Below are 72,089 nucleotides of genomic sequence, written 5' to 3'. Positions count from 1 at the left end.
ATGTGGAAGAGATTTGAATATGATACATACCAAACTAAGTCAGGAACTGAATCCAAAAAAAATATGTTGAAAGAGATGAATTGCCCTACATTGAGTTTATAGACAGATTTCATAATATGATATATCCACATAGCCAACATTGTCATGGTGCAAGATGGCAAGCTAAAAAATTTCGTGACTCAAAGAATTTTTTTCCACCAGGTTGTATTCTTTCAATTGTAGATTTCTTCAAGAACTATGCATTTAGTCTTCACACAGAAATTCAAAGTCAATATTATCATTCCAAGCAAGTTGCAATATTTATACAAGTTTTCTATATACATGCACAATTTCAGGTGGATGGTATAGAGAGTACTGAAAATGAATGCATTATCATCAAGGAGGTTCATTTCTATATCAGTGATGATACGTGTCATGATAGTAGCTATGTAGCACATTGTTTTGGAATGTTTTTTAAAGATATTAAAGAATGTGGGATAGATTGTACACAACATTGGATTTGGTCTAATGGATGTGTTGGTAAGTGTTAGATTTGAAATTGATAAATAGATCTTTTTTTCTTATATTTGATTTAATTTTATAATAGGTCAAACTTGTGTGTGTGTGTGTGAAGTGTGTACTTCGCCAACATGAACTTGCAGGTATTCTCTTAATATTTGTGTACAATTTTAATTTAAAAGAATCTAAGAACTATATATATATATATATATATATACATGGGTTGTCCAATTTTTTTAAAAAGAACTTGTGTAAAAGTAATACCATACGTAATTCAAATGAAATTGTTGAATGGTGCAAAAGTCATTTTGCTAGTCGTGTTACAACATACTGTTGGCATTCTACACTCAATGAGAATGGTTGATGTTGTCATTGATGGCAACCAACCAGTAATAGGTTGTACAGGTTCACCGGCAACACAGACATCATCTATCGACACTGGGAGGCACATTCACCGGCATCCAGATTACACTGGCAATGAAGTATACCAGCACTCAAGCCGACATGAGACAAAGTTTTATTTATATGAATTGTATTGTAAATGTAATTAATTATTTGTAAGCCGACATGATGTATTGTAAAGACTCATATATGTATGAGTTCTTTATAAGTCATTTTTGTAATAGTATGGAATAGAAAAATATTATGTAGAAGATAGCAAAAGGATTTTGTATTAAGGCAGATAGGTTATGTAAGTGAATATCACTCACTGGCAAGGTTTCTGATAGAGCTTAAACCGGTACCGAATCAAGCATTGCAGATGCTATTTTGAGTAGTACATTGTATTGGATTTAATTATCCATCTTGTAGTCAGTGAGACTATTCTTTTGAGCTATGAGCTCTAGGTTGTTGGCCTTCCTACATGTGCAAGCCCCTATTGTAAGTAATATTTATTCATATTGGCCAATGAGTAAATATTGTGGGTCACAAATCCCACCGAGGTTTTCCCCAAACTGGGTTTCCTCGCAAAAATAATGTGTGTTATGGAGTGCATTTATGTTGTCTCTGTTATTTCTCTTTGTTGCACTATTGCTTATTTACCGGTACATTAATCTAAGTTACAAAGTTGTAAATAAGTTCAAATATTCCATTAACCAGTTAGACATTGATTCACCCCCCACCCCCCTCTCAGTGTCTTTGGGATTGTCATTGGATCTAACAATTGGTATCAGAGCTTGGTCCTCTATTTGCAAAAGCCTAACAACTTGAGGAAGATTCTCAAACCGGTACTGATGGAGAGTTTGAGAAAACAGTTGGAAGGAGCTCTTGAAGATTTTGATGAAGAAAAATTGAAGAATATCAAACTTGAAGATGATCTGAGGACTGCTAAGGAATTCATTAAAGGACTTCAGGAGAACCTAGTTATAGCACAAAACAAGAGGAAGGAACTTCATGAGCAAATGCAGAAACATGATGATGAAAAGAAAACTCATAGTGATATTGCAAAGAAGTTGAGACAAGAGAACACTAACATGAGTAATGAAATGCAAGATTTAACCATGAGGCTATGTAAGGATATTGAAGATAAAAAGAAGAATGAAGAAGTCTTGACTAGAAGACTTAATGATGGAGCAAATGAAAATCTAAGAGTTTGTCATGAGAATGATATGCTAAAAATAGATCTGATTCACATGCAACATGATAAAGAGGAGATTAGGAGACAAATTAGCATTCTAGAAAATGAGTTGATCACTACAAATGAACACAAAGACAAATTCAAGAAAAGCTCAGAAAGCCTTGATGACATGCTGAAAAGACAAAAACCTGATGGAGATACAGTTGGACTTGGATTTGAACATGGAGAAAGTTCTAGGACTGCAAATAATCAAGATCACAGCAAACTGGTAAGACAACCTAATGCTTATAAATTTAATGGGAAATGTTTTAATTGCAACAAATTTGGTCATAGAGCAAATCAGTGCAGATTTAGAAATAATCAAAATACAAACTTAACCATCATTCAATGTTCCAAATGCAATATTAAGTTGGTCACAATTCATAAAATTGCAGAATGAATGTGAAATGCTACGTTTGTGGTAGATTTAGACATTTATCTAATCAATGCAGAACACAAACCGATCAAGGATATGGAAAAGCTATTCAGAGGAATAATGTAACTTGTTATGCATGTAACAAGATTGGGCATATTGCAAAATTTTGTAGAAGCAAGACTATACTGGCAAACAATAAAGGATCTAATAAGAAAGGAAAAGAAAAGGTAAATGAAATAAAGAAAGAATTTTCAAAACAATGGATTAAGAAGAGAGATCAGAGAGTTGATGAATCTATCTCTACACTGGTTGAACAAAGTAATCCTCCACCGGTAGGAGATTATTCATCTAACTAAGGAATAATCCTTAGGGGGTATGGCAGCAAGTTTAAAATCATGCATTCTACCCTCGGTTGATGGTAAGAAGACACATTTCTTCTTTACCAATGGATGTGTTAATATTTCACTTAACCGCTAAGCATTTAATGTGGTTTTTGAAGAACATTTTGGTTATAAAGCACTAAAAAACCCTCATTTCAAACCACCAAGCATCCAAGCATTCGAAGAGCGCAAAGAGAGAGCAAAGGTATCCTAAGGCGGAGCAGCAAAGTGTTTTTTCAGGCATTCAAGGATTTCAAGTAAGAGGTATTTATCTTTCAAAATGGTATCTTCATCTTTTGTACCTGAGTTTATTGCAAACCCTATTGTGGTAGAGAACATTAAGCACACTAGACCCATATTTAAAATCATCCCTGAAATTGCCAAGCAACATGATTCTATCGGAGCTTTTTCAAAATTTTTGAAAGGAGTCGCTTTTGCCAAAGACCCAAGAATTTATATTCACTACAATATAGAAAATTTAGGGACTGATGACTTAAAGAACATGTACAATGATGTTATTACTAGTGAACAAGGTTTGGTTAAACCAGAGCATAAGATTGCAGGAGACTTAGGATTTGTTGAAATTCTGAACATACCTGAATTTCTGAAGGAGGTAGCTCGTCTTGTACTGAGAAGAGTTCATGGAGAGTTTATGTGGCTAGACTCTATTTTTAAAATCTCAAAGGAAGCAATCAAGGCAGTTATTGGTTTGCCCTAAACCGGTAGTAGGCCTGACAAAACAAAGAAGATACCTAATAAGGGTGTTATGGACCTAACCAGAGCCACATCTGACAATGGATCTCTTAGGGTCAATGACATTACTGATACAAATGTGAGATATGTGAGCATGGTACTTGGCTATAGAGTAACTCATGCAAATAGATTAAACTCTGTTTCTAGCTTATGTATTTATAGTGCATATGAGATGGTGAAGAACAATGCTAGGATTGATATCTGTGAATGGCTTAAGGATGAACTGATAGATAACCTGAAAAAGATTAAGGGTGACAAGAAGGGGACATTCTATTTTGGCAACCTACTTGTGTGTTTGATGCTTTACTTCACCAAAGAGACACCCAACATTGGTCATAAGGACTTTGGATATGACATCCCGGTAGGCAAACAAATCATGGAAGCTATCACCAGTATGGGCTTTAACAGATAAGACTACTTCAAAAACTTCCAAACCAAGATGAAGGCTAGAGAAAGGATACCACAGAGCATTATACACAAGTATGGTAAGAAAATTTTCTTTGTAATCAAACGTGATGAAACATGGATGGAAGCTCTTACGTCCATTAGATTTTTGCTTTCTATTGCTACTGCTTATGATTTAGAGGTTGAGCAAATGGATGTGAAAACTGCTTTCCTTCATGGTGATTTGGAGGAAGATATTTATATGACACAGCCGGAGCACTATGTGGTGAAAGGCAAAAGTAATTTGGTCTGTAAGTTGAAGAAATCTTTGTATGGCCTCAAACAAAGTCCTAGGATGTGGTACCAGAAATTTGATACATATGTGTTGAGTTTGGGATTTGAACGTTCTAAATCAGATCACTATGTTTATTAAAAATCTGATGGTGACCATTTCTTATTCATTGCATTATATGTTGATGATATGTTATTCATTGGTAAAGGGAAAGGTATGATTTCAGAACTGAAGTCTCAGCTCGCTGCTAAATTTGAAATGAAAGATCTTGGTGCAGCAAAGCACATTCTTGGGATGGAAATTAGAAGAGATAGGGTGAACAGAAAGCTATGGCTAGGCCAGAGTAAGTATGTGAATTCAGTGTTACAGAGGTTCAACATGCAGAATTGTAGACCATTGAGTGTTCCTTTTACAGTTGGAACGAAACTATCTGTTTCAGATTGTCCTACATCCCCATTGGAGATGGAAGACATGAGCAGAGTGCCTTACCAGAGTGCGGTTGGAAGCTTGATGTATGCTATGGCCTGTACTAGACCAGACATTGCCCAAGCAGTGGGAGTACTTTCTAGATATATGTCTAATCCTGGTAGAGTTCATTGGGATGCAGTCAAAAGAGTCTTCAGATATTTGAAGGGTACTTCAGAGTATTCTTTGTGTTATCATGGTAATTCAGTTGGAGACATGACTTCCCTTGATATCCATGGTTATGTGGATTCAGATTGGGCAGGTGATATTGATAGCAGAAGATCCACCAGTGCTTATGTGTTTACTTTGTTTGGTGGTGCAATTAGTTGGATGAGTAAGCGACAGGCTGTGGTTGCTTTATCCACTGCTGAAGCAGAGTATACGGCAGCTACTCATGCTTGTAAAGAGGCCATTTGGCTTAAGAGATTATGTTCGGATATTGGAATAAAACAAGGTACAGTGACAGTTTACTGTGACAGTCAGAGTGCAATTAGCCTAGCTAAGAACCCGACATTTCATGCCCGGACCAAACATATTGATGTTCAGTATCATTTTGTTAGAGATATGGTCGAAGATGGTAGGGTGAAGCTGGTTAAGGTGGAAACTTTGATGAATGTTGCAGATGCTTTAACTAAGGCTATGAGCATAGAGAAGTTCAGATGGTGTTCAGAGTCTATGGGTCTTATGGCCCCTAGCAATTGATTCATTGTGTTGACATTCCCTTCCGCTCCTGCAAGGTGTTCGACAAGTGGGAGATTTGTTGGGAAAAATGGTGTCTCAACCTTGCATTTATGCGAGGTTACTATTTATAGTAAGTTTTCATTTGAGCACGAAATGGTGCGAAACTCTCCCTGAAGCTTCTGGTTGGCTAGATAAGCATTCCGGTAAAGTTGCGTCACAAGGTCACAGCTAGTTTTGAAGATATTAAAGTTTTTGTCTTGGAGGGGTGCGATAAAATGTTTTTAACTTAATTTTGGGGGCTTTAGAGGCTCCAAAATGCCCTGAAAAGTGGCCATACCTGGTGCAGCTGATTATGAGGTGATAGAGCACTTCGCGAGCTTTCCGACGCTTCAAACGGTTCGTCAATCGGACACCCGGTTCTCAAGTTATGGCCTCCAGAAGTTTGTACTCCTGAAATAGGAAAAATAATTTGTATCGGATACATAAATGAGCTGTAAAAGGGAGCGACACATGTTGATGTGTGCTTTAACATGTCATAGGGCATCTAGAAGGGAGATAAGGTCGGCTACACCTTATTGGGTAGTTTTAGCCCATGGTTTTGTAATATCGTTTGACGGTTTCCTATATTGTATCTCCATTTTATGAGGTGTGTGAGATAGAGGTTGTGTGTAAGAGAGTCTTATGGCTATTGAGTTGCCTCTGAATCTCTGATTAGTGGTACTCCTGCGAAGAGCTTTCTCTGCAAGTATGTTGTAATCTATTTTTGATTGCTGAATAAAATATTGAGCTGCTTTTGGACTGTGGGGTTTTTCTCCCGAAAGGGTTTTCCCCACGTAAATCACTGTGTTGTGGTATGAATGCTATTATATCTATTTCTATTTTTCTGTAACTGTTGTAACGATCTGAAAAAGTTTTGCATTACCCTCCTCTCAAGGTTAGTGTAGGAAGTTCTTTCCGCTACTTAACTTCCTTACAAGCAAAGCCTCCTATGCCATATCCAACTATCATCAAATTTAGCCATAAGACATGTACTTATATTTGCATTCAGCTGAAATAGGTTACCTTTGGTTTGCATGCCGGTAGCCACCAATTCAACATTCTTTCCTTTGATTCTGCACACTCCATTCTTGAATTCCAGAGTGAGACCACTATCATTTAGCTGGGCAACACTCAGAAGGTTGTGTCTTAGACCATCAACCCAATACACATTGTCAGCACTACTCTTTCCATTTAGAGAGATGGACCCTCTGCCTTTGACTATACATGGTGCATCATTACCAAAGTGAACCACACCACCATCATACTCTTCCAAGGATAGAAACTTGCTCTGGTCACCAGTCATATGGTGAGAACAGCCACTGTCAATAATCCACTCATTGGAATCATGAAGTACCTATCACCCTGCACACTCCTAGTTTTCATAGGACCACACAAATCAGTATGCACAATATCAAGCAAATTGTCAGTAGTGAAAGGTTTACCTTTAAAGGTTGAGGAAGACATTTTCCCCAGTCGACACTCTCTGCACAAGGTATTTTCCGATTTGCTTAGCACCGACAACCCTCTAACTACCTTGATCTTACTGGCCTTCACAATGTTATCAAAGTTTACATGGTAGAGCCTCCTATGCCATATCCAACTATCATCAAATTTAGCCATAAGACGTGTACTTATATTTGCATTCAGCTGAAATAGGTTACCTTTGGTCTGCATGCCGGTAGCCACCAATTCAACATTCTTTCCTTTGATTCTGCACGCTCCATTCTTGAATTCCAGAGTGAGACCACTATCATTTAGTTGGGAAACACTTAGAAGGTTGTGTCTTAGACCATCAACCCAATACACATTGTCAGCACTACTCTTTCCATTTAGAGAGATGGACCCTCTGCCTTTGACCATACATGGTGCATCATTACCAAAGTGAGCCACACCACCATCATACTCTTCCAACGATAGAAACTTGCTCTGATCACTAGTCATATGGTGAGAACAGCCACTGTCAATAATCCACTCATTGGAATTATCAAAGTAGGAGACAAGAGCCTTCTTGTCTAACACATCTTCCTTGACAGCAACAAACACAATATCTTCATTTTCTTCATCTTCTGATTCCTCGTCTATGACACCTTCATCAACTGCCACAAAATAGTTTCTCTGGTTTCCTCCTTTGAATTTCTTGAACCTTTCTGGTTTGTCCTTGTTCTCACCATTAGGATAGTTTACAACAATATGTCCTATCCGGTTACAAGAAAATCATTACAACAATATGTCCTATCTAGTTACAAGAAAATCATTTCTGGAACCTTGTAGTAATGTCATCTGCATGTGCAATATTCAGTCTACTATGCACTACATAATGCAATTTACCAATCATTGATCGGTATTCCTTCTCATCAACCAATGCTGAGTCATCCTCTTTGGATAGTTTATAACTGGTCACCATCGGTGTACCAACCAGTTTGCTATCTTTCATGCCAAAGGTCTTAAACACCTCTTTGACATACTTGGACTGAGTGATAAAGATTCCATCTCTCATCTGCTGGATCTGTAGTACAATGAAGAACTTAATCTCCCCTATGAGTGACATCTCAAACTCTTTCTTCATCTCATCTGCAAACTCATGACTCATCTTGTCATCTCCACCAAAGATAATGTCATCAACAAATACCTCACAAATCAGGATCTGATCTTCTTCAGACTTCATGTAGATATTGCTATCTTCACTTATTCTCTCAAATCTAATCTTCACAAGATGGGAATGCAGGTGTTCATACCATGCTCTAGGTGCTTACTTTAGTCCATATAAGGCTTTATGTATCCTACACACCATGTCATTTTCTTCAGATAGGGCAAACTCATCTAATTGCTCTATATACACCTCCTCTTCAAGTACACCATTTAGGAATGCAGATTTTACATCCATTTGATATACTTTGAAGCCTTTAAAAGCTGCATATGCTAGAAGCATACGAACTCCTTCCAATCTAGCTACAGGAGCAAAGGTTTCACCATAGTCTTCTCCTTCTTCTTGGGCATATCCTTTGCACACCAGTCTGGCTTTGTTTCTAATCACTGTGCCATCCTCATTCAGCTTATTTCTAAAGACCCATTTGGTACCAATGACATTTTTGTGCTCTGGTCTGGGTACCAAGGACCATGTACCATTTTTCTCGATCTAGTCAAGTTCCTCTTCCATTGCCTTGATCCAGTCTTCATTCTTATGTGCCTCTTTGAATGTTTTAGGCTCGAATTCAGAGATCATGCATAAGTTTTCTCTGACTTTTCTTCTTGTAAGGATTCCTGCATCCTTATCTCCTATGATCTGCTTAGGATCATGATTCAACTTGACATACCAAGGAATGGTCTTGATAGATTATCAGTATCAGCATCTACATCTGCCGGTGTAGGAACACTGTTACTAGTACTCGGTTGACTGACAACCAGTTCCCAGAAGGTTGCAACCGGTTCACTTACCGCTTGCTCACTATCGGTTTCCTCAGTTTTCTCAGAGGTTTCATCAACTCTTACATTGATGCTTTCCACAATTCTCTAAGTCCTGTTGTTGAAACACTTGAGAGCTTTTCTCTTGGTGGAATATCCTAGGAATATTCCCTCATCACATTTCGCATCAAATTTTCTCTAGTGTTCACTTCTCTTGATGTAACATTTGCTACCAAAAATTCTAAAGTAGCTAACCATAGGTGTCTTACCGGTCCAACACTCATAAGGAGTTTTATCCTTACCTTTCTTGATGAATACCCAATTCATTGTGTAGACTGCAGTGCTCACTGCTTCTTTCCAAAAGGTGTGAGCTACCTTTCCTTGAATCAACATGGTTCTAGCTGCTTCAACCATAGTCCAGTTATTCCTCTCTGCTAGGCCATTCTACTGTGGAGTCCGAGGGGCAGACAATTGCCTCTTGATGCCATGTTCTTCACAGTACTTGTTGAATTCACCGCAAGTGAATTCCCCTCCTTGATCAGTTCTCAGGCACTTGATCCTTTTACCACTTTCCTTCTCCACTAATGCTCTGAAAGCTTTAAACTTTACCAAGGCTTCAGACTTGTCTTTCAAGAATGTGACCCACATCATTCTTGAGCAGTCATCAGTGAGAATCATGAAGTACCTATCACCCTACACACTTCTAGTTTTCATAAGACCACACCAATCAGTATGCACAAGATCAAGCAAGTTGTCAGCAGTAAAAGATTTACCTTTAAAGGTTGAGGAAGACATTTTCCCCAATTGACACTCTCTGCACAAGGTATTATTTGGTTTTCTTAACACCAGCAACCCTCTAACTGCCTTGATCTTACTGGCCTTTACAATGTTATCAAAGTTTACATGGCAGAGTCTCCTATGCCATATCCAGCTATCATCAAATTTAGCCATAAGACATGTACTTATATTTGCATTTAGATGAAATAGGTTACCTTTGGTCTAAATTTCGGTGGCCACCAATTCACCATCTTTTCCTTTGATTCTACAAATTCCATTCTTGAATTCCAGAGTGAGGCCACTGTCATTCAGCTGGGCAACACTCAGAAGGTTGTGTCTGAGACCATCAACCCAGTAGACATTGTCAGCACTACTCTTTCCATTTAGAGAGATGGACCCTCTTTCTTTGACCATGCATGGTGCATCATTGCCAAAGCGAACCTCTCCACCATCATACTCCTCCAAGGATAGAAACTTGCTTCGGTCACTAGTCATAGTGTGAGAACAACCACTGTCAATGATCCACTCATTGGAATTATCAAACCAGGAGACAAGAGCCTTCTTGTCTAGCACATCTTCTTTGACAACAACAAACACAATATCTTCATTTTCTTCATCCTCTTATTCTTCATTTGTGACACCTTCATTAACTGCCACAAAATAGTTTCTCCGATTTCCTCCTTTGAATTTCTTGAACCTTTCTAGTTTGTCCTTGTTGTCACCATTAGAACAGTTTACAGCAATATGTCCTATTTGGTTACAAGAAAAGCATTTCAAAGGTAGCTTACCTTTGTATTTGTCGATTCCCTTAGGAAGTTTCCTGGCAAGGAGAGCTTCAAATGCCATCAAAATCTCCTCATCATCCATTTCTCTACTCTGTCTTGGTTCACCACTAGTGCTAGCTTCTTTTCCTTTTCTAGATGGTATAGCAGAAGCTTTAAAAGCCGATTCAGTCTTTTGAACACTGCCATCAAAACTATTTAGCTCATAGGCTGTCAACTTTGCTATGATGGAGTCCAAGGATACCTTAGTCTTGTCTATTGATCTCAGCTCCTGAATAGCAGCAACCCTTATTGCATAGACCGGAAATAGGGATCTCATGACTTTGCTTACCATAGTGGAATCTTCTATTTTACCACCTACACTCTTGATATCTCCAACAACGTTTTTGATTCTTATTCCATACCATTGAATGGTCTCACCTTCAACCATCCATATATCTTCAAACTTCCCTCTCAGGCTTTCTTAGCTTGTTTTACATGTTCAATACCACCATAGATATTTTCAAGACCATCCCATACCTCTTTGGGATTTACCTTGTCCTGAACATCAATAAACTCAATGTCAGATAAACTACTAATTCGGGCTTCCATGACTTGCCCATTTTCTTATATCTCTCTCTTTTGGTCATCGGTGAGAGTACTGGTAGGGGCAACATAGACATTCTCAACATAGCTCCAGTGTTGAGCACCCATGCTTCTGATGAATATCTTCATCCTGTCTTTCCATATACTGAAATTTTCCCTATTAACCTTTGGACCTTCCCTCTTCATCATTTGAGTGGGATCTTTACCTCAAGTGGTTAAGCTTATAAAACAAAGGACTTGCAGGACGCTCTGATACCAATTGATAACTCAATGATGAGCAAATAGTACCAAACTGGTACTGAGAGGGGGGGGTGAATCAGTATAGGCAAAAATACAGTCTTAAACCGGTTTGACAGCAAAAACTTTGAAAGACTGGCAGACAGAGATATCGGTTTGAAATAGAGTGCAACCGCTAAAGCTAAGAATGCCTGAGACAAGCATTAACCGGTTACTCACTTAGCCTTTCACTCAACTTAAGACTACTCTACCATTTCACCCTTATGCATAAATAAGTGATCTATAATCAAATCATAATAACAGCTAGTTCAACATGTTTTATTGACAGGCATAAAACACAGAACCATCATATGCTTGACAAACAATAGCAAAGCATCAAAAGATAAAACCATCACAAATGACACACATATTTTTCTCGTGGAAACCCAACTGGGAAAAACTACGATGGGGATGAATACCCATAAGCTATTTTTGAACTCTTTGGAAGTCCGCTCTATTAGGAGCCTTGTCCGGTTAGAGACATTACAATAGGTTTTGCTAGGAACCGATCCTGTTAGAGATCACCTGGTTAAGGGATGGCTACAATACCCGATTAAGGGTTAAACCCTATTAAAGGTTACCTTGTTAGAGGATTTCAAGAACTCAATAGCTAAAGGACTTTGAACTTAGTAGCTTAGAGTTACCCTGTTAAAGGATTTACGGCAAGCCGGTTAAGGCTACCCTGTTAAGGGATTTTCCAACTGTTGAGGTGGTTAGAGATCAATAGGTATTACAATGATCTGGTAACAGTACTCAATGCCAATGCAGATCCACTTAAGCTTCTATTTCCCTTCTGCACTTACACTCTACAGGTATCACTTCTCTCTTTTTGGTCTAGCAAGAATCACATATCCCTTCTCTTGGATACGCACACAAAACTTTTGCCAACAACCCTAGAAAGAGTCACTACATTGACCTTATAGAAAATAGTTAGGTCGATAGCATAAACCCTACACCCTAAACCTACTAGGTTAAGGAATTCAAATGGCTCAATCCTGACCGTTGAGCATATTGCATTAATCTCCATTGTTTGTTTTCCACCATTTTCATGGCGGCTGATAACCCATCACACGTTATCACCATTTTACACTCTTCTCATATTCCCAAGGTAGATAGGCAAGATCTTCTTCATGCACGATCCTTCATGCACAAAAGGCTTACGTGGCAACATGATATTGTCTTTGTTATTATGCTAACTCATCACACAAAGTCACCGGTTGAGCCACACAGGCTTGAAGCATTTCAACCGGAAACCCTAAAGTTGAGACTACCAACCGATAGTCATACACTGCTTCCATGTGCTGGTTCCCATAACCATATGCTGGTTCATCTTGAATAAGCACATCGCTTCACTTTGGTACAAATGCCGGTTCACAGTGTTATATCGGTTCTCACATATGTCGGTTCACAGTGTTATATCAGTTCTCACATATGCCAGTTCACACCTCTGCAACATATTGACATCAATGACAACATACAATGTCATTATGTCCTCATACCGATTCACATAATGCCAACAAGAATGTCACTGGTTGCATCGCACAAGCTAGATTGCCAAACCGGAAAGCCTAGAGCTGAGACTACCAACCGGTAGTCACACTTAGTGAAACCCCGACATCGGTCCACTTCATCCCTTCATACTAGTTCTCCTACTTGAACATCAATAACAACTTCTTCCAATCTTCATACCATTTCACCTGCACTTATTGAAATCAATGACAACATACATTATCATCATATGCCAACAGTCTCCCCCTTTGGCATTGATGGCAATACTCAGTGTAGCATTGCAACTATAAACAACATAGACCAGTGCAACTATAACATATATCTTCTCCCATATCATATATCTTCATCACTTCAGATATCTTCTCCCCCTTTGATAGCAATGCCAAAGTGGAGGCACAAGCTTCCATTCTCCACTATGTTGCTCCCCCTATGGAGTAGCATCCTTCAACACATGAATCTTGAAAGATTTGAGACTGTAGTACCTGACTGATGTGGAGCACACATTTTTAATTTACTTCATGAAGGGGGCAGAACTCCTAATTCACCTCTCAAATAGGAAAATATAGTTTTTGGTAAGGGCTTAGTGAATATGTCTGCTAGATGCTCCTTATTGGAAACATGTTCTAATACAAACTCTTTGTTTTGAACCTTCTCTCTCAAGAAGTGATACTTGAGCTCAATGTGCTTAGTTCTAGCATGCAATACCGGATTCTAGGAAATATTTATTGCACTTTTATTGTCACAAAATATACTCACTGGTTCAGATATAGGTACTTTGAAACCATCCAATACATGTTTGATCTAGATTGCTTGAGTGCAGTTCATAAATGCTACCACATACCCCACTTCAGCTGTAGACTAGGAAATATAGCTCTGCTTCTTACTCATCCATGAGACTAGTCTTCCACCAAGAAAGAACGCTCCACCGGTTATGCTCTTCTAGGTGTCCACATTACTTGCCCAATTTGCATCGGTAAATAATTTGAGATTAAAATCACCATTGTATGGATACCATAATCCATAATCAGCTATCCCTTTCAGGTATCTAAGAATCCTCTTGACTGCTACCAAGTGGGATTCTCTTGTACTTTTCTGAAAACGGGCCACAATGCCCGCTGCATGAGCAATATCTAGTTTGTTGTGTACCACATAGTGCAGCTTACCAATCATTGACTGGTACTCCTCATTCACCAACGTTGAATCATTTTCCTTAGTCAATTTGAAGTCAGTCACCATCGCTGTACCAACTGGTTTGCTCACCTCCATGCCAAAGGTCTTCAATACCTCTTTGACATACTTGGACTGGGTAATAAAGATACCTACTTTCATCTATTGAATCTGTAGACCAATTAAGAACTTTATCTCTCCAATCAAAGACATCTCAAACTCTTTCTTCATTTCATCTACAAATGCATGGCTCATTTCATCATCTCCTCCAAAGATTATGTCATCTACAAACACTTCACAGATCAGAATCTAATCACCTTCATATTTCATGTAGATGTTGCTATCCTCACTTGTACTCTGAAATCCTAAATTCACAAGATGAGAGTGTACCTGTTCATACCATGCCCTTGGTGCTTTTTTCAATCCATATAGGGCCTTATGTAATCTACACACCATGTTACTAACTTCTGATAAGGAAACCCCATCCAGTTGCTCAATATACACTTCCTCTTCTAGGATTCCTTCAAGAATGCAGACTTCACATCCATCTAGTATACCTTAAATCCCTTAAATTTTGCAAATGCAAGTATCATTGGAACACCTTCTAGTCTTGCCACTGGGGAAAAGGTTTCTCCATAGTCTTCTCCCTCTTCCTCAACATATCCCTTGCATACAAGTATTGACTTGTTCCTTGCAACTATGCCTTCTTCATTCAACTTATTCCTGAAGACCCATTTGGTACCTATGACATTCTTGTGTTCCGGTCTACGTACCAAATTCCATGTTGCATTTTTTTATATCTAGTCCAGCTCCTCTTCCATTGCCTTAATCCAGTCTTCATCTGTAAGTGCATCTCTAGTGGTCTTAGGCTCAAATTCAAAAATCATGCAAGAGTTTTCTTTCACCTTTCTTCTTGTGAGTATCCTTGCATCTTTATCTCCTATGATCTGCTTCAAATCATGATGTAGTTTCACATATGTAGGAATGACTCTAGCTGGTTCTGCTTTCTTTTCCTCTTCTTCTTCTTCTCCATCTTCTTCTTCACCTACTACAGCTTCTTCCGCTATAGGAACACTGAAGTCTTTGCTTGTTTCTTTCTTAATCGGTTCCCAGAAGGCTACACCTAGTTCATCTTTCGCTTGCTCGCTGTTGGTTTCCTCAAGTTTCTTAAGGGATTCATCAACCCTGACATTGATACTCTCAACAATTTTTTGAGTCCTATTGTTGTAGCACTTGAGAGCTTTTCTTTTAGTGCAATATTGTAGAAGTATTCCTTCATCACATTTAGCATCAAGCTTGCTCAGATGATCACTTCTCTTGATATAACACTTACTGCCAAATACTTTAAAATAACTCACAGTGGGAGTGTTCCCAATCTAGTACTCATAGAGGGTTTTGTTTTAACCTTTCTTGATGAGTACCCGGTTCATAGTATAGGCTGCAGAGCTCACCACTTCTCTCCAAAAAGTGTGAGCAACCTTTCCTTGGATCAACATTGTTTTGGCCGCTTCAACTATAGTCTTGTTATTCCTTTCTGCTATGCCATTTTGTTGTGGTGTCCTTGGGGTAGATAGCTACCTCTTGATACCATTCTCTTCATAGTACTTGTTGAATTCATCAGAAGTGAATTCACCTCCTTGATCAGTTCTTAGGCATTTTATCCTTTGACCACTTTCCTTCTCTACTAATGCTCTAAAGGCTTTGAACTTTCCAAATACCTCAGAATTGTCTTTCAAGAATGTGACCCACATCATTCTTGAGTAGTCATCAGTAAGAATCATGAAATACCTATCTCCCCGAATACTTCTAGTTTTTATTGGACCACACAGATTGGTGTGCACAAGATCAAGTAAGTTCTCTGCTGAAAAAGACTTACCTTTGAAAGTTGAGGAAGACATCTTCCCGAGTTGGCATTCTCTGCACAAATAATTCTCTGGTTTGTTCAACAAAGGAAATCCTCTTATTGCCTTGATCTTACTAGCTTTTACAATATTGTCAAAGTTTATATGACAAAGTCTCCTATTCCATATCCAACTATCATCAAACTTCACCATCAGACACTGACTAATCTTAGCATTCAACCAAAACAAGTTACCTCTGGTCTGCTTACTGGTGGCAATAAGTTCACCACTCTTTCCAATTATATTGTAAACTCCACCTTTGAACTCCAGAGTGAGTCCTTTGTCATTTAGCTAAGCAACACTCAAAAGGTTATGCTTAAGACCTTCTACCCGGTAGACATCATCCACACTGAGATGGATCCTTTACCTTTCACCAAGAAGGACGCATCGTTGCCAAACTGGACAACACCTCCATCATATTCTTCCAAAGACAGAAACTTTCTCCGGTCACCAGTCATGTGGTGAGAACACCCACTATCAATAATCCACTCATTAGTGAGACAAGGGCTTTCTTGTCAGACACTTCTTCCTTTATAGCTACAAACACTATGTCCTCATTCTCTTCATACTCAGATTCTTCATCAATAACACCTTCATCCACTCCAACAAGACAATTTCTCCTACCTCCTCCTTTATACTTTCTAAACCTCTCTAGTTTATCCTTATTGTCATTGTTAGGACAGTTAACAACTATATGTCCTATCTTATTGTAGGAAAAACATTGTAAAGGAAGCTTACCTTTGCATTTTCTGGTGCCTTTTGGAAATCTCTTGGGAAGAAGAGCTTCAAACTCCATCAGAATCTCTTCATCATCCATATCTCTGCATTTCCTGGATTCATAACTGGTACTTACCTCTTTTCCTTTTCTGGTTGGTGCAGCAGATGCTCTAAAGGTTGACTCAGTCTTCTAAACACTACCATCATAGCTATTCAACTCATATGCATCAACTTTGCAATGATAGAGTCTAAGGATACCTTGGTTTTGTCGATAGACCTTAGCTCCTCAATAACATCAACTCTAATTGCATAGACTGGTAACAATGATCTCAAAACTTTACTGACAATGGTGGCATCATCAATTGCTCCACCAGTGCTCTTGATATCTCCAATGACAATCTTGGTCCTTATGCCATATTGTTGAATGGTCTCTCCTTCAACCATCCTCATGTCTTAAAATTTTCCTCTAAGGCTCTCTTCCTTAGCTTTCTTGACATGCTCATCACCCCCATAAATGGTTTCCAATGTGTCCCAAACATCCTTAGGAGTGTCCTTATCTTGTACATTAATGAACTCAATATCAGACAGGTTGCTAATAAGGGCTTCCATGACTTGCCCATTTTCTTGAATTCCTCTTTTCTAATCATCGGTTAGAGTGCCAGTGGGGATTACATAGGCATTCTCAATATAGCTCCAGTGTTGAGAACCCAAACTCTTGATATAAATATTCATTCTATCCTTCCACATTTTGAAGTTATCTCTATTGAACTTAGGACCTTCCCTCTTCATCATTAAAGAAGGATCTTTTACCTCAAGCGGTTAATCTTATATCACCGAGGACCTGGAGTTGCTTTGATACCCATTGATGAATAATGATGAATAATAAATACCCTAATCGATACTGAGAGGGGGGGGGGGGGAGGTGAATCAGTACATACAAAAATTTCTCAACCACTTATCAAGTTAAAACAATGCTAACCAGTTGTCTTCATCACTGAACTTAACCATGGCAATACCAGTTAAACACAGTAAGACTTCAAATAGCTAAACCAGTAAAATTGAATACTTAAAATAACATTCAACACTTGATAACTTCTTCACCAATATACTCATACATGTGTTGTATCAATAATACCATAACCATTAGCCTTGCATGCATATTCACCTAAACAAAGACTTCTCAACCATCACATGGAAAATGCACAACTCATGACACACAGATTTTTCACGTAAAAAACCCAAATGGGAAAAACCACGGTGGGGATGAATACCCACATACTTGTTTTGAACTCTTTTGAAGCTCGCTCTATTAGGAGCCTAGTCCGGTTAAAGACTTTACAATAAGGTTCTGTTAGGAACCGATCCTGTTAATGATCACCTAGTTAAGGGATGACTATATACCCTATTAAAGGTTGAAACCCTATTAAAGGTTACCTTGCTAGAGGATTTGAAGAACTCAATGATCTTGAGTCGCCTGGTTAGAGGATTTGCAATAAGCCTATTAAAGGTACCCAATAAAGATATTTTCCTATTGTTGAAATGGTTAGAAGACAACAGGTAAAGCTCTGATCTGATAACAACACTACATGCTAAGGCAGATCCTTTTTCAGTTCCTCTACTCTACAATCACACTCTGCAATTTTCCACTCATTGGTCTCACAAGTATCTCATCACTCGGATACAAACACAACATTTTCCAACACAAACAATAACAACCATCATCAACCTTATAGACAAAAATTAGGTCGGTAGCATAAACCCTAAACCCTAAACATTTTAGGTTTACAATTACAAGCAGTCCAATCCTGACTGTTCAAACACTTTGCATAGAATGAAACAATCTCAAACAGATCACAAGTCATTCTGCATCGTCTATTCTTCACCCCATATGGAAATCAGTAACCCATCATGCTCTCTTCACATACCACTAAGAAGAATGTTCATTCCTGAGGTAGACATTTAATGCAATCGATCTTTACATGCAATATCCTCAAGGAAATCCTTCACATGCACAAAACTGACATGGCATCTCAATCACATCCTTATCTCTTATCTAACTCATCACAGAATGTCACCATTTGCATCGCATAAGCTAGATTGTCAAACCGGAAACCCTAGAGTTGAGACTACCAATCGGTAGTCACAATTAGTGAGACCCTAACATCAGTCCACTTCATCCCTTCATACCAGTTCTCCTACTTGAACATCAATGACAACTTCTTCCAGTCTTCATACTGGTTCACCTGCACTTATTGACATCAATGACAACATACATTATCATCATATTCCAACAAGAACATGATGGTGTCGGTGCATGTGTTAAGAGAGCTCTTTGCAAAGAGCAACTCAAATTCAAGGAAAAGGTGAAATTTAAAAATGCAAGTGCAATTGTGGATTGGTGTAGTGCAACTTTATCCACAGGATCAAGTCAAAACTCTACAATTAGACGTTTTTTATGGCTAGTTAAAGAGGAGAATATCCTTCCAAGATATGATTGTGATACAATCAATGGGTCATCTAGATGGCATTCATTTAAGAGTTCTAATTCTAACACTTGGACTATATGTACTAGAGAGCTTGCATGTTTTTGTCAATTTTGTGTTGTAGGTGAATGGGAAGAATGCGAGAATACTGAATGGGTCGAAGAACAACAACACAAAACCTTAACACCTAGTGAGACACAATATCAAGATGTTAGAAGAAATGAAGACCCAGATCATGCATTTGCATCAGAAGATTATGATCGTGTTTCAGACCTCATACAACCTGGTCATTTAATTCAATTTCTTGTTTATAACTTTAAATTATATATTTTTATGTATTGTCATATAATTCATGATTGTATTTGAACTATAAATTCTAACAAGTTTTATTTCTACATGTACTTAAATTTGTTTCCTAGGACATGTGTATGTTGTTGTTGCACCTGAGGATAATGATGAGCAGGTTGAGTATTGGCTAGCTAGATGTGTAGAACCTAAGAAAAATTTGATATGTGATCAAGCAGATGATGATGGTTTTCAATATCCAATTGGGTCTGTTGTGGTAGCTGGCACATGGCTACGCAAATACTTAATAAGAAGGAATGGCTTACCAGCTTATGAAGACTACCAATCACAAAAGAAAATTATACACTATTCTCATTTGGTGGTGGCAACAAACATCAAATTGTGTGAACTCTTTTATATTTAATTATGATAATTATTTTTCTTTGTCCCTTTAATATTGTATTTGTCTACATTTGATACAATTTTGGTTTCATAACCAACATTGTATTAGTTATCTTCTTCTTAATTTTATTTTGTACACATTGAAATTGTGTTACAATCATTCTAATTTTTTATGATATATTTATTTTATCGTAATCTCTTCATAGATTAATTGTAAGTTCTTTATTTTATTATTATTTTAAGAATAGGTTATTGTAAATTGGGATAATTATTTTATTAAATTATAAACTGTTGCACTATAAGATGATCAATCACAGTGTTAAAATATAAAGTCATAAATAGATCATATATAATCACTAGAGGGCACCAAATCACAAAACAACATCACATATATAATCACTAGAGGGTGCCAAATCACATGACAAGACCTGATATCATAATAGAAATGAAATGACATAATCAAAAGTCCTATATATAATCACATAACAATTCCTGATGACATAATAACAAGTCCTGAAAATAAAATAACAAGGAAATGACATTAAAACAAGTCCAAATAACATAATGACAAGTCCCAGGATAACATAACAAGTGTCATCATAAAAAGTCCATAATACAATAACATGACATGATTTAAAATATAAAATCTAATAACTCTCATGCATCTCATCTGCAATCCTCTTCACTCCACGTGAAGGTGGCTGAGATGAATCATCTTGTTGCACGTGGTCCTGAGATGCACCATCTTGTGTGTGTCCAGTATCAGTGTCTCCACCCTCTTGTACATTATTAAAAGATTTTACATGAGAAGAAGATTTAACATGAGAGGAAGTTACTTGCATAATTCACTTATAAAGTAATTAAATACTAAAAATTTAAAATAAATTACCATACGACTGTGCTCTACAAGGCACCTTAGTGGTACGTGGAGGTCCACTATCATGAACAAGAAACGTGGTTGTAGTCAAGTCCTGTAAAAAAAACATTATACATCAATTTTGATAATCCCTATAAAAGCCAGGTACACAATATAAACAACTTAGAAATTATTTTTCTAATCATCACCACAAATGACAATGTCGATGGTTGCGTCTGGCTCAATCCCATAGCCATACCAATATTGGTAGTGGTATCAACTTGAAAAACATATATAAAGCATGAATCAAACTTGTATATATACTTTAATTATAAAGTATATATATAGACTACAATTTTATTGTAGAAAAGAATACATATAATGCAGGCAAAGTAACTGATGGGTGAAGGCATACGTGTGATGTACCATCAAAAAATCCAGAAGCCTACAATTGCAAAAAATAGCAAACATGAATCAGGGTTGTAAATAAATTAGTAAGTATATAAACACTTCAAATTAATGGATGAAAAACATACTAGTGGTATATGAGGCTGAGCCTCAGCGATCGACGGGTCACGTGAAGAACTACTCACCTCGGTGCTACACGAAGCACCCTACAAAATTGAAAAAATATATCATACACATCATTACATTAAGAATTTTATTGTTTATTTTAAATGTACATATCAATACAATGTATCTAGATGAAAGTGCATACCATAAATGGGGCATCAACATCTCTAGGTATCGAGGTAACATGATGTCGGTTCCTCAATGACATGGTATGATCCATCCTCTGTTCAGAAAAAATTGACTAATGTTATGGTTCATATATGTATATATAAGGAATTTAATATTGCACTACAAATTATATAAATAAAAATAAATTTGTACCTCTATAGGTTGATCATCGTCTGCCCACAGGAGATCAACATATGAAGAGATGACATCAGCATGTGCAGCCTCCTCGGCATCATCAGCATAATCAAAATCACCATCTCCTCTAGGGGCAGCCTCACTTTGTGGACCCGTACATACATTCCCACAGCTCGTGCAAACATGTGCTAAGTTGGGGGCAGCCCTCACCTCGTGCAACTGTTGTACCAAATTTCCTGATAGGGCACTCAATGAACTAAGAGCAGAATCCACTGCTCAATGATGGGCAGGTGCTGGAACAACCGGTGCAGGAAGAGGAACCAAGGGATCATTACGCACATGGTTTCTAACTCTATCGCTCAATTTGGTCCCCAACCTATCCTGGGGCATGCCTCTCCTGACCCCTTGAAATGATCTAATATCAAAGTAATTGGGTTTTTTTCCCAATTCAAATTCGGCCCATAATTTTTTTTAAAAATACATGGGGACCTCATGATTGGAGTGTGGCAGAGAGTCAAAGACCATCTAGCACCGCTCCCAAAAGTGTCTAGCTATTCCTGGGTACGTAAACCATCGAATTGAGATCCGTGGCGTCTTCAAATCTATCTCTTCACCCGTCTTAGGGTTCACAAAATATTGTTTCAAATCCATTTTTGTTATTTTTAATTCATTGACTTGTTAGTATGTTAGGCCATCAGCATAAAATGCACGCAATCCCTCCCTCTAGCTACGATAGCTCTCCAACTCGCTATCTAAAGCCTGTACCAGACTGTACAATCCCTTGCATACTATCTCCAAGGCGTAACAGCTACAGAGGTAGATGAGACTCACGTCTAATGGTATGGATATCAATAAATCAAAGAATCAATATTCCTCCCAATGGTTTGCCTCAACTGATTGGGTGGAGGTGGAGGTGGAGGTGGAGGTGGTGCTAGACCTAATAGCTCATCTATCTCAAACTCATCCATTATGTGAAAATAATCTGCATATATATACAAACATGAAAATTTACAATTACTATTTAATTTACATTTCACCTTCCAAAATAACTTATAATTAAATACAATTTACCAACTTAAATATAAAAAATGGAAACTCACATAGATCTATATTATTAATAGGTGGGTCTATTTTAATAATAAGCATCATTTAGGAAATATTATCCACTTAAATCAAAGTATAAGAAATATTCTACAAAATAAAACATCATAATGCCCATGCAACTCAAACAATACTTTTTAACATCTAAAGATGCATTAGTATAAGTTCCATCAAAATCATAAAAATAATCATGAGAGAGAGAGAATAGATAATGAATAAAATGACTCCACTGATTTAGATAATGAATAATCATCTCCTCTAGACTCCACTGAGGGCTCATTCTCAATTAAGATTTTTTTTTAGTTGTCATTTTGGGGCATAATGGTGCATTTGTATGTTTGTTATAGAGAGATGGATGATTACAATACCTACGATAGTTGTACTTTGGGACCCATAATAGTTGACCATCTTTTCAAAGAAGGTAACTTCCATGGAATTATAATTTAGTACCCTTGCAATATTTAACCATTATCTTCAATTAGGCTACCACTTTATATTTTCAACTTGATAGGAATCGATTCAACTACTCTCTTTTGGTTTTAACTAAATCCATTAAATTCATACAAGTTATATTTATGAACTTGTCAATACATGTACTGCTTTGTTGTGTTCTTTGCTAGAATCATGGGATGATTTAGTGATCACAACTAGTAGTACTACACTAATTTGAAGCTTGAATAAATAGTAGGTTCTCTACTCTTGGAGGAGTTAAAACAAAAAAAAACTCTATTTTTTTAAAGGATGCATTGGTTATTAGAGGAAGATAAAAGGATAAAGCAAAGAGAAAAAATAAGAAAAAGGACAAAGCTCCAAATCTAAAGTGAGATCTAAGTCTCTCAATAAATCCTATGTTAAGCTAAGTTATAATTATGTCAAGAAAATCCACATAAAAATGAATGCAAGAAAAATATTACAAGAATGAATTAAATGATGATTTAGATTCAAAAGATTATTAGGATGACAATAGTGATATAAATGTTATATATTTGGAATGCATATATGTGACGATATATGGATGATTAAATATAGAGATTCTTTCCACATGGCATTCTATTTCTCATTGAGGCATAATTTTACATTTAGTGTAATTTTTTTAAGTTCAAAAACATCTTTAGATGCACATTGCAACATTGGTAGAAGGTGGACTTTAGGAGTAGTTGAAATTTAGTATAATAATGTTATTTTAGAAACAATTGGGATACTTCACCAATAATGTCACTTTGATGACAAGTTGAGACTTTGACAACTTTTTATGACACTTGAACAACACTTAATGTTCAATAAGAGCTAACATTCAGTGGAAATGTATCACTTTGGTAGTCATTGGAATTTATGGACATACTACCTCTAGGTTGGAATTTAATATCTAGCATCTCAATGACTCAAATTTAGAAAAAATGTTTTCAACAACCATGTTTTCAAAGCAAAATAGGAATGGCTACAATTTTTTCTTTGCTGAGTAGTATAAATAATTGAAAGCATTGTGTCTTGGCAAGGATAGGGAGATCACTAGAATGATTGGTGATTCGTGGAATAATCTAAAAGAAGAAGAAAAATCCATGTTTTCAACAACCATGTTTTCAAAGCACAAAGTTTGGAAAGAAGAAAGTTTAGTAGTAGGATTGTTCCATATGTTATTAAAAATATAGGGACTTGTAAACTGAAATTGGATATGAGATGTTGACATTAGGAAGTCTAACATTGACTATGTATTTAGTCTATGTGGTGGTGCAATTAGTTGGATGAGTAGGTGACAGGTTGTGGTTTCTCTTTCCACTATTAAGTCAAAGTATTTGACATGTTATCATGTTTGTAAATATATAGTATATCTTTAGAGATTGGGCTAAGTTAGGAAGTAGTGAGGATTAATAGTGATAGTCAAAGTATTATCAATTTTAAGAACCCTATTTTTCACACACAAAAAAAAGCACATTCATATTCATTATCATTTTAAAGTTCAATTTAAACATAAATTAAACATCTAACTTTTACAAAAGAATCCTATAATTAAATACAACATTTAGAAATATAAATTTAAACATTCAAACTTTAACGCATGATTAAAATAGAGAGAGAGGGGGGGGGAGTAAGTAATTTGAGATACAACGAGTTAGAGAGATAATAGATAATGAGAGATAGAGAGTAGTTAATGATAGAGAGAGGGTAATGAAAGAGAAATAGTGTAACATGATAGAGAGAGAGGAGGGGTAATGTGCATGTGTGAGAGAGAGAGAGGGGGGGGGTAATGTGTGTGTGTGTGTGTGTGTGTGTGAGAGAGAGAGAGAGAGAGAGAGTAATGATAGAGAGGGTAACGTGTACATGTGTGTGTGTGTGTGTGTGTGTGTGTGTGAGAGAGAGAGAGAGAGAGAGAGAGAGAGAGAGAGTGTGTATGTAATGATGGAGAGGGTAACTTGTATGTGTGTGTGAGAGAGAGAAGGGGAGTTTATTATTGATTTTCATCTAGGATTTATTGTTTGTTAATTTTTTAGGGTTTGATGTTCGTTTATTTTCTATGGTTTATTGTTCGTTTTTTTCTATCTAGGGTTTATTGTTCATTTTTTTGTCCAAGTTTATTGTCTGTTTTTTGTGTCTAATGTTTATTGTTCGTTTACGTTTTTGTTTTTTGTTTTTTTCCTACGGTTTTAAGTTTTTACTATTTTTTAAGTTTATTATTCGTTTACATTTTCATGTTTTTTGCAATATTTAAAAACTAAAAACTATTTTAAACATGAAATTAAATAAAATAAAAAATGTTTTTCAAATTTTTAAAACACTAAAATTAAAAAATAACAATAAATTAACATTTTTTATGAAAAATAATTACAATAAATTAACTTTTTTTTATGAAAAATAATAAAAATAAATAAAAAAGAATATAAAAAACAAAACTACGTACCTAGAAGGAGGTAAAAAATGGTCTGGGGTCACCTTGGATGGAAAAAATGGGTACCCGTGCTCCTCTGAAACGTTTACCCATTTTTGAAATAGTGAAAATGATGGAAAACGGTTTAAATTAAATAAATAAATACATTCAAGACCCATTTTTGAAATAGTGAAAATGATGGAAAACGGTTTAAATTAAATAAATAAATACATTCAAAAAACTGGCGCACGTTTCTGAAAAACATGCACCCGTTTTTTAATGGCTCGGACGATAAGCGGGTGCCTGATTTGTGTTTCTAACGGGCTCTTTTCCCAACCCGCGGACTTCCGTAAGATTGAGACCCAACTTTGTGCATTTACCCCATACAGTTTGATAATTCCGTAAATCATGTAGTTCAGCTTCAGCTTAAAACTGTTGTCCACTATCATGCATCTCCTCTCATTGCATTCATAGTTTTCTTAGGAATAGTAGTTTTTTAGTCTAGTCTTTTTTTAGTTAACTAGACCTTGTTTCTTCCCAATAAAGCATGTAAACCGGTATAAGTTTTTTGTCCATGTTATTGAACTGTTAGCATGTTGTTGTTTGTTCTTTTTTAGTTAAGATATTCTGGCATTTCAAGCAAAGAATGCATGCCTTATTTTTTACGGTGAATGCTCTGTTTTAAGCGATTAAAATGAACTCTATTTTTAGAGGCCTTCTCTAAGCACGTGAACTTTATAAATGAGAGGCTGATTGTATTCTATGTACGCTGTAATAAAAAATAGGGCATCTCTGTTTTTTCCTAAATTCTGAGTATGACTGGTAAATTCTGTAACTTCATATTTGATCACTTTATGTTATTGCTGTTATTGCATTATTCTTTATCATTATTAGTTTGCTATCAGCTGGGCATTAGAAACAGGCGTTCGTTTGGAATCTGCAATTTCCAACTGCACTAGACAAAAGAGTTTTTATTGTAAGGACGTCCTAAATAATAGGAAAGGATATTACAAAAATCAATACGATAAAATAAAAATACAAAATATTTCAGATCGAAAGCTATAACAATTTATTAATAACGTTTACACGAACACATTGACCGTTACATAAAGAGAATTAATGTAACATTGGCCTGATGTACACTTACTGTTAGATAATGTTTTCTCCGTAGTTGCAGGCCAGCCGTCTGAGCATTATCCGTTAGATAATGTACATTGACCGTTAGATAATGTTTTATCCGTAGTTGCAGACCAGCCGACTGAGCATTGAGAAGGGCCTCAATGGTTGATTGATTCAGTCAACTAGAAGATTAAATTTTTGTTAGACAGTTTAACGATACTTTTAAATATCAAATATTTTAATCTTGAGGAAATCCAAGCTCAAATATCAATTAGCAAATAGTATAGTTTTTTAATAATTTTACATACATATTTATGAGTAGTATTGAATCATTTTTAAAAAAAAATAATTATCTTTTACATCAATAAACTATAAAATTAGTTGATGGAATTGTTATTTTAATATTTATAATTTCTATTTTGACTCGTAGATTGTTCTTTCCAAGATGTGAGTAATTGAAAATGTCTTCAAAACTAAACATTAAAATCATATCTGCTTCATATCTCCAGATGGCAATGCCCAGTCCACACATGAATAACTGAATGCCTAATTAGTATTTAGGCATATTGGTTTGTCACTTAAATAAAACAAAATAGTGGTCAGATTAGGATGATGTTAGGTGAGGTCCCAAAACGTGGGAAACTGTTCTGGAACCCTTAGTTCAAAACTCCTGACAAAGTTAAACATAAGGTCCAATATACAGAAATAAGAATAAATTGCTGGCTCTATCTTCCAGTGTTACACAAAGAGATTCATCAATGGCAGCCTGTCATGTGCTCCTTCCTTTGGCCTTCATTGTCTGTCTGCTCTGGCCAATCAATGTGTTTGGCCAGCAGCAACAGATCAACATTGCCTCAACTCTCAATACTTCCACACACTCAAAATGGGTTTCACCAAATGGGGAATTTGCATTTGGGTTTGATATTACAACTCCCACGCAATATTTGATTGGTGTGTGGTTTGACGACATAAATTTTCCAAAAAGTCTGGTTTGGACAGCCAACAGAGACAAACCGCTGGAAGAGGGTTCTACTCTGCAGCTCAATGTGACCGGCCTCCACGTCTTTGATTCCCAAGGGAGGTTACAGACCATATTTCCTTCCCTCACAGGAGTAGATGCTGCTGAAGTGAGAAAAAATGGTAACTTTGTGGTGCTAGACAAATCTAACAACACCATCTGGCAGAGCTTCGACCATCCTACAGATACTCTCTTGCCCGGCCAAACACTGAAGCGTGGATCTAAAATCTATTCCAGCGCTACCACTGCAACCTATTCAACGGGGAGATTCGTGTTGGCGTATCAGAATAATGGGGATTTGATCCTTTCACTGGCTGAGCGTTTGGGTGACAATTCGAGCGATTACTGGAAGTTAGCGATTGGTAATAATTCTACTGCCTTGAACATTTCTACGAATGGATACTTATGTTTTGTAGACAATTCTTCAAATGCTAGTATTACTCCATGTAATGTTAGCTCTAGAGAGGCGCAGAAACAGGCTGTTCGTAAAGTGAGCTTAGATGCCGATGGAATTTTGAGAGGGTATTTGTGGAGTAAGCCAGATGATGATGGCGATGAAGGTAATAATCCTACTCCTTCCTGGGTACCTGCATGGCAAGCCTTGGATGATCCTTGCCAAGTGAGTGGTCAGTGTGGATTCAACAGCATCTGTAATGTGACCCAGGATAAGTTACCGTCCTGTACATGCCCTCCAGGATTCTCTCTGGTTGATAAAAAAGACCCATTGAAGGGATGCCTTCAAAATTCTTACGATCAGATCTGCAGTGCCAATGCAAGCAGTGCTGTGATGATGGAGCTTGAAAGCGTGGATTGGCCAGGGAATGACTATGCAACAATTTTGTCTTTTAATGAAAGTGAGTGCAAGCAGGCGTGCCTGGATGATTGTATGTGCATAGTGGTCATCTATGAAATTGGAATTTGCCGGAAGAAAGCGAGCCCACTAAGGGATGGCCGCATAACATCTGCCAGCAAAGCTTTTGTCAAGGTATTATCCAAAGTCCTCCCTCCATCAACTGCTCCGTCAGAGTATGGAGATCAGAGGAAGGAGTCCAGTGAGAAGCTAATTAGTTCCATTGCATTTAGCCTGGTGGGTTGTCTTTCGGCTCTTATAGTAGTCATGTTGATAATATGGTTATTTGTCTGTCTTCCCAAGCTGAGAACTGTACAAGAAAAGGGTTCATTCGATGGGGGACTAAAATCATTTACATATCAAGAACTATACTTGGCAACAAAAGGATTTAAAGAAGAGCTGGGAAGAGGTGCCTTCGGAAAGGTGTATAAAGGGGAACTGTTGGACGGAAGAATGATTGCTGTGAAGAAGCTTGAGAAGCCCGTGAAGCGAGACAGCCGCGTTGATGGAGGAGCAGATGAAAAGGAGTTTAGAGCAGAGATGAATAGCATTGGAGCAACCCATCATAAAAATCTCGTTCAGCTGTATGGTTTTTGTGAGGAGGGTTACCACAGGCTTTTGGTGTACCAATACATGAGCAATGGGTCTCTAGACCAGGTTCTTTTCAAAAGTGGCATCTATCTTGACTGGAAGTTGCGTGTTCAAATCGCTCTTGGAATTGCAAGGGGACTCCTCTATTTGCACGAAGAGTGTATGAATCGTATACTCCACTGTGACATCAAGCCTCAGAACATACTTCTGGATGAAAATCTCAATGCAAAAATATCCGACTTTGGCATGGCTAAATTGATCAGGACAGAACAGACCCGCACATTTACTCAAGCGCGGGGGACCTTTGGTTACATAGCTCCTGAATGGTACAAGAATATGGCAATCACTGTGAAAGTTGACATTTATAGCTTTGGAGTGATGCTGCTAGAAATTATTTGTAGGAGGAAAATGGTGGATCTGGATGTCCTGGAGAATGAAATGGTTTTGTCTGATTGGGCTTATGACTGTTTGAAACGAGGAGGGCTGATAGAGTTGGTCCAGGAGCAGCTGTCCAGAGAGGAGTTGAGTGAGTTGGAAAGGATGGTGTTGCTGGGACTATGGTGTATTCAACAGGATCCCTGTTTTCGACCATCGACCAAAGCAGTTGTTCAGATGTTGGAAGGCACAATTGAGATTTGTGTGCCGCCGCTCCCTACTCCGCCATCTTCTCCTTCAACTGCTGCAAGTCACGCCTCTAATTCAACCGACCATATTTCTTTTATCAGATAGCTTTTATGAAGCCAATCCAATTTAAAATTATGCTGTCAATATGATATAGAAGCAATTCATCAAAATCCAACCTTTCAGAGTTGCATTTAGGTCAGTGAAATATTAGATTTTTCTTGATGTGGGTGTTTAGTGAAGACAATTTCAAGTGTATGTTTATTCAAATTGTTGTTGTATGTTGGACTTGCTTAGTGAAGGCAATTTTATGTTTACTCAAATTGTTGTAATATGTCAAATTTGTTTAGTGAAGACAACTTTTGATTTAAAGGTATCCTTACTATAATCAGACTTGTTTCCATCCAAAATGATTTCAACTTTAAAACATTGATTATTGATTAGAGATATGAAAGAATCTAGTTGATTGATTGTGCACATTATTATTTTGTTAAATTTAGTAAAACAATAATTTGCACAGGAGAATAATATATGGTACATTGATTTTAGGTAATTTAATCATATAATTTTTAGATAATTTAATCATATAATTTTTAGTGAGAAAATACTTTTAAGTTAAAAGAGAAGTATATAAACTTAATGGTTTCGGATAATCATTGGTCTCTTAAAATCAAAGGCAAGAGTGGTCCTGTATTCTCAACTAAATAGGGTAAGCTATAGTAGATCAATAAGATACTATTAGTTTCAACACTTAAAAATAGTTGTTATCTATCTATTAAACAAATGTTATAATAAAATTTTCAAGTACATTGTGATGAAAAGAACTACATAAATAGATTCAAATTTAAGAAAGGAATATAGTTGCTAAAAGAGAAAATATGTTTTTGATTAAGAAAAGTTTTGAAAGGACTCGCAACCTTTTACAACACACAAAACAACCAAATCAAAACCAATTTTGAAACAACACAATAGGGCAGCCAACAAAAAGAATAGTAGAGTTGGAACATATTAGAAAATGTCCAACTCAAAACCTAATTTTTGGAGCTATTTATCTAACAAATATTCTTTGTAAGACTCTTATTCCTATGTTGTACAAATTTCCAAGTGTCATCATCAAAATTGGAAACCTTTTAACATGGGGGGAGGAAGATGTTTCAGAATGACAATGATCACCATGAGTTAAAGGTCAAGGAGGGGTTGTCATAGCTAGACTCGTGGTAACAAGAGTAATTTGGGACGCTGTCAAACAAGTATTAGGAACAACCATCTAAGCTTTGGGGAGGATTTTTAAGGACAACAAAATCAACTTCCAAACACTTGGGATCAATAAAGGAAAAGGAGTTTCAACCTATAAGAGTTGAAGGAAATGGAGAAGTCTTTGAAACACTAGAATCATCATTTAAATTAGCAGGATAAATAGTGAATGATCTTAAAGAGCATTCATCCACTAGGTTGAGAAAGATGGTTTATGAGAGCCATGAGGATAATCTAAAACCAATTATCTAGTAGAAAAATAAAACTCATACAATGAAAAGGGATTCCCTTATAGTCAATCAATTTCATCCAAGGAAAAACATTTACCTTTAAAAAAATCTCACCAAGTAAAGATTTAGAGAGATCAATATCCACTAAAATTTGAGTCTAGGAAGTATAAAATATATTAGAAGTTGCCAAGTCCACCTTTAGGAAATGGCCTATAACATTGCCTATTACCACATAGGAAGATTTGCACCAAAATTGTAAGGGGGGATAAGAAAATCTCACCAAAATCTAGGAGAAACATTAGCAGTCTCCTTTAGAGAGTTGAAATAGGAGGTCCAAGGAAGAATCAAAAGAGAATGTGAATCTCATCCCAATATGAAAGAGCAAAAATAGCCTCACAATCATTAAATGAATCAAAACAAACAATAAAGAACCCTCTAGTACTAGGGTAGATCTCCCACTTACCCTCCAGAAAGGGCATCTAGTTATTTGAAATTCATTGATGTAGGTCAAGAAGTAACAACCTTAGGTAGATAAGTCTACATTTGAGTCTTTGAAAAGAAACACACATTATCAATAGTTTCATATATCCCAAAGCTAGCTCTTCGGTAGGAGAGGCATAATGGAGTGACACACATTTCTTATTGTACGTAGAAAAATAGGGAAAAGCATCAAAAGCATAAGTATTAGGTAACCACGAACCTAATTGCTAATGAAATCCAATCCCAGAACATTCAATAGAGGAAGAAAGACAAGATTTCAAAACCAAAATGCAAACCATATGCAGAAATCTCCTTCTTTGAACTCCATTGTTATTATTTCACCTCCAATTTATGTGGATGTCACCTACAAATGCAAAAGATGAGAAAGCAAGATGATTGCAAATGGCAGATTTGAAAGCAACAACGTGAGGGTACTCAAATTGTGGTATTTAATCAATAAGAAAAGAGCTCAATTTATAGAAAAATTGAGATTGATTGGATGGTTACGATTGATTTGAGATTGAAAGTAATCAATGGATGAGATTAAATGAGAGGACATGTTAAGTGATGATAAAAAAAGGAAATTGCATTTCCAATGAAAAAGAGAAATGAAAATAAATATTGCTAACATTTATTTTCAACAAAATATGCCAAAATGAAATAGAGATGAGTGAAAATGATTATTGGAAATATTCATTTTCAACAAAATATGTCATTTGAGAGTGGAGGAAAGGAGTATTGATGAATAAGTTGAATGGAAAGCTAAAGGGAGAGAGAAATTACTAAGTGGTAGAGTTATGTGGGGTCATAAATTTATAAATGAAATTCATTTATTTCACCTACACATGATAATTAAATAAATTAGAAATTTATTTAATTAGAATAATTGGAGAGAGTGATTAAATAATTAAAATAATTATTTAATCATGGAAGAACAACTAGCTTAGAACAAAGGGATTAAATAATTGAGTGAATTATTTAATCAAAGAGGAATAGTTAGGATAAAGGGGTAAATAATTAAAGAATTATTAAACCCTAGATAAGAAAAGGGATAAAAGGTTGAAATAATTAAAGAATTATTAAACCCAAAGTAAAATGAAGAATGAATTAGGTCAAACTAGGCCATGAGAGGATTGACATGGTTAATAACAATGATAATAAACATGATCAACAAAATGATTGATAAGGATAAAAAATTAACCAAATTGATAATGATAGGGATCGATGACAAATCAATCAACATTGACAAGAATTGATGGAAATTGACAAATATTAATAATCATAAATGGTGATTGATAATTGATAGGGATAGATGATGAAATGATCAAGACTGATAGAAATTGATAATGATTAAAAATGATAAATGATGTCTAATTAACATTAAAGGTTGATCATGATCATGAAATGACAATTGAGAATGACATCGATAAGACCTAATTCAAATTCAAGAAAATGGGTTTGAATAAAAAAGAATGCCGAAGAATGACATAGTTAACAGATGATAAAGATCAAATCTGCAACATAGAGGAAGTGGTAGTAAAATGTGAAAAACTAAAAGAAGGTAACACAGACATGATAAAGTATGACACTATATGTGTTGACCATTTTTAGATGTCTACATTTTTCTCCTCTTTGAGACAATGCAATTTTGAGCATTGTTTCAAAGAATAGTAAAGAAAAATCTCATAAAATATTGCCCCAACAACGATGAGCTACAAGGCTGCCCCTCAAAAAATTGGGTGAAAATTTTAGAAAAGAGGCCAATTTGTCGAAAATAATGCCAGGACTAGACCAGGATCACTTCAAGGACTGGCGGAAGAAATAATAGTAAGAGGAAATTAGACAAAGAAGAATTACTGATGAAGAAAAACTTCCTTTCACAAATGCACAAAAAGTAGTTGAGAGCCTAAGTTATTTAATATGTCAAAATGGATGTAGCACACCATGGAAATGAAGGTCAGGGTGATAATGCAATCCCTTTGCATAAAATAGACACATTGTAGATAAGAAATGAGTCAAAAATTGTCTGAGACATTATGTGTGTCAAGGGTCAAGGTATGTGCGGCATTCACAAAGCGAACATACTTATCATAGATACCCAAGACATACTTGCCCCAGAATTTTATGAAACACTCTACAAATAGAAAACAAAAACAAAAAAGGACCATGAGCCATCCCGACCATTCTAAATCACTTGGTGACATCATCGAGAAACATAGAAACATGATCAAAGATAAATCAATGAAAGATGAGACTCGCAAATTCAAACAAGTCAAACAAACATTCTAATGTTGATTGCCAAAGTGATAGTGTTTTGGATAGAAAGATGATCATGCTATCTAGTTTCAGGGAATGCAGTACCCCATCTAAGACAAAAAACGATCTAGTTTCGAGTATACCACACCCTATATAAGACCCATGATAATGGTTGACAAAGGACTGATAATGTTGATGTCATTTTCAATTGATAAGACAATTGAGTTAGTTTGAATGCTTGCTCGATTGAATAGTTTGTCGATTAAAGCATGATTTGTTTAAGCACAGTGGTTAATGTGTTTCTGTTTGATGTCTGCTCAAATGTTTGTCTATGTGCAACAAGGACTTCTTATTGATGAAATGAAAATCATTGTTTTTTGGATTTTTTAATGGTTTCCAATTTTTAGGGTTTTTTGAAGTTTTAAAGTTTTTGGTTTTTTTTTTCAGGACACTTTACGATGTTTTTGGACTTATTTTAGGACATTTTTCAAATTTTTAGTGATTATTTCAAGACTTTATATGATTTTTTTTGAATTTTTTTAGGACATTTTGAATTTGTTTTATTTTTATTTTTATTTTTCTAGATATTATTTGATATTTTTTTAAGGACATTATTTGATTTTTAGTGATTTTGTCAGAATTTTGCCCCAGTGTCTAGAAAGGCAAGGAATATGACGAATGGATGAATAAGCTTGTTGAAATGTCAGATGGATAGAAGGAAGACAAAGGCAATTTTTGATGGGGATAAAATAGATTCAATTCCCAAGAGCTATCATGCGATGGGATAAAGGACTGGATATGACAATGTAAAGCAATGGGTTGGCCTGAGGGACATGTCAAGAGGTTTTTGAAATCATGTTTTGCATTTTGCATCCTTATGTTAGATAAAGATCAAGGGAAAAGAAAGAGTGTATGCATGGTGATAGGATATTGAGAGAACAAGCAAGATCAAGAATGGATTACCAAAATGGACTAAAGTTTGTGATAGGGCAAAGGATAGTGACAAAAGGTTGCAATAAGCCAAGGAATATGGACGAAAGGTTGTAATAAGAAAATGAATATAGACTAAAAGTTATGATTGATTGAAAGCTACAAATAGGAAGTATGATTCTCATGAAGATCATCAACCTTGTGAAGATCAAAGGTGGAAAGCAAGTATGGACATGAGCAACAATAGGATAACAAAAGGTATGACAAGGGTACAATAGGATATGATAGGATAATGGAGGATGATAAGATAGTGAAGAGTGAAACCTGCCCCCAAGTATGCTATGCAAGAATTTCATATCTTGCACATGGCACCTGTTTGCTAGGTTTTCATCATGATACTTGCCCAAGGCGCCTGTTTGTTAGGTTTTCACCAGAGGATGAATTATTTTTCTTTACTTTTTTTTTTTTTTAAAATATTTTTTTCAACTTTTTTGCTATTTTCCTTTTAAATTTACTTGACCTTTTGACCTTTTAAAATAAAATGGACACATGATAGAAGATGGAAGATGGACTCAAGCATCTCATTGTTTGGATGGTAACTTTGAAAAAAGTGAACCATGACCATTAAAAGTATGCTTAATGACATTGGTAGGATAATGATATGGAAAGGAGATGAAACTAAGGCTAAGGCTTTATGCAAAGGTTTGGATAAGAGGGATGGAAGAATGGAAATTATGCATTGGATAATGGATAGGATATTTGAATAATTGGTCTTGGGTGGATGTAAGTGTTGGGAAGATCAACATTGGCATACACCTTGAGGGGTGGTGGATTGATGGAGGAAAAATGGATTTTGGATATTGAGATTTGGATGGAGGAAAGGCTAGGGACTTTGGGACATAAGGACCCAAAATAGATGAAGGAGATGATGGATTGATATATTTGAAAGGTTTGGATGGATAAATAGCAATTTTGGATGCCAATTTGGATGTTTCTTTAGGCTATTGTGCTTCAAGGAGCCACTTAGAAATCCACATGGTTTTTTATTTCTCATGCTTTTGTAGTTCCTTAGAATGCATTGCTTGCACAAGGGATTTAGGAGCCCATATAGATTTTGACTTTTTATTTTTCTCAATGGATTTTTGTGGCCTTTTGGATATTGCTTTTTTATTTTTGGATCATATTTTGCTTTTTTTGGACATGTCGATTAGATGGGACATGTTGATCCTTGACTGCATGTGGATTATTCGACTTATGACCTTTATGCTTGGCATCCAAATTTCTTGGAGAGGGAAAGGAATGTATGGATGAATAAGAATGAAATGGAGCTCTTTTGGATGGATGGGAGGTGCTTGAAGATGTGTGCCTTTGTTGACCTTGCATAGAAGATGAAGGGATATAAGGACCTAAGATGGATGGAAGGGATGAAGGGGAAGGCATATGTTTGGATTTTGATGGAGGGATACCAACGCCTTGAGAGTGAGTTGTGTAGCTATGAACATTTATATTTTCTTTGATATGGAGGGTTTCTTTCTCGTAAAGGTCTACCCCTTTGCCTTTATGATCAGTATGATACTATTTTCTCTGGGAAGAAGACACGAGTCTATTATGAAGTGGATGCGATATGGAAGGGATTATGAAATCATGAAGTGGATCGGGGAGGACCAAAGTGGAGGAACCCATTATGCATGCAGGGGGTTCATGAACATCTCGCACAAATATGTTAGAATCCTGAGGGGGATCAGGATCATGAAGGGGATTAGGATCAATGATAAGCTCTTCATGTAGTGGAATGGGAGGAATAAAGGGATCATCTGGGGAGATGGAATCTTGTAGTGTATATGGAGGATTAGGACATGATGATGGAGGAACAAAGGAATCTTGTAGAGGATCTAAAGGGATGATGGGGTCTTGTGGTGGACATGAAGCTGAAAGGATACTTTTATCTTGACAAGGAGGAAGATCTATGAATTGATCTTTAAAAGTGTTTTGCTCTTGGCTTTCAACAGGATCATTAGGAATAATAGAAAGGATTTCTTGACCTTGCTCAGGGAGTGGATTGTCAATGGGACTTAAAAGGACATTTTGGTCATGCAATGGAAGAGGATCATTTGTGATAGGATGGATTTGGATATCTTGATCTTGCTCTATTTTAGCACTCATTTCTTTGTTCTCTAAATTATCCTCTTAACATGGTGTTGGACTTTGAATAGGCATGGGGGATTTTGGCAAGGAAACAATTCTTTGATGTGAGGGAGATGGACATTGAATGGGATCTTCTACAATGGGTTGTGATAATGAGGCACATGGTGGCATTGGGTCTAGCATTTCTAAAACATGGGAGGGACTTGCATCATGAATTGGATTAGCTTGGAAATAAAATATGAATACCATTTGGGGGATTTCATCCTTGGGTGTATCATTTGATGAGGATGATATGGAAGGCTCTTGCAAATTTTCAGAAGGTGTAGGAATAGATGTCACTAGAGATTCAATTTTCTTATGAAGGGATGAGTTGTTGCTATACATAGGTGCATGATTTTGATCTTTCTCAGGAGGATCGCTTAAGAGATTTTTTAAGAGTTGTATAAAAGAGCTATTTTTCTTTAGAGACACATTTGAATCCTTATGAGGTTTTGTCATTATTGGGTTTTGATTTTGGATTTGTTTGAAAGGGATTTGGTTTCGATTTGGTGTGATGTTTTAATTTTGGACTTGGTTAAGTTGGTTTGACATATTTGAAATTTGGTTTTGGTTGAATTGGATTTGATTTGTGACTTGGTCAAATTGTTTCGTCATGTTTGAAATTTGTCCTGGTGTGAGTTGCAACTTTTGTTTTTGAATTTCTGGTTGTAATTATTGATATTGATTTGTTGACTAAGTTGGATGTTGATACTTGACAGTTGGTTGAACCAATTGTTGACATTGTGTGTTTGGTTGGACATATTGTTGAAATTGCATCATTGGTTGTGTTGGTTGGATTTGTTGGATCATGTGTAAGTTGGACTGGTAGGAAGGATAGATTACTTTTGAAGGTTGAGTCTCATAAGACTATGAAGGTTGGTATGACTCAAATTCCAATTCTAATTTTGATTCTAGGTCTAAGTCAAATTCTCTTATGATTGGTGGTATATGATTTTCTCTAACCAAATTGCATGTGGGCTAGGATCAGTCTTGTTTGAACTAAGATTTTGATGTTTCGGATGCAAACTTAAGGTTTGGTTTTGAATGATTCTTTGATTTGAGGGGGTAAGAGTACAAACCTATGTCACACTTTTACAAAGGAAAAGGTTAACACAACAATAAGTGTTCAATTTTGTCGCCATAAAAGTGGCATTTTTATTTTGAATTTGAAGATGATGAAAACTAATGAAATGTGTAAAATTTGATGAAATTTAAGTCTACTATTTTTTGAAAAAAAATTATGAATTATTGATATGTTTTTTTTAGCTTTAAAGTCAATTTTTTTATTGCGGAAAAGCGCTGAAAAATAGGGGGTTTATTTCCTACCAAAAAAATGTAAATCAACTTTTTTTTTTTCTGATTTTAATATCCCTTATAGATGACATACATATACAATGTATCAAAAAAAAATTAATTTTTGATTTATATTTTCTTTGTTATAGCATTTGGAAGTTGAATATACTAGAATTTGATAGTTTTTTTCTCCCACCACAATTTGTCTATTCAATTTATGATGATCAAAAAAAAAAAAAAAAAACCCTTTTGGAGAAGACTCTCTCTTCTAGTGAACCATAGTTTTTTCCAAAAATTTTGAGGTCATTCAATATATATATATTTTTTCAAACCAACCTCTTACTAAACATTAGAATACCTACTTGTAGTACTTTTTATTTTATATATATTAAATATAATCAAAACATTATAAAAATTATATGAGTAGTTTCTTGGCTTCGATCTCTACAAAAAGGTATTTTTTGTTTATTTAATAAATTGAATTTACCTATTGAATTTTATTGTAGAAGTCAGAAGTTTCAGAAAATGACCAAATTTGGTGATGTGGTTGCCACTTAGGACGCCACTTAGACGACTTCGGTCGGAAGCGTTCTGATGGGAACCTTTTCCGGTTAGAACCCTAAAGGCCGACGTGCCTAGTCGTTTGCACAATGAGTCACTTGAAGTTCATATAAATAAAACATAATTTTTCATTTAAAAAAATCAATTTCAACTCAGTGTGAATTAATAAAATCATTTTTTCTCAAATAAAGTGGTATTTTGCATATAAAGTGGCGAGATTATAAAGCGGCGAATATTTATAATTTTATAAAGGGGCGAAGATTTCAAACTTTTTTGTTGAAGGCTTCTACCTTTTCCAAGTATGTTATTTTAAGTTTTTTTCTCAATTATGTTTAATATACAACATTAGATGGTTTTTTTGAAATTAAATATTTTTTAAGATTTTATTAAACTTTATTTTATTAATTGTTAATTGTGGATTCAATCATTTATTTTCAAGTATGTTATTTTAAATTATTTTTATTTTCAAATATACAATATTATAAGGTTTTTTCAAAACTATTTATATTTTTTAGATTTTATTAAACTTTATTTTATTAATCGTTAATTGTGGATTCAATCATTCATTTTCAAGTATGTTATATTACACTTTATTTTTTCAATTATTTTGTATTAAACCTTAATTGTGGATCCAATCATGTATCTTATCTTGAACCTTTTATTTACGTGTACATGGATTCATGTATATGCTTTTGTGGACTTTTTATTTAGACATGTATGTTCCATATGGTTTTATTAAGCCGATAGGATTTCAGTGGAAGCATTTATGCCCAGAAAATTGTCAGCCATCTCGGAAAAGGGATTTTCGGTCACGTTTTGAAATTTGAGCTGCCAGAAACTTTAGTGAATTTGTTAGGAGGTAAATAGTATTTGAGCACCCTCATAATAGCAAGTACAACTATGATGGATTCACATGTTATCTATCACTCAAGTTGATAAGACTTAATATACCAGATGGTCCAGAGAGTATGACAGGGTAATTAGTTTTAGGTTTTTGTTTTCTCTGTTCGCTTATTTTTCATTGTTTCTCCATTTTCTCACTTGCTCATCATTGTGTCTATGTTTTCTGTTTGCTTTCAAAAGTGAAAAAAAAATAGAAGATTGGGATTTTGTCATTTGTCAATCCTCCACAAAGCTATAGGTGAAGGTAAATCTCATGTTTCCCCACTCTTTGTTTGTTATTGTGCATTTTTAGGGTTAATTATGTAACTTTTTCATTTCACAGTGTGTTTGTGATATTTAGGGTGAATTATTTGTCTTCCCCTTCATCATGCTCCATAGACTCATAGGTAAAAGGCTTTTTCTTTATCATCTATGTCTTCTTACTGAGGTCATTTTATGCTTCCTCTAATTTTTTGGGGATGAATTTGTACCAAGGTGATGCCCTAGTTAATAGATTATAACATCTATGTATATGAATTTGTGATGGCCACACACATGTGGAGGTCTCCAACAAGTTGCTTAAGATAGGGTTTTGTTATCTAGTGTAATTTTTGAAGATTAGCTGTGGTATTTTATGACAAATTTTTTATTTGTTCTTTGATTGTTGTGGAATGGTTTCATATTCTGTGCTAGAAGTTCCACAAATGAAATATTGAAGTCTTTTTCTTTGTGTCATTAATACCCCAATTAAGAAGTGCCTATGTTTAGCAAAGCATACAATTTAAATGGCTTTGAGTCTAGACATGTTGGTGCTAAAGCTCTGCGCGAATTTTATGTGTTGTGAAGTAGGAATCTCAAGCACGAGGAAAGTAGAAATTTTTCCCTCGACACTGAGTGATTAATTTTGTTTCGTATTGAATACTAGGCAATTGATATATGAATTATATTACAACATACCCAACAAAATATGTGTTTAGCTTTTGGGTTGTTTTTCTAGTGACCATAAACTTAAATGCTAGCAGTAAATAGGTTGTATTATCTGAATGAGTTTTTATGATGTACAATCATGCCTGTTAGGATTTGAAATGGAATGATACTAATAACAATATTGAAGGGAGATACATATTCCAATTTCTGGTTTGTGTCCCCAGTACAAGAGATGTGTATGGAGATATCTTGATGACCTAAGTTGTCATGTTCGTTTATCAGTGCATCTGCTAATAAAAAACCTAAAAGTGAATTTAAAAATGTTAAAATACTTTAAAAACCTTATAAATTTTTAAATATGCATTTATAGTTGCTATTTTTTTCACAGGAGTCTTCCTTCAGCTTGTAAACTTGAACACTGCAAATCTGCAGATGTTGAAGTGATAGAGCGGAGCAGTGAAGGAATGTTTGCTTTGTGTGAAGTTCACAAGTGATGCAAGGCATATTCCTGTTGAATGATTTTTTTCCCTTTCTTTCTCTGTGTTGACTTCCATTTATTTTTTTTTCATTTTGTGGTGAACATGAAAGTGAACATTGAAAAATGAAATTTCATAGTTGGTAAATATTATATTTATTATTGATTTAAAAAATTTAACTTTGATTATAGTTTAATAATTTTATTTTCTTTATTTTATATTTCATTTATTCAAATTTTTTGAGGGTTTAATGTTGTATTATTTACTAATTTAGAGTTTGTATTACACTTAGATGTTAGAGCTTTTTCTTATTTTCAAAATATTTAAATAAAAATTTAATACGTATAATATATATTTTTACTTTTAAATTTAAAAAAGAACATTTATATTAATAAAACAAAATATTTAAATCTATATATTTTACATTTATTAATTTTGTATATATGTAAAGGTATCTCCAAGAATCTGTCTTACTATTTTTAGAAAAATGGTGGTACTTGTCTCCTAGTAATAGTACCAATTTGTTGGCAATACTGAATATATATGAATGGCTGAATTAAGGTGAAGCAAGCACTGCTCCTTCTTTGCCTCAATAATTTATGTATATCAAGTCTGGAGAAATTATTTGATATAACATAAACATAAACTACTAGAGGGAAATTAACCCCCATGATGCAAGTTTATAGATAACTGGGAAGGAATTATCCCAACATCAGAAACAATAAAGAAGGGCCTGTAGGTTGAGACGTTTACCTAGCGACAAGGTTTGTCCTACATAATTCGGTATTTGTTTTTACTATTTAACAACACCACACTTATATATTTTCCTACACTTGACTCTCATTCCTTTAGACTATCACATACAATTCTAAGTATAGAAATTTATTTTCCTAGCTCGTTGTGTTGTTTTCAGTTAGACATTTCTTTTCTGTATTGCTTTGTTCACATTAACCTTGACAGGATGTTTACGCTGCTACCTAATAAGTGTTTGAAAAATTATTATGTTCAATGATAGTATGGGCATTTGGAATCTTTCTTCTGTCGGAAAGATCTGAAAAATAAGATAAATTTATTTAAAAAAACAGTTAGTTTTTCCTTGAGCTTAGATCTATATTCCACTAGTAATTCTTTTTTTGGCAAGCCTTTTCTGGTGTAATTTGATATATGTAGATTGAAAATTTTGCTTCTTTTAGGGTTATCGTTTTCATCGTGATTGGTTTTTGTAGCAGTCGAGGTTAAATACGAGTAGATCTGTTACAATTGGTGTCAAAATTGTTATGTACATGGCTATGTTCTTATTTCTCCTCCTTCTAGAGGATTTTTGGGGAAATAGTGTGAGATCCAAAGTTTTGTAGGTGAACCTAGGGTTCGGGCCTAAAATTTAGATTTATTTTCTTCAAGCAAGGTGCTCTCCATCTGATTTTGTCTCAATCTCTTCTGATTGCAATAGTACCATTTCAAATTGTGAGTTCAAGGACAATAGAGGATTTTTTGTCGCTAGATCTGACCACTTCTGTTTTGATTCGGTGCACTTTTTTTTTTGAGAAATTCTGACGTGAAATTGGGGTTTGGTGCTGCATACGGGTATAAATTAATGGTAAGGTCCAAGATTTAGGAATGGTTTGGCTTTCACTGTTCTGTTTTTCAGAGAAGATTCGATGGCTTTTAAACTCAAATTTGGTTATCGAGGGGTTTTCAGTAATTGAATATTATGTAATTGTTAAGACCAAATCTTAACAACGGTCTGGGTTTCGGTTTTGTATTTTTCTGAGACAATTGAATGTAAAAAATTCAGAATCATGGAGGCTGTGGACACTGTTGTACAACCCTTGAGGAGTTTCCTAAAGATAGCATCAGACTCGTTAAGAGATGTCACAAGCTAGATCGGAAAGGTAAGAAGACATGATCCTATTGTAAAATTTACTTCTACCTGTATACATATATATTTTTAAAATGGATAAATATTTATTGGGCTTATTGGGCTTGGAATGTGCTAACTTTCCAAAGTTCAGTAAAGTGGCATTCAAGACAACTATCAGCTTCTTTGTGATGGGCTTTGTTGGGATCTTTGTGAAATTGATTTTTATTCCAATTAACAACATCATTATTGGATCTAGATAGGTAAGGATGTTATTTTCTAAAAATACTTTTGATTGTGATATCATTGATCTTGTATGTTGGTTCTTTTTGGATGGTCAAAACACATAAAATCTTTCCAAATTTTATCCTCAGTTTTAATTTTTGACAGAGTAGTTCTCTTGATTTCCTGATTTTAGCCAGGAAATCATTTGGGTGCTTGGTAATTGGAGGACATCATAACCAATCGACCAGGTGTGAATCTGCATTAAAATGATGTAAATTCCATAAACAAACTACTGCATATCCAAATGCAAGTAAAAATTAGTAAGATAGAGACACAAGTAGTTATACAATCAATGCGGACATTCCATGAGAACACACTTCTTTGAGGCATTCTATCAAACAATGAATTATCCAAATAGAGTTTTCTTTTAGCATTTGTGTTTACACTATTTACTATTTTATGATTGTTTGACTTTCAAGTATAAACATAGCAGTAAGTAATGTTGATATATGTAGCTAGGTCGGAACTCTTTTAGGGCCAACCTAACACACCTATCACGTTTGGATGACTAATGGGCCCGTGGCCTTATTCATGTCCCATAATCAATATCTTAGTGTAACGTGTTGATGCTGACCCATATTGGGGTCTTGTGTAACGTGTGGACCTAATTTTAGTTTTGGCACCACCTTAATGCATTTGTTTGTAATTAAATATGCTCCTTATGCTAGCCGACTTGGATAATCAAAAGGCTAAGTCACCTATATATACAAGTCAGCATTCATTATTCAAACACATCATCTCACTCAACAAATATATCCGATCAGCGAACTACTTCTGTGATCAGCGAAGTACAAACAAGGTCGGTGAACTATTGCATACACAAGCGAATTATATCCGCACTAGAAAATCCATCTAAGGAAGAGAATTGGAGTTCTCAAGTTGGGCGATCATCCTCAAGGTTGAGTGAATACCATCCGAGACTGTCGAACTTGTTCAAGGGCTTATGAAGTAGGTCAAGGCTGTTGAATTTTGTCTCAGATTGACAGTGACCTACATATACACTTTGTCTTCCAGACTTAGGTAAGTTTTTCTATAGTTGATATGTACCCTAGAAGGGTTAAATTATAATCTGTTGCTATATCTATTCTAATCAGGTCTAAGATCTTTGGTTGCTGGGTTTTTCCTCCAAGAGGGAGGTTTTCCCAGGGTACGTGTGTGTTATGTGTCTGATTTACATTGCATTCTAATTTTCTATTCTATACTTCTAATCTAATCACCAAAAAATCAACATGGTATCAAAGCTTGGTTCGAATTAGGGGTAATTAGATTGATTGTAGTTGTTCCTCCTCTTCCTATTTTCTCTTATCACTTCATTCAAAATCTTGAACTCTCTCAGGGTTGAAGATAGATTGGATAGTGCATCCAACTTCACATCATGGAGATTCTGAATCATGCTTGCATTGAATGGAAGTGATCTTGCAGACTTTGTGGAGAGATCATCCATTGAACCTAAGGCAGAAGAGGAAAAGACTTCATGGAGGAAGAAATATTTTCAAGCTCAGAGAATGTTGGTTGACTCCGTGAAGGATCATATTGTACCTATCATCTCCAAGCTGAAGACTGCCAGCGAAATGTTCAAGACATTGGAAGAGATGTACAAAATCAACACCACCAGTCGTGCCCTAGCTTCAAAGAAGCAACTTCACCACATCAAGATGATGAAAGGTGAATCCATCATAGCATACTTCATGAGGATTTATGATTTGAGAGATTAGCTCTCATCCATTGGGAAGGTTGTTGATGACACTGGCTTGACCATGCTTGCTCTCAATGGTCTTTTGGCATCTTAGGAGTCTTACATTCAAGGAATTAGTGCAAGATCAAAACTTCCCATGTTCGATCATTTGAGAGAAGATTGCATACAAGAAGAGTCACGGTTGATAGCAAGAGGAATTGAGCGTGATCATTATGATGTAGAAAATGAAGTCCTTGCTTCGCATATGGTTAAAGGCAAAGGAAGGAAGTGGGATAGAGACAGAGATTCATATCCTTCCCCTAAATCAAAAAGGAAGGACTTATCTCACATCCAGTGCTTTAAGCGTGACAAGTATGGTCATTTTGCTTAGGATTGCAAATTCAGGTCTACTCCTCTTGCTTCTTTTGCATAAGTTGGCATATGGACATCTCAGGAGGAGCAAAGGTCAAATCAAGACATCCTTTTCTAAAAGGAGGAAATGTTAGAGGGAGGTTGACATCTTTAGCTTCAGAGGGAGCTTGTCAAGCTCAGAGGGAGCTAGTTTCTTTCAATTTCAGAGGAAGCCACATCTTTTGGTTAATGCATTCTTCTCTAGGAGAATTTTGAGGTGAAAGCCCTCGTTCCACCCTCTGTGAGTATGTATGGTGGATCCACCCTCTGCAAGTAGGCATGGTGGTCAGTCATTCTTCTTTGAGAGAAGTCTGAGGTTAGAGCCCTCATTCCACCCTCTGCAAGTAGGTATGGTGGATCCACCCTCCGCGAGTAGGCATGGTGGTACTGCACTCTTCTCTGTGAGAAGTTTGAGGTGAAATCCCTCTTCCACCCTCTGCGAGTAGGCATGGTGGATGTGATGGAATAAATTCCATGATGTACTTGTGTGTTTCCACCCTCTGTGAATAGGTATGGTGGACCCACCCTCTGTGAGTAGGCATGGTGGATGTTATGATTTAGTACTTGTGCTTGTTCACCCTCTGGGAGTAGCTATGGTGAACGTCATCCATGGGAGTAGCCATGGTGGTTGTATTCATTTGCATTTTTCATGGGAACAATCATGTATCTTGGATCTTGAGAAGGTCTCCTCCCTAGATAAGAGGGAGTGTTGATATATGTAGCTAGGTCAGAGCTCTTCTAGAGCCGACCTAGCACACCTAGCACATTTGAATGACTAATGGGCCCATGGCCTTAGTCATGTCCCATAATCAATATCTTGTTCTAACGTGTTGATGTTGACCCATATTGGGGTCTTGTGTAATGTGTGGACCTAATTTCAGTTTTGGCACCACCTTAATGCATTTGATTGTAATTAAATATGTTCCTTATGCTAGCCGACTTGGAGAATCAAAAGGCTAAGTCACCTATATATACAAATCAACATTCATTGTTCAAACACATCATCTCACTCGGTGAATATATCCTATCAGCGAACTACTTCTGTGATCAACGAAGTACAAACAAGATCAGTGAACTGTTGCATCTACAAGCAAATTATATCTGCACTGGCAAATCCATCTAAGGCAGTGAATTGGAGTTCTCAAGCTGGGCGATCATCCTCAAGGTTGAGCGAATACCATCCTGGACTGTCAAACTTGTTAAAGGACTTGTGAAGTAGGTCAAGGCTGTCAAATTTTGTCTCAAATTGATAGTGACCTACATATACACTCTGTCTTCCAGATTCAGATAAGTTTTTCTATAGTTGATATGTACCCTAGAAGGGTTAAATTGTAATCTGCTACTATATCTAATCTAATCAGATTTGAGATCTTTGGTTGCTAGGTTTTTCCTCCAAGAGGGAGGTTTTCCCAAGGTACATGTGTGTTATGTGTCTGATTTACTTTGCATTCTGATTTTCCATTCTATACTACTAATCTAATCACCAAAAAATCAACAAGTAAATATTAAATAGTAATTTTTGTGCAATATATTCATTGGGTTGTTTTGCGGACATAATGTATAATTAAAATTATATTGCCATTGCAATACTTTTTTTTACTCTCATTTAACGAAATTGGGTTGAACTTATCTTGGATTTTAATTTTTTTTCATTTGCTTTCTTATTTGCAAGTTCTTTGAAATCCATCTTAAATGTTTCATTCCCATTCCTTCATCTATCAAACCATATGCATATTCTACCATTTTCTTCATTTTAAACACATTTTTGTTTCATTTAAGTTATAGACTTTTTAAGACATTGAATCTCATAGAGCATAATTCAATTTTAGACATAACATGTTGCTTTTATTTCCAAATTACAATGATGGTTCCACTTTAGTCTGCTATTACAATTGACAAATATCCAATTTCAAAAACCAATATTCTTAAATTGTTATTGCTATTGTTCTTATAATTTTTAATACTTAATACCAAAAACACTTCTTGTCCCATAGTAACACTCAACAACACAACACACCTACATGTTTGTTCACCTAAATGGGATACACATATCAATCTACATTATTCAACTTTATTGACATGTCCCTTTCCCTTTTAAAACAATTCACTCATTATATTTTACCTTTTACTTGCAACTGATTTTACTCTCCCTCTTAACATATATTTTCTATTATTCATTTTCTTTGTTTCTTCTAGGTTGTTTGTTAAAAAATTAAAGTGTTTGTTTCTGTTTCATTTGTTCCACCATTGTCCAAGCATTTCCTTGCCTCAAACTTAGCTCAGACCACTATTCCACAAGAAGGTGCATACAAGTTAGCCATGCCACATGCTCTCATTAAATATCCATTCCCTTTTCTTCTAACATCCTTGTGAGCTTGAGTAAGCCTTGTCTGTTTCGTACAACAAATATGGTTTTTATTCTTAAATCATTAAAATGAAGATTTTATAGAACATATAACTTTAATGGTTAAGTGTACCCTAAGTAGATCTATCTGTAGATGATGAGTAGCCTGTGAACCCATTAAAATTATGTCTCTAATTTCTTTTCATGGATAAACTTCTATTTTTAAATTTTTTGAAAGCATCTTCTAAGGTGATTCCAAAGAAGCATTTTTAACCACATGGATTGTTTAAGGAATGCCAAATTTCTTGAAACCATTAAGAAACACCCATGTAGAAAAATGATTAAACTTGGTTTAGATCAAACCACTTATATAGATCTAATAAAACTGGCAGCTAGCAAAAGAAACATTGATAATGATATTATTTTCAGTTTAGAAAGTAGTGAAAGCAAAAATCTGGTTCATCATGTCTTATTTATTCTAATTGTTTTTACATGTAGGTCTTCTTCCAAGCTTGAATAAATTGCACATTTTGTTCTTTCAACTCCTTTAGTTGAAAAAAAATGAAGCACAAACCTTTAATAGGGAGAATTTGGATTGATTATTTAGGCCAATCTTTATAAAGTTTTTATTATTTAATTTTATGAAAAATAGTATTGAAAAGCTAAAATATACCATGGTTGGTTGGATATAGTATTGGTCGAAGTGGCTATATTCTGCAAGTTTTCTCCAAGAAAGAAAATATTTTTGCTCCAGATAAATGTGGATTCCACTATAACATTCCCTTTCATCACAAAGTAGAAGTAAAATTTTAGCATCAAACCAGTGGATCATGTGGATTGTAGGTTAAGTATCAATACAGATTTTGTTCCTTTTTTGTGAGAAGTTTGATGTTGCAATACTTTTTCGAGTGGTTAAGTATGAGTTTGACATGGCTTTCTAAGAAAACTATTAGAATCAACTCTTTTCTGAATTATTATAAAGTTCCAGGCTAAGGATCAAGTTTCATGTTAAAATCAATTATTAGGGTAATAAATTTAATGGTTAAATTTCATTTAGTCTGAGTTAAGAGGTTTATATTCATCTCTTTGGTTTGATTTTGATATGGATTCTAGAAAACTGGTTGGTAGGAGCAACTTTCAGTACATGGTACCAATTTTCACTTATTTCAAGTCATTTCATGGTTTTGATGCCAAAGATGGACTCGTTTAACACCAAGGGACCTAGCTTTATATAAATTCGTCTTCTCGGTGACATTGCAGGAATATTACATCCATTGCATGAACGAATGCACGTTGGGCACTGAAGCTGAAAAATAATGGCAATTCAAATGTTTAGAGGATGCAATAGAAAGAGGAGTATCATAGGTGAGTCTAACTCAATATTTTTTATTTTCTAATGCCCATTTTATTTTACCTATAATCTCTTTCTTACACCAGATCTAATAATCCCTTTCTTTGTTTGCATCAAATTAAACATCTTTGAGCAGGAGCTACACCTTGAGCTCTGTAATGGTGATGGGGTTGACCTGCTTTCAGCTATTACCTTCTTTTTCTAAGAGAATGGTTTATCTGTTACAAAGGTTGATGTTAAAACATGAGAGGATAAAGCAGTGAATATTTTCTATGTCACAGATGTCTCAGGAAATCTTGTAGGCATGAAGGTTGTCAAAGCCAAGGAAAAAGAGATTGGCAATACAATTTTACAATTGAAAAATGTGCCTAATATTGGTAACAATATACAAAAGTTCATTTATCATTTTAATTATCAGATTTATGCAAGATTCTTTGGGATGAATTTCTGGTCCATTTAAGAGCTCTTCGCTTTTGCAAAGGTCTTAATTTATCATTGATGCAGAGAATACTAATCTTATGAAAATCTTTTGTTATATTATCAATCTTGATTGAAAAGGCAGAGGATGAAAACAAACAGATAATAACAGATATTAACCCAAAAAAGAGGAGAAACTAATATTTGTATTCATATATGTATATATATTTCAGAATCATTCAAAAAGATGACAGAGCTGCAACTCATTTTATGTTCAAAACCTTAAAACCAAAATAACTTGTTTTTCATAGCAACCCCTATTTTTGGACTGCAAATTGCCTTCAATTTTCATTTGCTCTCTTGATTTGTTCATACAACTAGAAACCCATAAAACCCATGTTCTTGTTGTAGCTATTTTTAAACTTCTGCACTGCAACATTTTAAAAATCTTTACGTATAATACTTAGCTAAAATGAAACTAGCATTAACAAGTGTATTAAATGCACTGATGAGATATGCATACAAAGTCTACAAGAAAGACTCTAAAATGGATCCATTTTTTAAAAACACTGTCCTGCAGTATGGTAGCCCATAAGTATGTGAAGGTGAAGAAGAAATCACAGCTGGAATGTGCTACGGAGGAGCAAAGGAGTAAATAATGGTGATTGGTGATTAATTCCTACACTCCCCCTTAATCACAACTGACATCTACAATACCCAAGTTGTTTTTTTGATGCACAAAAATTTCTTTTCCTAGTGGTTTGGTGAAGATATCAGCAAATTGGTCTTCTGACTTGCAATGTTTCAAAATTATTTCTCCATTTTTTATCAGTTCCCTGATGAAGTGATACCTTGTGTTTATATGCTTGCTCCTTTTCTGAAATACTAGATTTTTTTATAATGCTATAGCTGAGTTGTTGTCACAATATATCTTTGTTGCACTTTCTTGTTCATACCTCAATTCTTTCAACATTCTTCTCATCCAAACCACTTGACATGTTCCCCTGTAGCCGCTACATATTATGCTTCAGCTGATGAAAGAGTAACAATTGGTTGTTTCTTTGAAGCCCGTGATACTACGCCTGATTCAAAATGAAAAGCATAGCTTGAAGTGATCTTCCTATCATCTATGCTGCCAGCACAATCACTATCCGTGTATCCTATCAGCTTGAAATCATTTGACTTTGAGTAAAATATTCCATAATTCTTTGTTCCACTAACATATTTCGAAAATATTTTTTCCAGCATTCCAATGTGTAACTTTTGGAGACTCCATAAACCTTGAAATGAGACTAACTCCAAACATTATATCCGGTCGTGTGGCTATTAGATACATGAGAATACCAACAAGTTTTTTATACAAAGTTGGATTTACATCAGCTCCTTTGTCATCTTTACTCAAATTTAAACTTGTCACTATTGGTGTTGGTGTTGATTTGCACTTCATCATATTAAACCTCTTCAAAATATCATTTACATACTTAGATTGTGAAATGAAAATACCTTTATCATTTTGACTTACTTCAATGCCAAGAAAATATCTCATTAAAACCAAATCAGTCATCTCAAATTCTTTCTTCATAGCTGATTTGAACATGTCAATTAAAAGATCACCAGTGAATATCAAATCAACATATAAACAAACAATTATGATCTCACCTTCCTCATTCATCTTGGTATACAATGTGGGCTCACTGCTGCACCTATTGAATCCATTTTGTAAAAGATAAGAATCAATTCTACTATACCATGCTCTTGGGGCTTGTTTGAGTCCATAGAGTGCCTTCTTGAGCTTGTAAACCTTGTTTTTATGACCTAAAATCTCATACCCATGTGGCTGTTCCACATAGACCTCTTCTTCTAAAATGCCAGTTAAGAAAGTTGATTTCACATCCATTTGATATACTGCCCACTTGTTTTGAGTTTCTATGGCTAGTATTGTTCTCACGATGTCTAAGCGGGCAACCGGTGCAAATGTCTCATTGTGGTCTACCCCAAGTTGTTGTGAATAACCTTTTGCCACCAACCTTGCCTTGTGTTTTTGCACATCACCATTTGCATTCAATTTTGATTTGTAAAGCCACTTTACTCCTATCACCTCTTTTCCTTGTGGAAGACTAACTGACTCCCATGCTTCATTCTTTTCAGTTGCATCAATTTCTTCATCCATTGCATCTAGCCATTTTTCTTCCTTAATAGCATCTTCAAAATGAATTGGATCATCTACATATGAGTATAAAGCAAAAAAAGAAGTTTGACTTGCATTATTTTCACCTTCATTTTGTTCATAAATCTCCCTTCAACTTCTGATTTTTTGTCTCCTCAAGCTTGCTAATGTAGGATTGGACATAACACTTGAATTTGTTGAAGGTGGGCTTGATGGTCCAACACCAAGAGTGCCAATTGATGATGTAGTTTGTTGCATATTTGATGGTGTATTTGATTATGTTTGTGGGGTTGTCCTTACACTTGATGGTGTCATTTGTTGTCCACTTTGTTGACCTTGAATAACTATAAGAGGAGTCACATTTGAAGGAGTACTTGTTGATATTAAATCTTCATTTTCTTCTTGTGGTATGTTGGCTGCAATATTGATTATTTTATCCAAATTTCCATCCCATGCTTCATCTTCTATGAACTGCACATCTCTGCTGATTATAACCCTTTGCTGATTGGATTGTATAACTTGTATGCCTTTGACTCATCACTATATCCCACAAATATACATTTTTCTCCTTTGTTTTCCAACTTTCTTCTCAACTCATCCGACACATGTGCATATGCCACACATCCAAATACTCTCATATGAGAAACATTACATTTTCTTCCACTCCATGCTTCTTCTGGAATCATATTGATAACACTTTTAGTGGGAGATCTATTGATTATATATGTTGCACATGCTACATCTTTAGCCCAATAATCATTTGACAAATGTTTTGTTTTCAACATGCTTCTTGCCATTTCCATTATTGTTATATTTTTCCTTTCAGCTACACCATTTTGTTGTGGGGTATACCTTGTAGTGAATTGTTTGTGGATTCCATGGTCTTTGCAAAATCTTATGAGGTCATTTGAAATGTATTCACCACCTCTATCTATTTTCAATGCTTTGATGTAGTGCCCATTTTGTTTTTCAACAAGAACCTTGAATTGACGGAAATAATGAAACACCTCATGCTTATGTTTTAGAAAGTAGACCCATATTTTTCTTGTGAAGTCATCAATGAATGTCAAGAAGTAGGAGCTCCCACCAATGGAAGGTGTTTGCATTGGTCCACACAAATTTGAATGAATAATCTCTAATGGTTTGTTTGCACGAATTGACTTTCCTGCTAGAAATGATTCTCTATGTTGTTTACCCAAAATACAACCTTCACATATTCTATATGTTTTGTCTATTAGTGGCAACCCCTTCACCATTTTCTTCTTATGCAATAAGTTTAAGCTTCCAAAGTTGAGATGCCCAAATCTTAGATGCCATAACCAATTTTCATCTTTAATTTCAGCTTGATAAACTACTTGGGGAACTGCTGTAACTTTTTCTTTATGTACTTGTGGCTTGATTGAGGGGTATTTTTGAGAAAGCTCTACCTTCAAATCTGGTTCTATCCTTAAGGGAAACATTCTATCGTTTGTCATTTGGACTTTTTCTATGAGTTGATTGCTTGGAAATTTGTCTAAAATTGTGCATTATTTGTTCTTCAAATAGACTCTATACCCCTTTTGAATGAGCTGCCCTATACTCATTAGGTTATTTTTAAGCCCAGGAACAAAATACACATCTGAAATATACTTTTTCTCCCCTTTTTTGTTAGAATGGTGACACTTCCTTTACCCATAACTGAAACTTTGTTGTCATTCCCCAATGTTACCTCTGATTTTACACTCTCATCCAAACTAGAAAACATTTCCAAATTTCCAGGTATATGATTGTTACAGTCCGAGTCTAAAAACCATATATCTTTCTCACTTTATTTTGCAACATTGCAAGCTATGAACATGCTATGCTAAATCTGGTTTTCTTTGATGAAATTTTTATTTTTTTGTCTAGAATCATATTGCTTCTTTCTACATTCATTTATGTAATGCCCAAATTTCTTGCAATAATGACATTGAACTAAGGATTTGTCATACCTTTGGCTTTGGGGCTGATTTGAGTTGATGTTTGATAGTTGCCTCTTCCACTTGAGCTTGATGGGCTGCTACCTCTTCCACTTGAGTTTGATGGGCTGCCTCTTCCACCTCTATATGCATTTCTTCCTCTACCTCTAAAATTTGTTCTTCCCCTGTCTCTACCATGGCTGATTAAGACTTGTGTCTTGAATGCATGCTCCAAATTTGAATTTGTTGACCTGCTCAGTCTATTCTCATGAGAAATGAGTGAATCATAAAGCTCATCCACTAAAAATTGTAAGAGATTTTTTCTCTTCTATGGCCACCACAATAGATTCAAATCTTGTAGGCAAACTTCTCAAAATCTTTTCAACCACTCTTCTTTCTTCAATGTTTTTAACATGAGATCTAATTTGGTTTACCTATCAAATTATTTGAGTGAAAAATGAGTCTAAAAATAGAATACAAAGAAGGAGAAAATCTTTCAGGGGGTCTACTTGTCCTCGTAGAACGTCTAACACTTGCAGGAGTTTGTGGGACAATTTGTTGTTGTTGAGCATCAGGACCCTATGGCGTTTCATTTTCAAGAATCTCATCCAACACCACATATTCTTGTTTGTCCTGTTCATGCTTCTTTTCCTGCATCTTTTCTTTATACATAACCTTCTCATTGAATATAACATCTCTACTTCTAATTATTTTCTTATTTTCAAAATCCCATAACCGATAGCCATATTCATCTATCCCATATCCAATGAAGGTACATTTCTAAGATTTAGCATCAAGCTTGGTTTTGTTTTCTTTATCAACATGGACAAAAGCTTCACAACAAAAAGTTTTTAGAAAAGAATAATTTACCTTTTTACCAATCCATGCCTCCTCTGGAATACCACCATCCAAAGGGGTTGAAGGTCCTCTATTTATCAAATAGACAGCAGTATGTACAGCATCTGCCCAAAAATGTAAGGGCAATCCAACATGCAATCTCATGCTCCTCGCACGTTCCATGATAGTCCTATTCATTCTCTCTAGCACACCATTTTCCTGTGGAGTTCCTAGAACTATCTTCTGCTTTTGAATCCCATTTAAGGAGCAGTAATCTTCAAATTCTTTTCTGCAATACTCACCTCCATTATCCGATCTGAGACACTTCAACTTTTTTCTTGTCTCATTCTCCACCAAAGCTTTCCATTTCTTAAAAGTTTCAAAAACATCTGATTTTTGTTTTAGGAAATATACCCATGTTTTTCTGGTTGAGTCATCAATAAAAATAACATAATAACAAGAGCCACCAAGAGATGATACCTGAGCCGATCCCCATACATCTGAATGTACAAGCTCTAACTTCTCACTCTTCTTCTCTTTCCCAACCTTGAGAAATGTGACTCTTTTCTATTTACCATAAACACAGTTTTCATAGAACTCTAAATCAATCTTCTTTAGTCCTGGCAATAGATTTTTCGAGTGAAGGGTTTTCATCTCTTTCTCACTCATGTGCCCAAGCCTATGGTGCCAAATTATCGAATCTGTTCTTGCAACATTTATTGTTGTTGTCCCTGCAGTAACTTTATCTGTAGCAGCTAGGGTAGAGTAAGTGTTACCTGTACACAGATATAATGTGCCTACCTTTGCACCTTTAGCTATTACTAATGATCCTTTAGCAACCTTCCACATACTGTCTGAGAGGGTAACTATGCAACCTTCACTACCTAGTTGCCCTGTAGAAATTAAATTTCTTCTTAAATTAGGAACATGTCTTACCTCCTACAGAAACCAGTCATTTCGATTCTGCAACTTGATCTTTATCTTTCCTTTTCCAACAATTTGACAGGGCTCATCATCACCCAAATATACCTATCCAAAATCACCTTGAACATAATCTAGAAAATATTTTTAATGGGGTGTAGCATGAAATGAATCCCCAAAATCTATTACCCAGGAATCATTAACATTATCCAAACATAAGATTAAAGCATCTTGTAAAGTATTACTTGCAATATTAGCTTCCTTACTGTCATTTTCATTTTTGTCTCCTTCTTTGTTTTTCTGAGACCAACAGTCTTTCTTTAGATGACCAGGTTTTCCACAATACCAACAATCTTTCTTTCCTCTAGATTGAGAGCATCCTTTCTTTGACTTCCCTCGTGACTTCTCATTCCCAGAGCCTTTTCCTCTTTCCTTTGATCTTCCTCTGTTCTCCACATTCAAAACACTACCCGATGATGTTGGAATCTCACTTGTGCTTTTCCTTCGCATTTCCTCTCTTAGGATAACACCAACAATATCATCAAATACCAAAGTATTTTTACCAGAGATAGAGTTACTTACAGCCATAACCAAGCTATTCCAACTTTCTGGCAAAGAACATAAAATCAAGAGAGCCCTAACCTCTTCTGCAAAAGTAATTTTTATCGAAGACAATTGACTGGTAATTGTATTAAATTCATTTAAGTGCTCTTCTATAGATCCTCCCTCACTCATTTTCAAATTAAACAGACGCTTCATAAGAAATACCTTATTTGAAGCCGAGGGTTTCTCATACAACTTAGTCAATGTCGCCATCAAATCTATAGTCGGTTTTGCTTCTGTTATATTGAATGCTACAGATGGTGCAAGGCACAATCGAATGGATCCCAGTGCCTTTCTATCTAAAATGTCCCACTCTTCATCTGACATTGTGGTCGCTTTCTTTGCCTTTCCTTCTAATGGCCTCCACAAATCCTCTTGATACAGGTAATCCTCCATCTGCATTTTCTATAACTGATAATTCTGGCCGTTAAACTTTTCGACCTTGAATTTGGAATCCTCCATTGCTCCCACTCAAATCTGAATGTCCTACCAATTTATAGAAAAACCTCGCTCTAATACCAATTGTTAGGGTTTCAAGCAGATCCGAAGCAAATATGAACTAACAATTATATGCAGATTTAAATACAAAAGATAAAGAAATAAAACAGGACACAGATAACATAGAGAATTAATGCGGTTCACCCAGAATGGGTTACGTCCACCATACACAGTCGTCCAATCTTTCTTATTATCCAGCAAAAATAGTACATCAACATTACAATTCCTTAAGCATCCCAACCGCTTATAACATACATTTTTAGGGCAACAAACAAAGTCAGCCTTTTTAGGGTTTTATTACAATGTCGGTTTTCATCAACAAAAAATGGCAAAAAAAATTTCTTGGGGGCTCCCGCCCCCGAACCCCTACCCGACCCGACCCCGAACCCCGGAAAAAATACATGCTGAGTGTACAATACTTTGCTAATCAATCGCCACATTTCAACACTAACAGGATATGCATACAAAGTCTACAAGAAAGATTATAAAATGGATCCATTTTTTAAAAACACTGTCCTGCAGTATGGTAGCACATACATATGTGAAGGTGAATAAATCACAGCTAGAATGTGCTACGGAGGAGAAGAGGAGCAAATGATGGTGGTTGGTGATTAATTCCTACAAATCTCAATCTTTTTGAAAATCTATTTTCAAACAATTGTAAATTTCAAGATCGTATAACATGCGATGAATATAAATCATAATGTATTTTTTTTCAAAAACCCACACCCATATGAATATGTCAGAGGGGAATTGATGGCTGAAAGGTTTCTATTCTAGCAGAGACTCTAGAGAATAGAGACCATACAATCAAAAGTAGTAATATACATCCACCTTGAAACAAATGTCTGAATTGTCAATTGGGTCTTTGCATTGCTCAATAGTTGGGAGAAGCTGTACACATTTGTTTTTGCCCAGGTAAGCAATGTAACTCCTATTACATTGTCTTGTTTAACATGTTGCGCATGACTAATAATGTTGTTTAGAAAGCTAAATCTATAGCCTTTTTTAATAAAATTACTATTAAAAAATGCCTATTTCTAAGGTGACATCTATTTAACATATGAACATTTACTCTTTTATAGTTACTAGCCTGGTTAAAGGAATGGCATTGCATTGGTTTAGCATTTGTTATTGTTCTATAACCATTGCACGTTCAATTTTTAAAAAATATTTATCTGCAAATCGTTTCCTTATGTTGATTTCTCATGAAATTTTTGATCGGCAGGTGGTAGAACATGTGTCTATTCGCTTCGCACAGATTGAGTTCTCTTCCTTTGGTAGAAATAAGCTTTGTGTTTACTGTTTGTTTACTATATTGTGCATATTGGAAATGCTTTTATCATGGATGTATTGTGGCTAAAAACTGCAAGTTCTCACTTGTCTCAAGTTAGTTAGCTATAAATGGTAGGGTAGTATATCAACCATGTTAACTATAAATGGTAGGGTAGTATAGCAACCATTACATACTGCTACTACTTTTCATACTCATAGATTTTTGTAGGCAGCATTTGTAACAAATTATCTCAGTGATATCTAACTTTTCTAATTAGATAGTTATGTCATTAAATTTTCAATTACTCAATTAAAATAGCAAATCAAAAATTCAAATCTACAATCAAACTCACAAAATATTCAAAGGAATTTGATATTACTTGAATATGAAGTCTTTTACTACTATTTTAAAAATATCACTGAATCAAGCATCACTTGTGAATGAATTAGAGAAAAAAAAGCATTTAAGTTTGTATAGAGTGCCTTAGAAAGACTTGTGGTACATCCTCTGTATCTGTACACTTCTCTTTGAATCCAAAAACCCCTTTGCTCTTTCGCTTAACAAATTAGGAAACAACATTGAAGAGCAGACTCCACCATCTGCAGAGAATGGTATTCCATCCAATCAAGATGACAATGTAGTGAAAGATAAAACAAGGTGAGTCATCCATTCAATATTACTCAATGCACTATTTTAATTCAAACCCTTTCATTATTACTCGATGGCTGGTGACTCTTAATGGCTTTCACCAGTGCCATTGTGTTACTTCTTTTAGCCTTCGAGCAATTAGTACTACAAGTTTCAATTGATTCACACCTCTTACAACCTATGCAGTCTTCTGTTCTTGGAGCAGAAGCAATTTTCTTAGATTTACATCCTACCCAAGGAATCATTTCTAATACATCTGTGGAATATGGTCGTACACACTAGGTACAACCAATGCATGTATCATAAAAAAAATTCTAAATATGCCATTGAATCTAAGAACTCCATTATTATATTAAAAGTTTTTAATTGAATAGTATTTTTTAATATATAGCCAATGACACTTCATTGGAAATTCACTATGTGAGGAATTACTCATTACAAATAGCAGAGGCAGAAGTAGAATTCACCATGGATTTTTTTTGCATATGTTTAAATTCTTTAGCAATTACCATGCTTATAACCATTAATATTTTAGACACTTTTTTTTATGTTTAGCTTGTTCCACCATCAAACATTTTTTTCTATATGAACTTTGTGCAAATTTAAGGAGAGTATTTTGATTTTATATCTCATGCATCTTACCTAAGTATGAAAATGTTTTCTCGGCGTTTATATTATAACCTATAAATTTGAATATTATAGTAGCTTCCCTGTGATGGGGATGGGGAAATAAATAATTGGTTTTAAAAAGTCACTTTATGTCAATGCTATTATCTATTGTCACTCATCTTGAAATAAGTGTTGCAATGTATAGCATGCAATAAGAACAAAATATTGAAAATACATAATTGTCATCAAATGAGCATGAAACAATTGCTTTAATTATTATAGAGAAGAAATAATGAATTTTTTTGTTTAAAAATGATTATATGGTAACCTAAAATATTCCTCATTAATATACTTTATCAATCTATTTTGGCAGAAGTTAATTTATATCAAGCTTCATGTGAGATGTATGCAACACAAGTCTTTCTTTCGTTTAGATATTCATGAATCCATTCAAAGATGGAGTGTTAGTGTATTCCATCCATTAAATGGAAATATTGTTCATGAAATTTTAGATGTAATTTAAGAATATAAAAAGGTGTGTGCTGAGAAAGTCTCCCTTACTTTCACATTTCTCTTTATTACCATAGAATAATTTTTATTTCTATCAATATATATTTCCCCAAAACTATCAATGCTTTTGTACTACAACTAAAGAATCTCACAATGATGACAATGTGTAAGACTATAATGCTATAAGTTCATGCTCACCATCCATCAACATAAATGACAAAAATGACCATTGTTATCACATGAAAATAAAAACACAAATGAATTGATAAAATAAATTATTAATATTAATTAAGACCACTTCCATTTGTATACCCTACTTAAAAAAATTAAAAATTATGCTATATTTATGATATTTTTATCATTTTTAAAATTATAAAAGAATGAAAAAGAAAAAAAACACTCACCATAATGTTACTATTCTAAGAAACAAGTTTAGCAAAAAAAAAAAAATTGACACAATAACATATTAAAGAAAAAAAATATTATTCATCTAGCTCAATAAAAATATCATCCATCAAAGATGTAAGTTAATATTCTATATAAAGACTTAACATTATAATAAATATAAAACACAAGCAATATTCCTTCCAAGACCATCCAAAAAAACCTTCCTATCGGCTTTTTGTTGCATGCAAATAACATGCAACTGCTAGTTTATATATGTATGCAAATTCATTTTTATTTACGTGTATGGATTCTTTTATATGTGTTCATATATATGCATAGATTTATTCTTATTTACATGTACATAAATTCATTTTTATTTACAAATAAACTATCAAAGTTTGCAAGAAATTCAAAATAGTTGGACCATCATTTTTTGAACTTGTGAAACATGAAATATCACAAAGAATGTAGTAATGTGATTTAAATGATTGATCAAATTTGTTTCAACATTACCAATTAAAAAATAAGAATATTATTAAAATGAGTTTCTCAATTGTTACATACTAACTATTGTACTAATCCAAAAACACTTAAAAGAACTTTAGTGAATTTGTAAAATATATTATACATTATTAAAATTGATTATATTCAACACTATTTAGTATTTAATTAGAATTTTTTCACCTTTACAACTCAAACTCTCTCTATTAGCTACTAAATTTCAAGCAATTACTGTTATTTTCATATTTATATACATTGCATAGTCAAATATAGAATCCAACTGTACTTAATTTCTTACTCCTTATTTTATGTTTGGTAGAAACTAGTTCTTATTTCCTGAAGTTTTTTTTTTTTTTTTCTAAATTTTGAAAATTGGAGTTCAAGTTGAATGATAAATGGATGAAATACATTTCATTTATTCAATGTAGAAAGTTTAAGAATGCAAAATTAAATACATTTTATTTTATCATAATTTTTTTGTTAAGAACAAGGAAAAGTAACTCTATCTTTTTATCATAGTTTACAAATGAAGTCTATTTATAGATTTAATTCTAACATTGTTAGATAACTATATATATGTATATATAACCTAAATTAAAATAACTTGAAAGGAACTATGATTTTCTTCTTATATATGGTACATATGCGTTTTTGTTTTTAGGTTCAAAGTGAAATTTTGAAGATCTGAATATTTTTTGCAATGGGGAATAAGAGGACTAGATCAAGGTTGTATGATCATAAAAGGGATGATAAGATGAAAGGTCATACAAAACATAGTCAACAATAATCCATTGATGTTCAAGATCAACCTATTGATGTTCAAGAAACATCTACTCAAGTACAAGATGAAATTGGTACAGGGTCAAGTTCAAAAATTTTCTCTGGTATGGAAAATTTGATGGAAATGGATGAAGATAGTCTTTTCAATGAAATTTCGTCTGAAGATATGATCCCTGAAAGCACATTTAAATTACATTGTAAGAAAATGTGGGATGATTATTTTGAAACAAGTCTATTATTGGAAGAGCACAATTATTTGCTAAGTTATTTAAGAAAAAGAGAAATGACCCCTATTTTGGAGTTGTTGGGTGTTGATAATAAGAAAAGGTCACCTGATACATTAGTAAAAGAAACTATAATTGAAAATTTGCAAGAAGCATTGAAATGTATTGACAACACAAGTCAAGGTGTTGATGTAAGTGTTGCATGTAGAGCATTGATGACTATGATTACTAGTAATAAATTGTCTCATAGAAATAAACTTAACACAATTTCTCAATTAATGGAGGTATCTAGAAGAATTTTTCAAAGATACATTAGGAAGAGAAGTATGTTAGATGAAAACATTTAAAATAATTGGGTAAATATCTGTAGGGTTCCTAGAAAAGACAAAATTTATGAAGATGTAAAAGGACAGGTCACTGATTATTGGACCAACCACTCTTGTGTTTCTTCCAATAGAAGGGACACTATACAGATGGTAGATGAAGATGGTAAAAAAATTACACATCCAAAAAAATTTCTAGATACAACACAAAGTGAATTGTTTGAAGCATTCAAGCAAGAATTTTCAGATGTGAAGATTTGTTAAAGGATGTTTGAGAGATTGCGACCTTGCTTTGTACACATAAACAAGGTACATGAAACTTGTTGTTGTCAAAATCATGTTGAATTTCATCTACACTTGCAATCATATAAAAAAATTATGGCAACAATTAATCCAAATCTAGTCATTCCTACAAGGACAACACAATTTGTGAAGTCTATTTTATGTGATAAATTACAAGATTTAGATGAGTTCAAAATACAGTGTATAAAAGGTGAATGCAATGATTGTGGAGTTTTGAGTAAATTTATGTTGTAAACTGAGAATATTGATATTTATGTGCAAGTAATGTGGAAGAGATTTGAATATGATACATACCAAACTAAGTCAGGAACCGAATCCAAAAAAATTATGTTGAAAGAGATGAATTTCCCTACATTGAGTTTATAGACAGATTTCATAATATGATATATCCACATAGCCAACATTGTCATGGTGCAAGATGGCAAGCTAAAAAATTTCGTGACTCAAAGAATTTTTTTCCACCAGGTTGTATTCTTTCAATTGTAGATTTCTTCAAGAACTATGCATTTAGTCTTCACACAGAAATTCAAAGTCAATATTATCATTCCAAGCAAGTTGCAATATTTATACATGTTTTCTATATACATGCACAATTTCAGGTGGATGGTATAGAGAGTACTGAAAATGAATGCATTATCATCAAGGAGGTTCATTTCTATATCAGTGATGATACGTGTCATGATAGTAGCTATGTAGCACATTGTTTTGGAATGTTTTTTAAAGATATTAAAGAATGTGGGATAGATTGTACACAACATTGGATTTGGTCTAATGGATGTGTTGGTAAGTGTTAGATTTGAAATTGATAAATAGATCTTTTTTTCTTATATTTGATTTAATTTTATAATAGGTCAAACTTGTGTGTGTGTGTGTGAAGTGTGTACTTCGCCAACATGAACTTGCAGGTATTCTCTTAATATTTGTGTACAATTTTAATTTAAAAGAATCTAAGAACTATATATATATATATATATATATATATATATATATATATATATATATATATATATATATATATATATATATATACGTGGGTTGTCCAATTTTAAAAAAAAGATCTTGTGTAAAAGTAATACCATACGTAATTCAAATGAAATTGTTGAATGGTGCAAAAGTCATTTTGCTAGTCGTGTTACAACATACTGTTGGCATTCTACACTCAATGAGAATGGTTGATGTTGTCATTGATGGCAACCAACCAGTAATAGGTTGTACAGGTTCACCGGCAACAGAGACATCATCTACCGACACTGGGAGGCACATTCACCGGCATCCAGATTACACTAGCAATGAAGTATACCAGCACTCAAGCCGACATGAGACAAAGTTTTATTTATATGAATTGTATTGTAAATGTAATTAATTATTTGTAAGCCGACATGATGTATTGTAAAGACTCATATATGTATGAGTTCTTTATAAGTCATTTTTGTAATAGTATGGAATAGAAAAATATTATGTAGAAGATAGAAAAAGGATTTTGTATTAAGACAGATAGGTTATGTAAGTGAATATCACTCACTGGCAAGGTTTCTGATAGAGCTTAAACCGGTACCAAATCAAGCATTGCAGATGCTATTTTGAGTAGTACATTGTATTGGATTTAATTATCCATCTTGTACTCAGTGAGACTATTCTTTTGAGCTATGAGCTCTAGGTTGTTGGCCTTCCTACATGTGCAAGCCCCTATTGTAAGTAATATTTATTCATATTGGCCAATGAGTAAATATTGTGGGTCACAAATCCCACCGAGGTTTTCCCCAAACTGGGTTTCCTCGCAAAAATAACATGTGTTATGGAGTGCATTTATGTTGTCTCTGTTATTTCTCTTTGTTGCACTATTGCTTATTTATCGGTACATTAATCTAAGTTACAAAGTTGTAAATAAGTTCAAATATTCCATTAACCAGTTAGACATTGATTCCCCCCCCCCCCCCCTCTCAGTGTCTTTGGGATTGTCATTGGATCTAACAATTGGTATCAGAGCTTGGTCCTCTATTTGCAAAAGCCTAACAACTTGAGGAAGATTCTCAAACCGGTACTGATGGAGAGTTTGAGAAAACATTTGGAAGGAGCTCTTGAAGATTTTGATGAAGAAAAATTGAAGAATATCAAACTTGAAGATGATCTGAGGACTGCTAAGGAATTCATTAAAGGACTTCAGGAGAACCTAGTTATAGCACAAAACAAGAGGAAGGAACTTCATGAGCAAATGCAGAAACATGATGATGAAAAGAAAACTCGTAGTGATATTGCAAAGAAGTTGAGACAAGAGAACACTAACATGAGTAATGAAATGCAAGATTTAACCATGAGGCTATGTAAGGATATTGAAGATAAAAAGAAGAATGAAGAAGTCTTGACTAGAAGACTTAATGATGGAGCAAATGAAAATCTAAGAGTTTGTCATGAGAATGATATGCTAAAAATAGATCTGATTCACATGCAACATGATAAAGAGGAGATTAGGAGACAAATTAGCATTCTAGAAAATGAGTTGATCACTACAAATGAACACAAAGACAAATTCAAGAAAAGCTCAGAAAGCCTTGATGACATGCTGAAAAGACAAAAACCTGATGGAGATACAGTTGGACTTGGATTTGAGCATGGAGAAAGTTCTGGGACTGCAAATAATCAAGATCATAGCAAACTGGTAAGACAACCTAATGCTTATAAATTTTATGGGAAATGTTTTAATTGCAACAAATTTGGTCATAGAGCAAATCAGTGCAGATTTAGAAATAATCAAAATACAAACTTAACCATCGGTCAATGTTCCAAATGCAATATTAAGTTGGTCACAATTCATAAAATTGCAGAATGAATGTGAAATGCTACGTTTGTGGTAGATTTAGACATTTATCTAATCAATGCAGAACACAAACCGATCAAGGATATGGAAAAGCTATTCAGAGGAATAATGTAACTTGTTATGCATGTAACAAGATTGGGCATATTGCAAAATTTTGTAGAAGCAAGACTATACTGGCAAACAATAAAGGATCTAATAAGAAAGGAAAAGAAAAGGTAAATGAAATAAAGAAAGAATTTTCAAAACAATGGATTAAGAAGAGAGATCAGAGAGTTGATGAATCTGTCTCTGCACCAGTTGAACAAAGTAATCCTCCACCGGTAGGAGATTATTCATCTAACTAAGGAATAATCCTTAGGGGGTATGGCAGCAAGTTTAAAATCATGCATTCTACCCTCGGTTGATGGTAAGAAGACACATTTCTTCTTTACCAATGGATGTGTTAATATTTCACTTAACCGCCAAGCATTTAATGTGGTTTTTGAAGAACATTTTGGTTATAAAGCATTGAAAAACCCTCATTTCAAACCACCAAGCATCCAAGCATTTGAAGAGCGCAAAGAGAGAGCAAAGGTATCCTAAGGCGAAGCAGCAAAGTGTTTTTTCAGGCATTCAAGGATTTCAAGTAAGAGGTATTTATCTTTCGAAATGGTATCTTCATCTTTTGTACCTGAGTTTATTGCAAACCCTATTGTGGTAGAGAACATTAAGCACACTAGACCCATATTTAAAATCATCCCTGAAATTGCCAAGCAACATGATTCTATCGGAGCTTTTTCAAAAATTTTGAAAGGAGTCGCTTTTGCCGAAGACCCGAGAATTTATATTCACTACAATATAGAAAATTTAGGGACTGATGACTTAAAGAACATGTACAATGATGTTATTACTAGTGAACAAGGTTTGGTTAAACCAGAGCATAAGATTGCAGGAGACTTAGGATTTGTTGAAATTCTGAACATACCTGAATTTCGGAAGGAGGTAGTTCGTCTTGTACTGAGAAGAGTTCATGGAGAGTTTATGTGGCTAGACTCTATTTTTAAAATCTCAAAGGAAGCAATCAAGGCAATTATTGGTTTGCCCTAAACCGGTAGTAGGCCTGACAAAACAAAGAAGATACCTAATAAGGGTGTTATGGACCTAACCAGAGCCACATCTGACAATGGATCTCTTAGGGTCAATGACATTACTGATACAAATGTGAGATATGTGAGCATGGTACTTGGTTATAGAGTAACTCATGCAAATAGATTAAACTCTGTTTCTAGCTTATGTATTTATAGTGCATATGAGATGGTTAAGAACAATGCTAGGATTGATATCTGTGAATGGCTTAAGGATGAACTGATAGATAACCTGAAAAAGATTAAGGGTGACAAGAAGGGGACATTTTGTTTTGGCAACCTACTTGTGTGTTTGATGCTTTACTTCACCAAAGAGACACCCAACATTGGTCATAAGGACTTTGGATATGACATCCCGGTAGGCAAACAAATCATGGAAGCTATCACCAGTATGGGCTCTAATAGATAAGACTACTTCAAAAACTTCCAAACCAAGATGAAGGCTAGAGAAAGGATACCACAGAGCATTATACACAAGTATGGTAAGAAAATTTTCTTTGTAATCAAACGTGATGAAACATGGATGGAAGCTCTTACTCCTAGAACTATTTGGATAACAGAAATTGGTTATGAAGTTGATCTAAATATTCTTGAAGCATATGCTAAAACACTTCTTGATGCACCTAAGGAACCATCTAAAGAAATTTTTGGTAGTGTTGAGACCATTGAGAGAGTTGTTTCAATGCAAAAGAAAAGAAAAAGGAGAGAAAAATTCATCTGAGATGCATCCAAGATGGCTAAGGAGGTTAAGGAAAATATAATGAGCTTGAGTGGTATATTTGCTAGTGAACTGGAAGGATTGGAACCGGTAGCTCATGTTTCACTGGTTGTCACTTCTTCGGTTACAGACAATGGAAAAGCAGCTGAGTTCAAGAGAGTTGAAAGGAAGAAGAGGAAACCTTCTACGATACCTTCTCCTTCTCCTAAAAAGGAAAGGACATTAAGGAAGAAGCAGCAGATTGTAAGGGAGCCTAAGAAAAAGCTAACTCCTAAGAAGAAACAAACTAAGACATTGGATACCCTTACACCGGAGGAACTGGTAAATGAGATAACTCAAGATGGTAATCTTTGCAATGTAAATAAATATTATCATTCCTTCAAATTCTGACAAGGAGACAATAGAGGCTAGTATAATTTTGCATCTTGACATCTATAAGAAGGTTTTGATTGAAGTTGGAGATGATCTGCTGAATGACTTGTATCGAAGATTAGAGGCTAAAAGAATGTCGGTGATGGAATTAGATGAAAAGTTAAAAGTTGAAGCATTATTGGCAGTGCACCCTGTAATTTCTAAAGAGGAAATTGTTGAACTAATTTTTGAAGCAAACCAGTCATTTTTTGTGAGTGGACACCGACAGGTTAGTCTAATGGCTGGGAGAGTAAAAGAAATTGTTGATGAAACTGCAGACAAATGGGACATATTTTTGTTGAAAAAGAAAAGAAAGAGGAAAGGGAGAGACAGAAAATGGATAAATCTTTTGTGAAGGTATGCCAAAAGGACAAAGGTAAAAGCAAAATTGGTAGTATACCTATTATAAAGGTCACAGATAATATTCCTCCACCAACACAGGATACTATGCCAATAACTTTAGATGCACTGGTACATATAGACAGTCAACCAGATAAGGAAACTGAAGAAGTAACACATGATGACACTAACCCAAATTCTGAAATTCTTTTCACTATGAATGTTGATACACAATATTTTAACATTGTTGTGGATAAAGAGATTGCAGAGGTTAAGGCAACCGATGTTAAGAACAGTGAGATCTCTGAGTCACCGACATACACTATAGACTCTCAGAACATTGAAATACCGGCAGAGGCTAAGGTAACTAACACTGAGAAACTGGAGATAGAGAAACCAATAGATGCAAAGGTACTTACACAGACTGGAAAACTAGAAGAAGCAGAGGTAATAACACAGACAGAGAAACTGATAGAAAATGTAAATAAAGAGGAAGCAATTGATGGAACAAAGGAAGAAATAGTTAAGGCAATTGGGCAAGTATCTGTTGAAAGGAAATCTATTGCAAAACCAAGTACATCCACTGGAGAATTCAGACCCACTAATGTAATAGATGTTTTTTTGGATTCAATGCCTTAACATTTAAGGCTATTGATGACACATTACCTATTTTGAAGATGATTGCACCAACCTGTAAGATAGATCATATTGAGGATTATTTAGGTAAATTGGACGTATTGTCCAAATTTATTGCTGAAAATGTTCTAACCATAGATAGGTTGAATGAGGAAACTATGAAAGAAAGAGTAGATAAAGAGAAAGGTGAATTCTTTGAGAAAACTATCAAAGACTGTACTAAGCACATGGATTCATTATTACCGGTACTTAACTCAACAATTTTGGAATATAAGGAGCTATATAAAGAAGCTTGCAAGCCTCACCACCTGACTGGAGATATTGATGAGGAAATTAAAAAGACATAGAAGGAGATAGATGACGTTGCAGATAATATGATAGGTTCTTTGGGACTTACCTCGGTTTTTGAACAAGAAATGACAGTTTTTGAGGAAAAGTTAGAGAAACTTGAGAAAGAGAAAGAAAGGATAAGGTTAATGGCCTGGGAACTAAAAAGTAAACTTGGTCCAAGATTGGACAGTCTTATTACTCAGCGGGTTGAGCTATCAAAGACAACAATTCAAGGAGAATGGTCACTAGAGCAATAGATGTACTATTTGACCGACATGATCCAACAGACAAAAATCATTATTTCTGACAATAACAAATTCATGCAGAGCCTAAATCTAATTTTGGCAGACATTTTTCAACTTGAACATAGCCGCTTACAGGCTATGAGGTAGCATTTGTGTATTCTTTGATTCTTTTTGACATTCTTTTCCATTAATGTCAAAGGGGGGGTAGTATGGAGAAAAATAAATGAACAGAAGAGATCACTTGCTCAGAGGGAGCACACTTTTTTGGGATCAGTTTTTGGACTTCATTTTTGGATAACTATTTTTTTATTTTTCTCATGAGTGTTGCCATTAATGCCAAAGGGGGAGATTGTTGTCATTCTACACTCAATGAGAATGGTTGATGTTGTCATTGATGGCAATCAGCCGATAACAGGTTGTACAGGTTCACCAGCAACACATAAATCATTTGTCGGCACCAGTAGGCACATTCACCGGCATCCAGATTACACTAGAAATGAAGTATATCGGCACTTAGGTTGACATGAGACAAAGTTTTGTTTATATGAATTGTATTGTAAATATAATTAATTATTTGTAAGCCGACATGATGTATTGTAAAGACTCATATATGTATGAGATCTAATAAGTCATTTTTGTAATAGCATGAAATAGAAGAATAGTATGTAGAAGATAGAAAAAGGATTTTGTAATAAGGCAGATAGGTTATGTAAGTGAATATCATGCACCGAAAAGGTTTTTGGTTAAGGTTTCTGACAAAGCTTAAACTAGTATTGAATCGAGCATTGTAGATGCTATTTTGAGCAGTACATTGTCTTGGATTTAATTATCCATTTTGTAGTCAGTGAGACTCTTCTTTTGAGCAGTGAGCTCTAGGTTGTTGGCCTTCTTGCATGTGCAAGCCCCTATTGTAAGTAATATTTATTCATATTGGCCAGTGAGTAAATATTGTGGGTCACAAATCCCATCGAAGTTTTTCTTACACCAGGTTTCCTCGCAAAAATATCGTGTGTTATGGTGTGCATTTATGTTGTCTCTGTTAATTCTCTTTGCTACACTATTGCTTTTTTACAAGTACATTAATCTAAGTTACAAAGTTGTATATAAGTTCAAATATTCCATTAACTAGTTAGACATTGATTCACCCCTCCACCCCCCTCTCAGTGTCTTTGGGACTATCATTGCATCTAACACATACAACAAGCATTATTTTTGGGAAGTTAAAGGTATAAATATTCTTACATTCAAGTGTTGTAGAATTATTTTTAATAAATGTATATATATGTACATGCATATGTGTGAACTGAACTAGAAATTGGACCAAATAATTTGTATTATCAGATATTGATCGATCAAATCCTTATAATTGTCAATCAACTAATGGTATTATAAGTTTTCATTGAGTCATTACTATGGGATAGCAAAACTCGTGTTATTCTTGCAAGAGAAAAATCATGCTTTTGTGTTGATTGCATTGTGAACAACACAAATACTCAATGTCAGAACATGATAGATGGATATGTTTTACAATGGGAAATGAAAGAATTTAACACAATTCCTCCTTATGAAGATAGTGAAATTATTGGTATTCATGTTCCTCATTATTCAGCTAATTATGAACGTGTTTCAGATTTAGTTGATATAGGCGCATGCATGCATTTTTCTAAATTATATATATGTATAAATTTTTAAATTCTTATTTAATTTAATATTGTTCAAACTTAATTAAATGTATAATGTACCAATTTTGTTTGAAATATATATTTGTGGTCTATGTTCTCAAGTGATATTTTTTCGGTGATTGTTGATCCTGACAATACTAAAGGTGTAGATTATTATCTACTAAGATGTACAAAACCAAAATGCAAGTTATTAGAATTAGTCAACAATGATGATGGGCAACAATATCCAACTAGTTCAGTTGTTGTTGAAGGCACCTATTATCAACAAATAAAGATAGATAGAAATGGTTTAACATTCATTGATTATATGCCAGGCCAAAAAGTTCTACACTACAGTCACTTAGTATTAGCAACAAGATTGGATTTGGAGACATTGCCAAAAAGAGGACGTGGCAACCAAAAGTGGAGGTTGCCTATTGAAGATCATGAAAAAAATTTAGAGATTATAAAAGATAGGGAGGATCTAGATTATATGTTCCAGGAGCTTTAAGTTAACTTGTCATGTTTGAACAAGTAAATTATATTAGATAGGTCATAATTTGATGAACTCATATTTTCTATTAGTAGATCATATATGTGGGTGTGTCTATGTGTGTGTGTGTGTGTAATGCCCCGCCAGGAAACCCCGAAGGAATAAGCCAAAATACAAGAATAGAGTGCAATAAAAAAAATTTGTTTTAAAAAATTACACCACATTAAGATACAACAAGATATCAAAGATTCAGATAACATAGCGGAAGACATCAACTAACACCTAAAGAGTTTCCCAATGAGTTACTTAAATTTCACAATTCACTTAACTCACACAGTTAATCCAATAAGCTTATTATCTTAATAACGAGATAATTCTTAATCAGGATAATTTCTTTCAGAAGATGGAAATATAGATCACAAGCAAAGATTCATCCATTAAGATCTATTCATAATCTTCATTCAAGCTTTTCATAAAAATACAAGCCATACATCTAATATTCTAACACACTAGAATTTCATCATAAACTTATGAGATCTTTTCAAGCATACTTAATTTCCTTAACGACAACTGAATACATTCCATTACTCTAAGCTACATTCTTTCATATTCCAATTTATTGCATTTTAAAAGACGATTGCATACATGCATCTATGATAAATCTCATCTAAACCACTTATGCATTCGATCAAAATGGCATTCAAGAAAGGACTACATATAAGAATTTAAAGTTAACTCCATCTTATCCACTTATACATTCTAACATAAGCTATTCATACATGATAAAGCTGAATAAGGGAAACATAACGAATAACATCACATAACACCATAATGATCTCGGAGTTCACCCCTAAAGGGCTACATCTCTGGGTCTGCTCAACTGCAAGACCCCTCTAATAAATAATAAAGTTAAGAATACAAGAGGTTACACCATTACAATCCGGCCATCAAGGCGAAACGTAAACAATATACAAGCGACCGCATTGGTCAATTAATACATAAACGATCCCTGAAAAGAAAATGATTTAGCTGAACATAATCAAAGCTAAAACAAAGGTCCATTGGAGCATCCACAAAACTGAGTCATCACCACCCAAGGTCTAACATGAAACCAAGTACTCACAAGGGCAAAGACAATAGGGTGACCCACAAAAGTGCTCCTAACAGGACAAAACGACAACACACTAGCGAACGTAGGGACAAGTGTCATCACACAACCTGGTATGGTTACCATGGCAAGTCTTCATAGGTCCCGGCCCCATACACTGGGTTACCCTAGCAACCTAATCTGAGCCTCCAGCCCATCCAAGCCTCA

General features: G+C 34.9%; 1 protein-coding gene across 1 annotated transcript; it reads left to right on the top strand.

The window, feature by feature from the left end:
• Window positions 1-27,342: 27,342 nt before the first annotated feature.
• On the top strand, window positions 27,343-29,772 carry LOC131050321 (G-type lectin S-receptor-like serine/threonine-protein kinase LECRK3). Its single transcript, XM_057984503.2, has one exon. The coding sequence runs from the start codon at window positions 27,343-27,345 to the stop codon at window positions 29,770-29,772; it is 2,430 nt and encodes an 809-aa protein (XP_057840486.2).
• The last annotated feature ends 42,317 nt before the right edge of the window (window positions 29,773-72,089 follow it).

This window comes from Cryptomeria japonica, chromosome 3 (genome assembly GCF_030272615.1).
Source record: "Cryptomeria japonica chromosome 3, Sugi_1.0, whole genome shotgun sequence".
In the NCBI taxonomy this organism is placed as follows: Eukaryota; Viridiplantae; Streptophyta; class Pinopsida; order Cupressales; family Cupressaceae; genus Cryptomeria; species Cryptomeria japonica.
Note: the sequence above shows the minus strand (reverse complement) of the source record. Positions and strands in the feature narration are given on the sequence as shown.

Coding starts and splice junctions, on each gene's coding strand:
- LOC131050321 (XM_057984503.2), top strand. CDS start 27,343: ATGGCAGCCTGTCATGTGCTCCTTCCTTTGGCCTTCATTGTCTGTCTG.